Raw genomic sequence first — 72,089 nt, forward strand, 5'->3', positions numbered from 1 at the left:
GTCCATAGCAGAAACCAATACAAGACATTCAGGCAAATTAACCAGTGGAGGGCAAAAGTGAATGGATTTGAGCAATATTCAGAAAAGTAGAATCAACTGGAGGCCAGACTGAGCAAAGGAAATTGCCACGAACAAATTGTCAGGGTGCCTCCCTCAAATGAATCCCAGAATCTCCAGGCAGAAAAGGATCACAATTCTCATCCAATCCAAGTACCCATGTGTTGCTCATATCTGACCGCCAAGCATGGAAATGGAAACATTCCTGCTCACTCTCTTTGAACAAAACAGGATCCCATGAAGCCAGAAAACTGGCTGTACACAGAGAAATGTAAGCCAAGGAGCACCAAACCTCAACAACATCCAGAACTAGGCATAGTCCTGTGTTCCAGATGTATGTGCTCTGAGAATTAAAGTAAAACCCGGTTTTGCCTCTACCATTATTTATTTCTTATTCCTCATCATGTATCCTGTCCCTCTGGTTTCACATCTGGACACTGTGAAGCTGGGTCCACTGCTGAGCCATTTTCAGCATCTGCCAAGCACACTGCTAACACAGAATCAGTGCCAAACAAGGACAGTACCATTAGGTAGAGTGAACTCAATTTATATTCCTTTTCTAAGTGGCCTCTGACCAGAGGAGATAATTAAAGAATATGATGTATTTTGGGGCAAAAAGATTAAGAATTGGAAACAGAGACTGAGTAAATAGCTGTTCCTATGCTTGGAGAACAATGAACTCTAGTTAACTTAGGGCTTAGTCCTGGAACCAATTTTTATTTAACAAATTTTTAGAGCTAGAAATAGACAGCAGGTCTGAAACTACAACCACACATACACGTCTTCTCAACCTCTCCTTTCTGCATTTCTCCCTTCTGCACTCCTGCCTCGTTTCTCCTCTCTCTACCAAGTACTAGGGAGAATTTGGCTTCTAACAATCATGATTCATTACAATGTGACCATGTGCAGACAGCCTTAAAAACTGGGGCGGCAGAGAGCCAATTACATGTAATTCAGAAATATGTGAGGAATGTACATGAACCCAGGTACTCAAGACTCTTTGTTTACTGTATTGCAGAATCCCTGAAAGACGGTTAAGATAGGATCTTTGTCTGGAAAGCAAGAGCAGCTTTCCTTAAAAGAGGAGGACATGGAATGCCAGAGTGAAGAACTGGATAATCAGCAGTGGGTGAATATCAAGGTCTCAGGTTTTAGGAGGGGTAGTCTGCATTTTTAAAAATTATATGCAAAACTTCATTCATTTTAATCACTGGAGACAAGAAGAGTGAAGGATGTGAAAATACAATAAAAAAATAAACTGGGTTTTCTTACTGCTTATTTTTCATGTATCAAAAGACAAAGGAAAATTATAATTATATATTTAGCCTTTGATACTCTTGGCACCAAACAGTGAAATCTTCATTTTACAGTACCACTTTTGTGCTAAAAAACAAACAAGCAAACAAACAAGTGATTCTCTGGGTAAAACACCACAGCACGGTGGGATCTTGGGGAATGTGGCTACAGTTTGAGAGGTGCAGAGCCAGAATTTTGGACAGCAGCTCATTGTTGACTGTATTTCAATGGAGAATAACCCCCTCAACTGACCACATGGGGGAATGTTTCTGTTCATCTTCTTCAATACATGATCCCTTGGCATTAGTGCTTTGACTTTGTTGGAACACTTCATCCTGCCATCAACCTGGGCCTAACCTTAAAGTGACTCTTGGGGAATTCTGCAAGTAGCAGGCCTCAGAGAGAACACAGGTTTGGTGGAGAGGTAGGACAATTTTGGAGAGACCTATAGGGACTTCTTAACTATGGTCAACTCCAATGAATGTCCTTCATTTAGAAAAATCAATTCACCCCTTCAGAAATCAAACACAACAGTGCCAATGCCATGACTTGAGTTTCTTGTGACCATTTTTTCCTTATCAAAAAAGCTATGGGGTTTTTTTTTATCAAAGATTGTAAAGCACTAATGAAAATGAGTGATTATTGAATTACTGAAGCATTAATAAATTAATGGAATAATAATATACTCACTATATTTCAAATTTCTCCTCTAAATTCAAATTCTGTTTTCACACAACATTTGCCACTGTATCACTCACTTTTGGGTTCACAGACCCCCTTTGAGGAGCTAGTGAGAACTAGGAACTCTCTTCCCAATAATGTACAAGTAGACAAAATTTTGCACATCACTACAGAAGGTATATAGCTCATTCTCCTCTCAAAAAAAAAAAAAAAAAATTCCTGAGACCTTGACCTAGCAGTTGGTATTACAGCAATTCTCTTTCTTTCTTCCTTTTTTAGGTGAGAGGAGTGGAGATAATGAGGCAGACTCCTGCATGCACCCTGACTGGGGTCTACCCAGCAACCCCCATATAGGGCTGATGCTCAAGTATCAAGCTATTTTTAGCACCCAAGGCTGATGCACTCCAATGGAGCTATTCTTAACGCCCAGGGCCATGCTTTAACCAACTGAGCCACAGGAGGCAAAAAGGAGAAGGAAGAAGGAAGAGGGGGTGGAACAGAAGCAAATGGTCATTTCTCCTGTGTGCTCTGACTGGGAATTGAACCTGGGATGTCCATATGCTGGGCTGACACTCTATTCACTGGGCCACTGACCAGGGCCAGCAATTCTCTTTCATAGGCTGCAGTTTTGACCTCTTCACAGGACTTCAGTACTGAGCATAGAACCTGCAAACTACAGCTGCTCAAAGATAAGGCTTGTTGTTAACCCAATTTTTTAGGTAACAGTGATGGCATGAAATAAATAATACTTGGAAGCAGATAGAAAGCATGTTTATGTTGTTAAAGAAAAAAAATTTATTGGCTTTTCCAGCTGTTTCCATTTTTAATGGGATATGACTCACTTGGAAATTTCACAGCATGAAAACAGAGACAGTTTCTCTTACAGACAGGGATCTGGAACCTTATTCTTGGGAAAGATGTATGGTTATAAAAATAAGCTTAGACAGGGGCCTAGGGAAAAACTGAGAGTGCCCCCAAAAGATCTAGATTGCCTTAGGGGTCTTGTTTCTTTTCAGAATGTGGCCACAAGGACAATGCTGCTGCCAAAGATCAGACAAGGAGCAGTTCCAGGCACAGGCTCCACCTCATGATATAGTCCAGGCCTCGTGGCTTCTGACGTGACCTACCAAGGTCCCATCTTGCCTTTCCAGTTCTCTGGCCTTCCTAGCTCTGAACCTATTACCTCTGGCCCTCCTGGTTCTGGATCTGAACTTCTGTCTGCCCCATAGGAATCACTTTCAGTTCTGACACTTGCCTCCCGGCCCTAAGCCCTGCTGGCAGACAATTCCAGAGCTGAAAATTAAGGCCTGGGATAGTAGGTAATGAACACTCTTGTGACCAGCTGGGAAGCCAAGGATGTCCTAAAAAATCCTCATTCTAGGCTGTGCCGAGATGGAAGAAGACGGCAGAGGGTGTGTATGAGCAAGTGTCATCCTAATGGAACCGAGTGAGCATTTTGGGCTGCTGCCTCTGAGTGGAGGTTAAAGAATAAGGTCTCAGGCATCTTTGTGGCCTGAATGCTGGTCCAGCAGATAGCTACCCTTTCATACACATCTCATCACATCTGCAAAGTCCATTTTGCCAAGTAAGGTAACATTTTCACAGAGGATTAGAATGTGGATGTTTTGGGGGCCATTATTCTGCCCAACACAGATGGAGTGGTTGTTTCCCACTGGAGCAAACAACTTTTGGAGAGAAAACTCTTGATCGGAATCCTGAATAGGTTTACTTATGATTCGCCAGAAGCAGGGATGAAGTGGTATAAGCAAAGGAGTTGTGCTTGTAGAGATGCTAAGCAGAGAAACAGAAGGTGAGCCTGCAGATCTGTACGTGGCTCAGTATGACTGTACGGCTAATGATTAGGAAGAGAATACCTCCTAGAGATTCCATCAGAGAGGAAAAGTAGAAGCTGGATCATGAAGGGTTGTTTATTTTTAACCATCTTAAGGAGTCCAGGCCCTGGCCAGTTGGCTCAGTGATAGAGCATCGGCCCAGCGTGTGGAAGTCCCGGGTTTGAATTTCAGCCAGGGCACACAGAAGAAGCACCTATCTGCTTCTCCATCCTTCTCCCTCTCCTTCCTCTCTATCTCTCTCTTCCCCTCCCGCAGCCAAGGCTCCATTGGAGCAAAGTTGGCCCAGGAGCTGAGGATGGCTCCATGGCCTCTGCCTCAGGCACTGGAGTGGCTCCAGCCGCAATGGAGCATTGCCCCCTGGTGGGCATGCCAGGTGGATCTGACTGCCTCCCCACTTCTAACTTTGGAAAAATACAACCCCCCCAAAAAAATCCATATTAAGTAGTCCAAAGTTTATTGACTTGACCATTGCTATAACTTTATCCTGTGCTTTTATTTCTTTAAATTTTTCTTTGACTCAATGTTTGGCCTAACGAATGATATTCATTAAATCATAGGTCTTAAATGTTAGTTATATCTTTCCAATGTCTGTTGAAATGAATACATAAGTATCACAATAAAATGTTCTTTTATGTACCATCTAATCTGGGCACACTCATAAGTGAGTACAGTATTTTGAGAAATGGAGCCAGAGGCAATAGGAGCCACGTAAAGATTTTAAACAGCCAAAGAACACAATCAAGTTCACCTTTGATAAATATTCTGGTCTTTTAACCACTTTGTACTGAATGCAAACAAGTAAACATAACAGCAAAAAGATCACAAACTAGGATACTTCCACAGAGTCAAGGTGAGTGGTGAGACAACTAACCAAAACAGGAACAGTGGAAGTGAAGAGGAGGGTTCGGATATAAAACCACACAGGAGGTAGAACTGAATGATAGTAAAGACTGGAGAAAGGGAGGAATTGGGGATAAACATCAGGGCTCTAGAATGTGCAGTGCAGCAGATAACTGACCACGCACCAAGACAGCAAGTGAAGGGGTGGCTGATTGGGGGAGCAGGCATGGTTGGAAGGAAAATGATTATTTTGGTCTGGGACATGCTCAGTTTGAAGTGTTTGTGGAATGCTAATGTAAGTGCTTGAATGCCTGAGTCTGGGGCTGGGCATCCTCTAGAGCAGTGCCACCAGTAGAAATACACAGTGGGCTACCTGGGTCATTGTAAATGTTCAAGTGGCCATTTTAAAAACGGTAAAAAGACCCAGATGAAATCAATAATGTATTTCCTATAACCCACATATCTAAAATATTACCATAGTACCCCATGTATAAGATGCACCTTTGTTTTTGGGCCTAAATTTTGAAAAAAAAATGTATTCTATACAGTTATTGAACTCAAGTTTTATTCATCATAAAATTCATACAACTCATCACTGTCAAAACTCCATCCATTAGCTTGTCCTCATCTGTGTCTAATGACAAATCACTGTCTTCGACAATAAGCACAAAAACAAGCGCAAAAAAAGCAGGGAATGCAAGTAAAAAAATATACAACCACTGTATAAAACGCACCCAGTTTTCAGACCCCTAATTTTTTGGAAAAGGGTGCATCTTATACATGGGGAAATATGGTATATTTCAGAATAAATCAATATAAAAATAGAGATAGTTTACTTTCTGTTTGTTTGTTTTCAGTCTTTATAACCCATGCATTTTTTCCACTGAGAGCACATTTCAGTTCAGACATTCTAAGTACTCAATAGCTATACATGGGACCTGGCTGGTTGGCTCCGTGGATAGAGTGTCTGCCTGGCGTGTGGATATCCAGGATTCAATCCTTGGTCAGGGCACATGAAAAGTGACCATCTGCTTCTCTTCTCCTCCCTTTCATCCTTCTCTCTCTTTTCTCCTCTGGCAGCCAGTGGCTCCATTGGTTTGAATGTTGGCCCCAGGCACTGAGGGTAGCTCGGCTAATTCAAGCATCAGCCCCAGATGGGGTTTACCAGGTGGATCCTGGTTGGATTACATGCGGGAGTTTATCTTCCCTCCTCTCACTTAAAAAAAAAAAGGCCAGCCATGGGGAGTGGCTACCATATTTATTGGACAGCACAGCTTCACAAGCCACATGCAACATATGATGTAAGAAGAGCATGAGAAAGTCAAAGACAAACCTGATGCATATCACTGCTGGGTGTGAGTAGGAGAAAAAGACAGTGAAAAAGAATGCATCAAAAAAGATTAAGAGACTTGACCTGGGGTGGCACAGTGGATAAAGCGTCGACCTGGAATGCTGAGGTCACCAGTTTGAAACCCTGGACTTGCCTGGTCAAGGCACATATGGGAGTTAATGCTTCCTGCCCCCCCCTTCTTTCTCTCTCTCTCTCTCTCTCTCTCTCTCTCCTTTCTCTAAAATTGAATAAATAAATAAATAAATATATGAAATGTTAAAAAACCCTAGCTTAAAAAAAAGAAATTAAAAAAAAAAAAGATTAAAAAGTAGCCAGAGAGGTTGTGGGGAAGGGGATGAGAGGAAAGCTAACATCAAACCCAGAGAATTTCAAAAAGAAGAGAAACACCAAAGGGCTTCAAATGCTGCAAGGAGGTCTCTGGAGTAGGCACTTGGTTTCCAAGTAGACTTAACCCAGTTCAAATCCTGGCTTGACTGCTTAATGCTGGGTGCTGCGGCAGACACCGTTGACACTATGGATGCCCGGCCCACATCTGAGTTCATCCCAACCTTCGGGGACAGTTTCCAGCCCACTGACAGCACCTCATTCAATCACCTGCCTGGTACTCAGGGCAGCTTCTGCAAACCAGGAAGTCTAAGTCTGCCTGGTCCAGTGAAAGACCGGGCAACCCTGAGCCACTGGAGGATGCAAGTCAGTGTGTTGGGCAGATAAAATGTATTATGCTCACTTTGTTAAAAATGGCGCTGCCCATGTGAGGCCGTCGCCCAGGTGATATTAATGTGTGTTGAGAATCCTTGTAGCCTGGGGCTTGGTTTTGGGATTAAGCCTTTCCCACCCTTTTTGATGTGGGGTGGTACAATCCAATCATGCCTCAGAGAAGTGACTTTGTATTAGAGACTTCCCTATTTTGTATATTGGATTAGAGGTTGTGAAGCTACAATATAAAATGGGGGCAGAACGAGAGTTTGCTCTCTTGGTTCCTGGGATGATTAGCATGAGAGCAGAGGGAGCAGAGCAGAGAGCAGCGGAAAGAGGCCATGTGGCCAGGAGAAGCAGCCAAGATGGCAGAGTGCTGAGTGAGAAGCCAGTTTGTGTAGTGTTTGTATCTGGGATAAGGAAGGAGATGGGGAACTGAGGAGAATAAGGCTGGTAAGCTAGAAACCTTTGATTCTAGGAAACTTGGATAAGTCAGTGGCTTTGTGAGCACTGAATGTGAGTGGGTTTTGGAGCCCAGTGTGTGTTTTTACTTGCCCGCCGGGTGCAAACTAGGATTAAAGACTATGGCCCACCAGTTTGTGGCTCCATTGTTTCTTTACCGACTGTCCGAATCCAATGCGAACCTGCATGGGCCGGGCAGCTGTGCTAGTGGCCCTGGCCTTGGCTTCTGGCTTTACACAGTGGATAAACACTTCCACCTCCCTTATCTGCCTTTGGCACAATTTTAAGGGGGTGTATTTGTTTTCTATTGCTGTGACAAATTATCACAAAACTCTGTGGTTTGAAACAACAAACATTTATGGTCTGACAGTTTTGTGGATCTTAAGTCTGACACAGATCTCACTCAGCTGAGATCACGGTATTAGCAGGGTGCAATCCTTTCTGGAAGCTCTAGAGAAAAACCTTGTCTCTGTACTTTTTTCAGCTTCCAGAAGGCTCCTATTGTCTCTTCTGGCCCCTCCTGCCATTGCACAGCCAGCAACATCAGGCTGCAGCATCCTTTCCACTGTCATCTCTCTGGTTCTCTCTTTTGACTCCATCTTCTACTGTTAAGGACCCTTGTGATTACAGTAGGCCCTCCAAGATACTCCAGAATAATGTCTTTTAATCAATTCCATGGGGAAAGGGTATGTGTGGTGGCATATTCTGCCTACCAGAGAGGGTTCTTTACAGTGGAAACACACTCATTCACACTTTCTGGCTTTCTCTCTCTGGCTCATTTTGCCCACTTCTTGACTTGTGCTTCCTGAGATCACCTCCAGATAAACACTCTTCCCCCCAATCCTCATCTCAAGATGTACCTTGAAAGGACCCAACCTTGGGTAAGTTACTCAGTCTAAGCCCTAGTTCTCTCCATCACAAAAGGAAAATACATAATAGTACTGACCTCCTGAGGCTGTTGGGAAGATTCTGATCCTTACAGTGTGATGTATCATAAATCCAAAGAAGAATTAGGTATTGTTGGATGGGTGGCAGAGACCAGATGTAAACAGAGGTGGTCTTCCCTCTATGACAGAGGGCTGGGGTGGGGCCAGGGAGGGAAAGCTGGAGGGTTTCCTCTAAGGGCATTCTTTTTCTTCCTGAGGTGCATCTGATATTGAAAGCAGTAAAGTGTAGTATGGACTTTGGGGAGAATAATGAACATTAGAAATAAATACTTAAGAATTTTTTAGTTTCTAGAAAAGAGCAGTTGGCATGAAGGCCAACTGGAGCAAGAACAAAGAGAAGCTGGTGTTTAGAGCAAAGGAGAGATACGGTACGTTATCTGACCCCAAAATTGTGAACTGGCACTGTGGCTTAGTCAAGAGTCTGCAACGTCTGCTCAGAATTTGACTCGGTTTTCTGGAACTGCTGAGAGTTCCAACCAAGGAGCTGGGGGAGAAAGGAGCAGATTCCAAGGAGCTGGCCTCCTGCACACTGGCAGGGATCAGCTTCCTGCTCTCCCAGCGATTCCATTTGAAGTCTCCGCTGGGCTCAGTCCAAGGTCTCTCTTTTTTCCTGAACTCACTCCTCGGGTTAATCTCATTTTTTTGAGGCATCAAACCCCATTTACATGCTGATGAACCTACATTTGCATCTCAAATAGAGCCCACCGCACCCCCAGAGACATTGTTTTACTAACTGCCTTCTGCCTAGAGGCTATCCGGCAGCACCTGAAACTTAACATTTCCAAAGCTGAACTCACCCCAAATTTTTTTGCCTTCCAACAGTTCCTGTTTCAATTAGTAGCATCACAGACCACTCAGTGCCCCAAAACTAAAAATCCGAGGGTCATTTTATGCTTCTTTCTCCAATCATACATGAAATCATCTCAAATCCCCTCTCTTCCTTTTGCATTCCTGCTGCTTCAGTTCAAATACCCTGGACTCCATGCTTGACTAGTACAATTACCTCCCCATTAGAGATGTGGTCCCGTTTTTCCCTCTGGGAGAGGGCATCCTCTCAGAAGTGGCACATCCTTTTTACAAAGTAAACTCATAAAAACAAATCTGACATGCCCTGGCCAGTAGCTCCATTGGTTACAGCATCTTCCTGACATGCTGAGATTGAGGGTTCGATCCTGGGTCAGGAAGCATACAAGAATCAACCAATGACAGCATAAATAAGTGGAACAAGAAATTTATGTTTCTCTCTGTCTCACTCACTCTCTTTACCGCTAAGAATCAATAAATAAAAAAAATTTCTTTTTAATCTGACAAACTGCACGGACTACAGCATAAAAACTAAACTCCTCAGCAGAACACATGCGCCTTCACATACGGCCCTACTTGCCTGTTGCATCACCTTCCCTAATCTCCAAACTCCATGTTGGTCAAGTAAGTTTGTAAATATGATATATATGTTTGCTCCCTTGTGACTTGTATTGGGTGTGGGGGACAGGCTGTGAGCAGGCCAGGTCATTGTAGCCTAGGGTTTGGTTTTAGGACTAAGCTTTTCCCCACACCCTTGACTGATTGTATGATCTGGGTGGTGCACTCTCATAAGGAATCCAATTATGCCTTGGATAAGTGACTTTGTATAAGAGACTTCCTTGTTTGTATATTGGATTAAGAGATTTTGGTTTTCTACACTATAAAGTGGGACAGACCAGGAGCTTGGACACACAGTTCCTGCTATCACAATTGCAGGGGCTTCCCTGATCCCTTGCCCTTCATGGGAAGAGCTGGTTTTCTGCTTTTCCCTTGTCTTCTTTTGTGGTTTGCCTGTCTTGGTGAGACACCAATAAATAGGATGGCCCCCCGTCCTCTGACTCCGCCATTTCTTTATCGTCTGCCCGAATCCAATGGGAACCTGCATGTGAATGGCCACGATGGCGGCTCCTGGCCTTACAATTGGCGCAGTTTGCGGCAGGATTCAGAGATTGGTATGGAGTCACCACCCTTGATGGGTGGGATAGAGTACTGGTTGCTACTCTGGCTCCCCATGGCTGTCCTTTTAGGGGCCATGGGCTACATGTTTTTTACTCAAGAGGAAACTGCCCGAGGTCAAAAGCTTCAGTATGAATTGCAAATAGAACGGCAGAAAAGGCTGGAATTGGAGCGAGCACTGGAGAAGGAATTACGGGTTCACGAGTTGCAGTTTACCCTGGAAGTTGAACGTGTTCACCGGCAGTTGTTGGAGAAACAACTGCGGATTCAAGAGCTCGAGTCTCAGCTTCTGGCCAAAAGCCAGCAGCCACAGGAGCCTAAACGGTCACCAAAGGAGCAGCAGCATCCGTGCTGGTGGATTGGCTTTGAGTCAGCGGGAGCAGGCGCTTGCGACTCCTCTTCTGAGGATGAGAAGGCTCAGGCTGAAGCTGCCATACGCACACTGAGAGCCCGACCAGTTGTCGCCAAGAAGGTAAAAACCCAGCAATAAAGAGTCCCTCAGGGGCAGCCACAGCCTCCAGCCCAGGTAATGGAACACTCTGTGGTCCGGCCCTATACCCAGGCAGAGCTGATGGAGTTGGGGGCACAATTTAGGCAGAAACCTACTGAATCCCTGGTAGCCTGGTTACTACGATTATGGGATATAGGGGTGGATGGCATCATGCTCTCCGGAACAGAGATGGAGAAATTGGCCGCCATTACCACACACTCTTCCTTGAGGCAGCGTCTTCAGAACTGCCATGGCAACCCAGGAGACCATACCCTATTAGAATGGATGATGGCTGCCATTCGTATGGTCTGGCAGAATGCTGGAGAACTGCCGGGGGCAATGAGTCGGTGGCAGTGCTACAGTGAGTTAGTAAAGGTCCTTCGAGAACTAGGTATGAAGAATGCTGTTTTCAACCCTGGGTCTCGTGGGCCAGACGAGGAAGTGTTTACGGCAAAAATGAGGGAATTTGTCCTTGCTAGCGCCCCGTCAGCCCTTTTTGGGTCACTTGTGGCTATCTTGGGCCCCTATGTGGGGCAGCCCATCAATGCAGTTACACAGATGGTAGCAGATTTGGGAGAGCTGGAGGCTGCTCGGGATCATAAAGCAGTGAGGGCTGCTGCCTATGTTTCCCCTCCCAACTAACAAGGGAAACGGGCCTGTAAAGGTTACCAGAACGCAGATGTGGGTAGACTTGATTGCGGCTGGAGCAGATAAGGGGAAACTGGATGGCCAGTCTAATAAAATTCTTTTGGAGCTTTGGCGGCAGCTTAAACCGGAACAGAAGTTCCAGCCACTGAGACGAAAGGCCCTAGCAGCTACCAATAAAACGTTTGGTGCGCGCACAGCTCGGTTACAAGATTATATGATAGAGACGGCCGAGGGAGAGGGGAACTCCCAAGACCCACTGTACCAGTTTGAATAGGAAAAAGGCCGAGGGACCCGTCTAACGGGGATGGGCGGGGACCCGAGGCCACATGTGGAACTGGCTATCCACTGGTCCCCTTCCAATGTACAACGGGTGTTGGCCTTGGTGGATACAGGTGCAGAATGTTCCCTTCTCTATGGAAACCCAGAGCGGTTTGCTGGGACCCCGGTGGCCATTGACGGTTATGGGGGCCAAACTGTTCAAGTGAAGCCAATAACTATTCCATTGGGGATAGGGAGACTGCCTCCTAAGCCATATAAGGTGTATGTATCTCCTATTCCTGAATATATTTTGGGGGTAGATGTCTTGCAAGGACTGCGGTTGGAAACTACAGCTGAGGAGTTCCGGCTGCGGATGAGGGTTGTGAAGGCAGTATTGCGGGGACACGCATCACATTCCCCTTTGCAATTACCCGTCCCTCGGCGTGTGACTAACACCAAGCAGTACCGCCTGCCAGGTGGTTATGAAGAAGTCACAGGGACAATCCTTGAACTAGAAAAGGTGGGGATCATCCGGCCAGCACACAGTCCTTACAACTCCCCAGTATGGCCTGTGCGCAAAGCAGATGGAACCTGGAGAATGACAGTAGGTTACAGGGAACTTAATAAAGTTGTTCCCCCTTTGCATGCTGCTGTTCCTTCGATAGCTAACATGATGTATCGGCTAAGCCATGAGTTGGGGACATACCACTTTGTGGCAGACTTGGCCAATGCTTTTTTCTCTATTGATATAGCCACAGAGAGTCAAGACCAATTTGCCTTCAGTTGGGAAGGGAGACAATGGACCTTTACAGTGTTACCCCAGGGCTATTTGCATAGCCCCACCTTGTGCCATGGGCTGGTGGCTGCTGACCTGGCTAAATGGAAACAGCCAGAGGTAGTCCGCATGTACCATTATATTGATGATATTATGCTAACTAGTGATTCTCTTTCAGAATTGGAGCAAGCAGTCCCTACCCTGCTATCCCATTTGAAAGCATGTGGCTGGGCAGTTAACGAGAACAAATTACAAGGACCTGGGTTATCTGTTAAATTCTTGGGAGTTGTCTGGTCGGGTAAGACAAAAGTTATCCCTGACGCAGTTATAGATAAGATTCAAGCATACCCCGTGCCCACTACGGTAAAACAGTTACAGGAATTCTTAGGTTTGTTGGGGTATTGGCGAGCATTTATACCGCATTTGGCTCAGTTACTATGCCCCTTGTACAACCTTATTCGAAAGGGGGTTCGCTGGGATTGGACTGAGCAGGCGCAAGGTTCATTTGCAGCTGCTAAGAGAGCTGTCAAGGTGGCACAGGCCTTGAATGTGTTTGATCCTGCCAGGCCCTGTGAGCTGGATGTTCATGTAACCTCGGAGGGGTTTGGATGGGGCTTGTGGCAGCGGACAGAGCACCTACGGCAACCTATTGGATTTTGGTCCCAATTGTGGAAAGGTGCTGAAGTTCGTTACTCATTAGTAGAGAAGCAGCTGGCAGCTGTGTATGCTGCCCTCCTGGCAACTGAGAGTATTACAACCACAACACCAGTTACAGTCAAAACAACATACCCTATAGCTGGATGGGTGAGAGATTGGGCAACTAAACCACATAGTGGTATGGCCCAAATGTCTACCCTGGCCAAGTGGGGTGCCTATCTGCAACAACGCTGTGCTCTTAGCACCAGCCCATTGAGGACAGAACTGCAGGAAGTCTTGGGTCCAGTCACCTATGCGACTTTAGAGTCAGGTGCAACTGGGGCTCAGGAGGCAGAACCTGAGGTCTGTCCCTACCAGGAGGGGTGGGTGCCCATCCCCGAAGATGCCTGGTATACTGATGGTTCCAGCAGAGGCCAACCGGCCAAATGGATGGCTATCGCCTTCCATCCGGCCACTGAGACTATTTGGATGGACATGGGTACAGGCCAAAGCAGCCAATGGGCAGAATTAAGAGCTGTTTGGCTAGTTGCCCATAATGAACCTTCACCTCTGGTGATCTGTACTGACAGTAGGGCTGTCTATCGTGGACTGACCCTTTGGATTGCTACTTGGCACATTAACCAGTGGATGGTAATGCACCGTCCATTATGGGGTCAGGCCATGTGGCAGGACTTATGGGAAATAGGACACCAGAAGCAGGTGACAGTATATCATGTCACAGGGCATGCCCCTCTAGCCCATCCTGGGAATGATGAGGCAGATACGTTGGCAAGGGTGTGATGGTTGGAGACTGCCCCTGCAGGTGATGTGGCACAGTGGCTCCACCGGCGCCTGCTCCATGCAGGACAGAAAACTATGTGGGCTACGGTTAAGGCTTGGAACTTGCCTGTGTCCTATGCAGAGGTACTTGCAGCCTGTGAGCAATGTGCAGTATGTTCCAAGGAACACCCTCGGAGACCACTGGTGTCACCTGGACAGATCCAGAGGGGTCATGTTCCACTGACACGATGGCAGATAGACATCATTGGACCCTTACCAAAGTCAGAAGGGTACCAGTATGCAGTCACTTGTGTAGATACTGCCACCGGGCTGCTTGCTGCTTACCCCACTCGTAACCCTGACCAGAGGGCAGTCATACAGGCTCTGGACTGCCTGAGTGCTGCATACGGGCGACCGCTGGTCCTTGAAAGTGACAATGGTACCCACTTCACTGGTTCAATGGTGAGGCAATGGGCTCAAAAGCTGGGGGTGGACTGGAAGTACCATGTTCCCTACCACCCCCAGGCTGCTGGTATCATTGAGCGTTATAATGGACTCTTAAAGCAGGGACTGCGACAGGAGGGGGGCACCAGCTCTCTTACTGGATGGACATGCCGCTTATGGACAGTACTTCGGATTTTGAATGAGCGACCTCGACGGGGAAGCCCAGCTCCAGTAGAGGCCCTCCTGCATCGGACAGCTGCCCCTATTCAGTTGCAGATACGCACCAAGGACATTTTACTCAAGCCAGGTTTCGGACAGCAGGGCAACGTGCTCTTGCCTGCTCCAACAGCCCTTCTTAAAGGACAACGGCTTCAATGGACTTGGCCCTGGATTGTACAGGCCCCCCATCTGAGATGGGTGGCCTTGTTGGCACCATGGGGAAAGGGGTTAGAGGTGGACCTCCAGTTAACTCCTTGGGCAACCAGCACCTGGCCACCTAAGGTAGAAGTGTATTATCCCTTGAGTGCTCAAGGGGACAGCATTTTGAAGGGCACCTTTGTAATTTCTTTATGGCCAATAATGAGTTCCCCTATTTTACTACACATAGAACCAGCAGATGCTGGTGTATTGGCCAGTAAGGTTTGGTATGCCCACTCAGGGCGGCCTCTGGTGCCAGCTACGGTGCTGTCTGCAGACAAAACTCTGGCCTGTATTCTGCCAGAGGGAAAAGATTTGCCTCTCTTGGTGCCACTGACAGCTCTCTCATTTCGCCCATAGTTTTTGATCTGTTAATCCTATTGCTGTAGTTGGTACTATTTCTGTTTATGCAATGTATCCTACTCCTTGCACAATGACCATCATGGAAGATGCCTGTGGTTTAGATTGTAAAGCGAGCAAACAAAGTGAGCATAATACATTTTATCTGCCCAACACTCACAAAATCCATTTTAAAAGGGAGGGAGGATGTTGGTCAAATAAGTTTGTAAATATGATATATATGTTTGCTTGCTTTTGACTTATATTGGGTGTGGGGGACAGGCTATAAGCAGGCCAGGTCGTTGTAGCCTAAGGTTTGGTTTTAGGACTAAGCTTTTCCCCACACCCTTGACTGATTGTATGATCTGGGTGGTGCACTCTCATAAGGAATCCAATTATGCCTTGGATAAGTGACTTTGTATCAGAGACTTCCTTGTTTGTATATTGGATTAAGGGATTTTGGTTTTCTACACTATAAAGTGGGACAGACCAGGAGCTTGCTCACTCAGTTCCTGCTATCACGATTGCAGGGGCTTCCCTGATCCCTTGCCCTTCATGGGAAAAGCTGGTTTTCTGCTTTTCCCTTGTCTTCTTTTGTGGTTTGCCTGTCTTGGTGAGACACCAATAAATAGGATGGCCCACCATCCTCCGACTCCGCCGTTTCTCTACCATCTGCCCGAATCCAATGGGAACCTGCATGGGCCAGGCGGCTGCTTTGATAGTGACAGCCATGGCTCCTGGCCTTACAGAGGGGATAAGGAGGAAAGACATCTGCATTCTCCTGCCCTGATTCTGGAGTTCTGGAGTGATGCCTGGCGATTGTGTACATCTGAGATTTGATTCCGAGGCAAATTCAGGTTTGTCCACCACAGAGTTATGCCAGTCATACAAATGTAAAAAAAAAAAAAAAAAATCGCATCAAGGCCCTGTCCAAGTAGCTCCGTTCGTTAAATGTCATCCCAACACGTCAAGGTTGCTGGTTCCATTCCAGGTGAGGGCACATATAAGGAGCAACCAATGCATGCATAAATAAGTGCAACAACAAATTAATGGTCTCTCTCTTCTCTAAAATCAATAAATAAAAATCTAAAAAACAAATCGTATCAAAGAACCTAGGGCTAGGCTACTATACTCTTTCCTCACTGTAGGGGTACAGAGAAAGGACCGGTCGCATCACTTCTGCAACCTCACCTAGATGAAAAACCTGGCCGATTGTCAAACAGAAAATTTAAGAATGAAAAGGGCATCTACACTGCTTATAAACCTTTCCTGCAACTTAAGTACCTTTCTGTTACCCAAAACATTCCTGCCCCAAAATACATTTTGAAAATGCTGAACCTCTCTAGAAGTTTGGTCCTCCACACTCCTCAGTTTTAAGGGAAGCCCTAAAAGATAGTCTGAAAGTATTGTGCTTGGTTTCTGTCAGCAATTCATTAGAAAGCTGAAAAACGGGGGGTGGGGGGGTAGGTGGGGGTGTTAACTTCACAAACTGAAACTCTCCTATGTTAATTCAAATACATACGTATTAGGCTGCCATGCTTATCCGGATGTGTGATGAGCAAACAATGTAACTGGGGAGCCTTAAACTCTGACTTCTTACCAAGCACGAAAAACTTTGAAGAAACTTTGTACGATGCTAGCATATTCACTAAGGCTCATATTAACTCCTGAGTCGGGCTAAACAATAGAAGGGAGAACCGATGAAGTCGTTATTCATCAAACGCGCAGTCTGTGATTTTAACCCCACCCTAACAGAGGTGCCTTTCCCCCAGCTCCCATTCGCTTTAAAATTCTTTTCCACGGTCTTCCAGTGCGACACGATGTCCAGCGTCCTACACTACGCAGCGCGGCTGAGCCCGGCCACCAGGTTTTGGAAAACGTTCCGGGCCCTTTCAGCGGGTTGAGGAAAAGTAGCTGGCTTGGGCGCCAAGGGCTGCTGCCAATGCAGCTCGCAACTTTTGAAATCAATCCTTTTTGCATCAAGCAACGGATGCCACCGCTCCTCAGCTTTGCAACCCCCCTACCCCTCCCCCGAGACCAATCATTGCCGCGCACGGGCCTGCACAGCTCCCCCGCCCCCTTCCCGGGCTGCCGCACGCAGCCACCGAGCCGCTCCGGCCGTGGCCCGCCGCCTCTTAAAGGGAGGTGGACAGCCTTTAAAGGCCCCTTGCTGCGGCGCACGGCGGAGCGCGGCAGCCCAGTTCCCGGCAGAGGCCCGTGGAGCCGAGCCGGGCTGAGCCCCCGCGGCGCCCAGCGCGCCCAGGGCCCTCCCGCCCTCCGCCACCGGGAGCGGCATTTTTATTCAGGCGACGCTTAAGAGAGCCCGGCACGCCCGGTGCATTGTGGGAGCGGCGGCGGCCAGTTTTCGGGAGGAGGCGGAGGGCGCAAAGCGAACCGGTAAGCGCCCGGCTGGGGGAAGGGGGGGCGCGACACCAGGCTTAAAGGGGAATATTCGTCCGCAGGCCCCGGGCGGCCGTGCGGATCCCCCTCCGGGCCGCCCGGGCTGCCGGGAGTTGCGCACGGCCAGTGCGCGCTAGCGCTTCCTGCAGAGGGGCCGAGCCAGGGCTTGGTGGGGCCGCTTTAAAAAAGAAGCACCGCCCGCGCCGCCGCCGCCGCCGCCGCCGCCGCCGCGCGGGGCCGGGGAAAGAGGGAGGGAGAAAGGGCGGGGGAGCTGTGGAGGGGGAGGGCGGCGGCGGCGACGCAGGGGTTAATTTTTTCGACCGCCGACATTTTTGTGTGGCGGCGGCCGCGCGCGCGCGCGCGAGGCGGGAGAACCCAGGCCGGTCCCTTTGGCGCGCCGCCTCCCCGCCCTCTGCGTGCGCCCTCTGGTCGGTGGCCGCAGACTAAGCCTGGGCTTCCGGGCCAGGCCGGCCAGTGGGACAGGGTCCCGCCGAGGCCTGTGGGCCGCGCGCAATTCTCGCCGCCCTCGCCGTCCCTGGGAGGGCGGGCAGGCGGGCATGGCCCAGCCAGCGGTGCCGCGCTTCCTCCCCCGACCGCGGCCAGCCCGCTGCCCCGCACAAAGACCTCAGGCCCGATTGGCTTTTAAAGGCGGCAGCCTGAGATTTAAGGTGTCCTGGAGTTTCGTGCCCCGTGCTCCAGCGGCTTCGACGTGTGCTTCATGGCGTGCCCCTGGTCGCTGCGCCCACGTCGCGCTGACCCCTCCATTGTTGATGTTCTGGGCTTAGGGGCTTGCGGGTAGGTAGGTATGGGCCCAGAGCTGCACTCAGTCGCATCGCACCCCCACTTCCTGTACTCCCCCAGCCGGGCCTGCCTTGTCAGCTATCTTAAAAGAAAATTAAAGGTGGCCCGGAGGGAAAGGGTTAATCATTACTTTAAATATTCATGTCATTGTTTTAAAGGTGTAAACGGGCAGATTTGGGGTTGGAGTTGACTGCTTCTTCTGCACTTACAGACATTGCCTCTCCCGCTTCCCCCCCCCGTTTTCCTCATTCCCATTACAAGTGCAAGAATTTGTCTAAGGTTCGGGTGTGTATGATTTGTGTCCCTTGCTTATACCGTTTGGAATTTTAAAACTCCTGAGTGCCTTCAGGACTTCAAACTTTTTTCCCGTTGAAATTCTGGGAAGATACAAATGATGTTTGAAAGGAAGTTTGTCCCCCAAATTCCAAATATCTCTCCCCGCCTCCTTTTTTTTTTTTTTTTCTTTTCATTTTTCTGAAGCTGGAAACGGGGAGAGACAGTCAGACAGACTCCCGCATGCGCCCGACCGGGATACACCCGGCACGCCCACCAGGGGCGATGCTCTGCCCATCCTGGGCATCGCCATGTTGCGACCAGAGCCACTTTAGCGCCTGGGGCAGAGGCCACAGAGCCATCCCCAGCGCCTGGGCCATCTTTGCTCCAATGGAGCCTTGGCTGCGGGAGGGGAAGAGAGAGACAGTGAGGAAAGCGCGGCGGAGGGGTGGAGAAGCAAATGGGCGCTTCTCCTGTCGCCCTGGCCGGGAATCGAACCCGGGTCCTCCGCACGCTAGGCTGACGCTCTACCGCTGAGCCAACCGGCCAGGGCCCGCCTCCTTTTTTTGATAGAGATTAAAGTAGGAAAATAACTGGAAGCTTCATGAGTTGCTCCCCACCTCCCCGTAGGAGCGAGGCTGTGTTAAATGTGAGGGATTTTGAGGAGAAAGGACTGTGGTTTTGTTCCCAACTCTTCCAGTCAACGGGCTATTGGACTTTCCTAACAATGAAATGGCTTCAGAATTCTCATCGCAGTCAGTTGCTTTGCTCTCCTGCCACCCTGCTTTTGGACAGGTTGTTCTCTTGGAATGTTGCACAGTGGTGGCTTTCAAACCGAAATCACTGCTCACCCCAAACATTTTTTTGTGAGGACGGTTTGGATTGATGCCCAAATTCGGGCTTTCTGAGAGTTATTTTAAATGAGTGATGTCCTTCCCAGTGGATCAGAAACTGTAGAATTATATTTGCAAATAAAATGTCCTTGAGCATATGTTTTATAAGGGAAACTGACACTAAAACTTGGTTGTCTGATTCTGTGCCCAATAAAGTATCAGTCTGGAGTTTTTGTGAACTCAGGGTGCACATGGGAGTTTTTATTGTTTAGCCCCAAAGGTTTCAAACTCAAGTGCTGTTCCAGAAACTTCAGTGATACCAAGTACCATATGTTAAGATTTAATACAGTTTATCATTTTAGTTCTGCAGTGAAACTGGAATGAGCAGTAGCATATTTTGTCAATGATGAGTATGTACTTGTTTGTTGGGTGGATGTTTGCTTTCTAGGAATTAGCACTGCATTAAAACAGAACTTTACATGGTGGCTCTTTGAAGATGTCTCTTATTGCAGCCATTCCAGTTTTCAAGTTGTATTCTTTAGTGGGACTACCTATTAGTTTAGGATTGTGTTGTGTACTTCTGGCTCAGTAAAAACCTTTTTCTGAAATTGAATTTAGCCTCATGAAGAATTTCATCAAATGCGTTTTCATCAACGTCCTTTTCCTGCAAAGTATTTAGTAGACATTTTATTTTTTTAATGTGAGATAGCAAAGATACTAGAAACATTTTTCAGAAAAGTCACTTTAGCAGAACATTAATTTCTAAATCACAGTACTTGGGAGTTGACAGATGGAGTGACCAGACATTTTCTCATAAAGGTGACTTTTCAAGATGGCACTGTGTCCTGTAAGCCAGCTGGCCTGTAGTTGCTTCTTCGGAGAGGGTTCTGTGTTGGTGGTACAGTGGTGAGCATAGCTGCCTTCCAGAGCAGATTTTGCTGCCCCTCGAAGCTACAGTGATAACAACATAAACATCAGGTCTTATGTAGAAAGGTGCCTGTAATGGTTATCATCACTTTTTTTTTTTTTGAAAGGGACAGACAGGTAGGAAGGGAGAAAGATGAGATACATCAACTCATAGTTGCATCACACTAGTTGCTCATTGCTTTCCTCATAATGTGCCTTGACCTGGGGGCTCCAGCTGAGCCAGTGACCTCTTTGTTCAAGCCAGCGACCTTGGGAACATGTCTGTGATCCCACTCTCAAGTTGGTGAACCTGTGCTCAATTTGGTGACCTAAGGGTTTTGAACCTGGGTCTTTAGCATCCCAGGCCGATGCTCTATTCACTGCACCACCACTTGCTCAGGCATAGTAATTTTCTTAAAATGACTAATTTGGTTTATACATCATTGTGACCAGACTGTTACAGCCCCAAATCATTATCAGTTCTTATTGATTTCAGTCCTTTTCACTTTCATGTATTCATCTTTTGATGCTGTCTTTGTGTTTTGGTGATACTCAGGTGGATCTATAAAGAAACCAGCGGACTAGGAGAGGGTGGGGAGGAGCCCAGGTGTGAGGTGTGTGCGCCCAAGAACCATGTCTACGCGGGAGTCCTTTAACCCGGAAAGTTATGAATTGGACAAGAGCTTCCGGCTAACTAGATTCACTGAACTGAAGGGCACTGGCTGCAAAGTGCCTCAAGATGTCCTGCAGAAATTGCTGGAATCCTTACAAGAGAACCACTTCCAAGAAGACGAGCAGTTTCTGGGAGCAGTTATGCCAAGGCTTGGTATGTGAATCATTGTTTCTCTTACAGTGCCCCGAATAAAGCATCTTGGCTGCAGTGTGGTCAAAGATTCAAAAATCAGATCCCCCCCCCCCCCTTTATTTTTAAGAAAGATTCAAAGGATGAAGCAGTGGTAACTTAAATTATTGTAATTTATTTGGAGGAGGAAGTACTTGAAAAGCATCAAGAAATGTACTCGAACCATTTACAAACTATTAAGCACTCAATCAGGACCATTGCGTTATAGTAAAAGTTTTTTTTTTTTTCATTGATTTTTCTGGTTAGCTGAGGATTAAGCAGAAACTCCTTTATCCTAAACTTTTCCTTGCATTCTCTTCATTGCCTTAGGAGAGTTGGTGTTGAAGCATCACTGTGCAGTACATTAAGAGCAGTGACTGGGTTGGGGGGTGGTGAATTGAGTGTTTCTTCTCAATATGCATTGTTTGAAAAGTTCCTGTGGGAAGGAGGAAGAAGAAAACTGCCCCAGACACAGAAGGGGAGGAAGACTTACTGAATCTGTACGTGATCCCAGGATGTCATCTAGAATTCAGAACCATTATTTTATTCTTGACTGAATTCCTAGTGCCATCAGTGGTTTGCCTGTTTCAAACATAGAGCTCAGAAAGAAATCTGAGCTATTAGGATATTGTTTATTAGCTTTTACTGTGTGGTTTTTCAGTATAGGATCATGATGCAAGACCATGACCATTTTGCCATTTAAATGTTTGGCATGTATTTTAGAAAACTGGATGTTTTGTAGTTAAAGTATTTATCTTGATCATCTTTCCTATGTAAGGGTTTTGTTTTGTCTTCTTTTAAACATCTGGTTAAACTTTATTATAAGCATCCATGTATGAGCCTAACTATTGATGTTGCTGTTGTGTTTTAGGTTTTTATTCTCATTCCCACATTTTATCTGGATGTAGGTGATTTCCCCTCTCTTGTGGCTCCTACATCTATGTTTTCAAGACAGATTTCTATATTACCAATTATTTCTTGAACTTACCACCTTGAAAATCCATTGCCCTTCCCCTGATGTCCCAAATTCCACATCAACACCAACCCAATTATTCAAGCGTGAATCCCTAGTGTCACCCATTATACTTCTTCTTCATCCCTCTGATAAACCTACTCTAAAATCATGCTCATTCTCCTTCCACAACATCTTTTTTTTTTATTCAGTGAGAGGAGGGGAGGCAGAGACAGACTCTCATGTGCACCCAGACCATGATCCACCCGGGAAGCCCACTAGGGGGCGATGCTCTGCCCATCTGGGGCATTGTTTCATTGCTCAGCAACTGAACTCTACTCTCTGTAGCACTGAGGCAGAGGCCATGGAGCCATCCTCAGTGCCCCGGGGCCAACTCACTCCAATCAAGCCATGGCTGCAGGAGAAGAGAGACAGAGAGAAGCAGGAAGGGGGAAGAAACAGATTGGTGCTTCTGCTGTGTGCCCTGACCGGAAAATCAACCTGGGGCATCCACACACCAGGCTGATGCTCTACTACTGAGTCAATTGGCCTGGGCTCCTTCCACAACATTGTTATGCCTCCTTATCTTCTTTGTCCTCACTGCCAGTTCCCAGCTGGAGACCATTATTATCTTTTGTCTAGGTTATTTCACTAACCTCTTAAGTTTTTTAGCATTTGATTTCTTCAAAGTTCCTGGATTTATCTTATGAGCTCATTTTTTATTATGTTACTCTGAATCTTGCAAGCAGTCAAAGAGTCCTTGCTATCTGTGGAGTAAAGCTTCATTTGTATAGTCTTAAAATCCAATCCCAGTTCACAAATCTTATATCAAAATATTTATTATTGCTCCTTACCTGCACCCCCCACTCCAACGCACATCAGTGCAAGCATCTGCTCAAAATGGACTAATCTCAAGTTCTCAAACAAATATTTTGTGTCTGCATGCTACTTCCCCTACCTGTTGATAGAATATAGATTTAAAAGCTGAGGTTTTCAAGTCACGCAGACCTGGAATTGATACAAGTGTTTCCAAAGACTAGCTGTGAAGTTCTGGCTAGATTACTTTACCTTTCTGGACCTGTCTTTTAATCCTAAAAAATGGGGATTTGAAACAAGTTTAACTTACTGCAGGGGTCCCCAAACTACGGCCAGCAGGTTGCGGGCCCGCATGCGGCCCCCTGAGGCCATTTATCTGCCCCGCCCCCCCCCCCCCCCCCCCCCCCCCCCCCCCCCCGCCCACACACACCTGGAAGGGGCACCTCTTTCATTGGTCGTCAGTGAGAGGAGCATAGTTCCCATTGAAATACTGGTCAGTTTGTTGATTTAAATTTACTTGTTCTCTATTTTAAATATTGTATTCGTTCCCATTTTGTTTTTTTACTTTAAAATAAGATATGTGTAGTGTGCATAGGGATTTGTTCATAGTTTTTTTATAGTCCGGCCCTCCAACGGTCTGAGGGACAGTGAACTGGCCCCCTGTGTAAAAAGTTTGGGGACCCCTGACTTACTGGGTTGTTGTAAAGAATGAAGTATACTCATGGTAAACTTTTGGTAGATATTAACTTATATTACCTAGAATACACCTCTTCTTATACCTGAATTCTGAAACTCTAGCCATCTTTAAAGTTAGAGCTCAGTTGTAACCTTTCCTGTATAGCTTTCTTTGATATAGACATCCCCCAGCTCTGCCCCCATGAAGTCGTTTTTTTCCATTTATTCATTTATTTATTTGATCATTTATTTATTTTTGAGAGAAAGAGAGACAGACAAGTATAGGGGGGAGAAGAGAGATGAGAAGTATCCACTCATAGTTGCTTCACTTTAGTTGTTTTTTATTGATTGCTTGTCATACGTGCCTTGATGGGGGGCTCAAGCTGAGCCACTGACGCTCCCTTGAGCACAGGTTCACCAGTGTGACCTTGGGGTCATGTGGATGGTCCTGTGTTCAAGCTAATGTGCTCACACTCTGGCCAGAGACCTCAATTTTCAAACCAGGGCCTTCAGCGTCTTGGGTTGATGCTCTATCCACTGCATCACCACCAGTCAGGCTATTTTTTTCTTTTTTTTATTGAGTTTAATGGGATGACACTGGTTAACAAAATTATATAGGTTTCAGGTACACAGCTCTACAATACATTATCTATACACTGCATTTTTGTTTCTTCTTTTTCTTTTCCAAGTGAGAGGAGGGTAGATAGACTGACTCCTGCATGCACCCTGACTGGGATTCACCAGGCAACCCCCATCTGGGGCTGATGCTCTGCCCATCTGGGGTCATGCTCACAACCGAGCTATTTTTAGCACCTGAGATGGAGGCTGCACAGAGCTATCCTCAGCACCCACGACCAGTGCACTCAAACCAATAGAGTCATGGCTATGGGAGGTGAAGTGGGGGGGGGGGGGAATAGGGAAGAGTGGAGAAGTAGATGGTTGCTTCTCCTGTGTGCCCTGACCGAGAATCAAACCTAGGACAGCCACATATCAGGCTGACACTCTACCACTGAGCAATCTAGCCAGGGCTATATATTCTTAGGTAAGGTTTTTATTTAACTTATTTTCACCCATTTTATTGTGAACACAACATTAGTTATGAATTCAGAGTACTCCATTCTTCCCTAATATACAAAGCAGAAAAAATCAGTTGCTTTGATTAGAAGATAGGAAAGCTCACACGGGGGGAGAGGGGAGAACCCAGGACTCCCAGGAGCTCAGTTTGGAACATCCTGATCTAGCTGTTATTTGAGTGTGGAGAAATACCACATGAATGAGTTGGATTATATGTTAGCTTACTTGTCAAGAAATAAGAATACAGACAGTTCCTGATTTATGATGGTTCAGTTCATGGTATGTTTATTTATTTTTGTGTGTGTGTGAGAGAGAGACAGATAGACAGGAAAGGAGAGAGATGAGAAGCATCAACTTGTTGGCGTCTTTTTAGTTTTTTATTAATTGCTTCTCATATGAGCCTTGACCAGGGGGCTTGATCCCACACTCATGGTGGCATGCATGTGCTTAAGCCAGTGTCTTCAGGGTTTTGAACCTGGGACTTCAGTGTCCCAGGTTGATGCTCTATCTATTGCACTACCACCGATCAGACCAGTTCATGATATTTTGACTTTATGGTGGTACAAAAGCAATATGCAAGGAAACCGTACTTGTAATTTTGAATTCCAGTCTTTTTCCAGGCTAGCAATATGCAATATGATGTTCTCTTGTGATGCTGGGCAGTGAGCCATACTCCTGGACAGCCAGGAGATCACGCAGGGACACAACTGATACTCTATAGTGTATTCATTGTGTTAGATGATTTTGCCCAACTGTAGCTCAGCTGTGATGTTCATTTAGTTAGGTGCATTAAATGCATTTTTGACTTAGGATATTTTCAACTTACGATGGCTCTATTGGGACGTAACCTCGTTGTAAGTTGAGACGCATTTGTATACTAAAAAAGCTCTTAGATAACTTTGTCAAGAAAAATAAGCTACTGAATGAACAAAAACAAGGCAATAGAAACCTTATGGGTAAAGTAATAATTCCTCTTTATAACTTCCCTTGTTGACCTTTTTGAGCACTTGGGCATGCCAGGCACCTCGAAGCGCTTTGATAATGAGTAGGATCATTTGCTCCTTCCAGCAGCCATGACACTCTGCCAGGGTCAAAACCTGGAATCTGCATCTCCAGTTCCTCTTCCCTCTGTCATCTGGCTTCTAAGTCCAAACATGTGCAAAATGAGAGGAGTTGCATCACCTGTAATCCTTAGCAGTGGCAAAAGGGGACAGGTGTCAACAGCAAGGAAAAAGCAGATACCAAAACACAAAGTGGACTCTGATCACATGGCTTTTGAGAAGTAAATGAAAGCTGTTGCCCTTTCTCAGAAAAATGCATGTCCACAAAATTTGCCTTCATGGCATTTGCTAGGGGTAGTTGTGGACCCCCAGTTATAAGCAAATAGATGCTGGAGGAAGCACAGTATTAAAACTGCATACAAAAGTGGCATATCTTTTTTTTTTTTTTTTTTAGAAAATTCAATTTAATCAGGTGACATTGATCAGTAAGGGTACATAGGTTTCAGGTGAACATTTCTGTAGCATTTGAACTGTTGATTATGTTGTGTGCCCATCACCCAAAGTCAAATCATTTTCTGTCACCTTATATTTGTCCCTCTTTATGCTGCGGCAGGACGGGCAACAGGAGCAGGATCACTGCATGGGGAAGCTGCAGCCCCCAGCGCCCCAGCATGCTCTCACCTGGCCCGGCTCTGAGAGCCTTGCTCCCCAAAAGTGGTGTATCTTAACGGTATAACTTTGCTTTGGAGTCAGATCTAGATTCATATTTTGACAAACTTACTAGTCACTATTGGTATTCTGTGCATGTTCTGTATACAATGGACTAATGATACTGTTTGTAAATTGCTGTACCAGAAGTTACATATATGTGTGTATACCCACACATGTAATACATATGTGTGTGTGAATGTACGGTTTTCTATAAATTTATACCCACAAATGTGCTTATCTGCCGGGGTCCAGCCCCGGGGGGGATCCAGGGGTCCCACAGGAGGAGACGGCGTCGGCGAAATCGAGTGAGAGAGCCGAATTCTTTTCTTTCTCTTTATTCTCTTGTTAGCATTTACTGCCAGGCATCTCTCTCAATGGCTGGTCTAACATTACTTTTTATGCACACACACTAAGTTACAATCACATGGTATTTTGAATACATCATTGTTTTAGTTTCACTATGGTTACATATTTTTAGATAACAGTTAATTCATATCTATAAGCTACAAGTCAGGTGGTAAGTTATTCAAAGTACAGTTATACAATAGTAATAATTATATTGGTACAAACTTCTAAAAGATTAGTACTAATTAATAACTCTATTTTACTCTTGTTGTGAGTCAAGGGCACAGAAAGAGATAGCAGACGAAATCATCAAGGACCAGCAGAGGACCACCGCTTGCTCAGGCAAATAGCCTTGAGTTCATGTAGTGTCCTAATTCTTTTCTCACAAGACTACAAAAGGCTTGCTATTAAGAAACTGACATAGTATAAAGAGTCATTTTTACTTAAAGATACATAGAGTGCACCTGCAAGATAGCTAGTAGCAACATAATATCAGAAGGCATTAGTTGCTATTGCTGCTGTGAATCCCACCACATACCTCTCCTATTCTTGGAAAATACAAAAATCTCATGAGAATGTTTTACTGAGAAAAGCCCAGCAACTGCCTTTAGTGATAAAACAAGTCTTTTAACAAAACATTCTTTACTAGCCAGCTGCACTCCTATCCAAGGCCATGCAACAGGCCACTCCACTACACTTTACCTAAGATTCTAATGTCTAGTTAAACTTTATTTATTTACTATATTCATATACTAGCTAAGTTCTAACTATATTCTTTCTAACATGATTAATAAGAAATTCTCCTACAAACTTAACCCTTTATGAGGGATATCATGGCTAGCCTCTTATGTTTATGAGGCCAGATCAAGGGGCTTACAGGCTTTTCTGTGGAACTTACACCTTCTGTCTCATTTCCAAAGAAATTACTACAAATCTACAGGGAAAGTACGGTACTATTATCCCTGTGCCACAAATAATAGCACACACCCAGAAAAAGGGGGGATATAAGGCCAGATTAATTCAAAAGATTAAAGGGGGAAGTGTCGTTGTGCCTTCCCTTGCGGTGACTTTGTCAACCCGCAGCTGTTGGTCTTACTGCGGTGACTCTATCTTCTTTTGCTGTGACTTTGTCAGCCAGCAGTTGTGGATCTTCTTCTGCTGTGACCTAGTTAGCCAGCATTAGTGGATCGGCTCCTGACATCTCCCCCTTTTTTATTATTTAAATAAAGCTTTTGTATTTTCACCGTTGTTTCTCTGAGATTGCTGTTTAAGAGTCGGAATATGACTGGAAGGACAAGAAGAGTGATAATCGCCACAGCTATTATTATGCCTATATCAGTAGCCAGAGAGGTCAGGCCATGCATAGAAAACATACTTTTAATGTTTTTAACAAATTGATCAGCTACTTCTGAGGCAGAGACTAAAGAGCCTGAATGTCCTAAGTTTTGTATCTGCTGATGTAATTCCCTCAAATCTAAACTAATATCACTATTATTCCATACACCTAACAAATGATTCTGTACATTATTCCATGCTATGATAGACTGATTATATTCTAAAGGAGTCACACATATCCACCTGAATCCTGCATGGCATCTAAGAGTCATTCTAGCCTTCATAGCTAACAACTCATTACATATGTGAATAAAAGCCTCCTCTAAAGCATTCACTTTCAATTCTAACTTCCTATCTATAGTCTCCTGTACTGCTAATGCAAGAGATATATTACGAGATAAACTATCTACATGATTTGCAGTGTGAACTGATTGAGCTAAAGCAGTGGTGGAAGCAGCTACAGATTCTATAATAGCAATAAGAGCAGTAATTTCCAAAATCAATTCAGCAACAAATCGCTTTCCTCGATGGTGAGCAAGCGCTTCAGAAGCAGCCTGTAGTGCATGCAACCCTGGGTCATCATACTAAGGCTGAGACAGACTAACAGGTAACATCACATAAGGTGGCTGTCGCAAAATAAACATAACTTGAGCTTTGGTGTCAATAGATAGTTTGTTAAAACACAGCGAGAGCAGGAAATGCTAAATATAGAATAACAGGATTATACGGAGAGTTTCTTGATGGCCTTTGCTGGGAAGTCACTGGTGACGCAGGTGGCACAGGAGTCTTCTTCTGGCTGGGAGGGGGCAGCAGTGGCAGCAGAGGCCTCTGGTGAGACATGGCGAATCAGCCGGTCTGGGATTCAGAGAGGCGAGTCAGCGTCCTGTGGAAATATACAAGCATACCCTCTCCCCTGGGTTAGAATTACATCTGGACCTTTCCATTGACCTGTCAATAAATCTTTCCACTTTGCCATTGGTTTAGGCTTATCCAGATTCAGATTCCAGTGTCTCAGGTGTTGAATAATTCTGTATATTAGCATTCAAAAGAAATTTTTTAAAGTAAAAAGCATGATAAAGAAGATTTGCAGGAGTTCCAGTATATGAGTTTTCTGTATTCATAAAAACATTTCTACTCCATTAATTAACAGGCAATTTAAAGAACACGTTAAAGCTGGAAAATTCTAGTGTGGCTTTTATTATTTTTCTATATTAAAAAGTCTACACCTTTGTTAGGCAAACCTACTCTGCTTCATGCTCTGCAGCCACAGCAAGCAGCCTGAAGCTTGAAGCAGTTTAGTCAAAATCAACAAGTCTTTAGGATTCATATTTTATTCTATTTAAATTTAAATGAGCGCGCTTTACTTGTTTCAATTAAAATTATAAATTTGTAGGGATGGTATTTTTATAATATTAGAGCCAGCATATTCAATTTTTGCATGCAAGAACTTAAAAAATCACATTTAGACAACATTAAACAAAGACCAAACACAAACAAGAATCAGACAAAGTAGACAAATCAGACAAATTAGAGAGAAACCCGGGATTTTAGAGATTAGAGTATGGCCTGCTTGATTTTTTTTTTTTTTTTTTTTTTTTTTTCATTTTTCTGAAGCTGGAAACAGGGAGAGACAGTCAGACAGACTCCCGCATGCGCCCGACACGGATCCACCCGGCACGCCCACCATGGGGCGGCGCTCTGCCCACCAGGGGGCGATGCTCTGCCCATCCTGGGCGTTGCCATATTGCGACCAGAGCCACTCTAGCGCCTGGGGCAGAGGCCGAGGAGCCATCCCCAGCGCCCGGGCCATCTTTGCTCCAATGGAGCCTTGGCTGCGGGAGGGGAAGAGAGAGACAGAGAGGAAAGCGCGGCGGAGGGGTGGAGAAGCAAATGGGCACTTCTCCTGTGTGCCCTGGCCGGGAATCGAACCCGGGTCCTCCGCACGCTAGGCCGACGCTCTACCGCTGAGCCAACCGGCCAGGGCCTGGCCTGCTTGATTTTTACACAGGGCAATTTTGATTGGAACATATTGAATAGAAACTAAACAGAACTCTCTCTTGAAAAGTTTCAAGAACGGCCGTTTATGAGATTCTGTTTAGCCATATCCAAACAGGTGTTCCCTTTGCCCTCTTTTTCAGGCATAGAACAGGAAAGAAATAAAATGAGTTGAGAGAAAAAGGAGAACAAAAAAAACTGTAATTTTTCCAAACTCTTAAGTTCTTCTATTTTACTAAAGAAAATCAGATAATAACACAACTTTAAAACTCATCTCAGTTTTCTAATCATTCTTTACTTCTAATAGCTGCTGCAACCGGCAGCCGGAATCCCTCCATTTCAACCCCCACAAGAGGCTTGCTTCTCATATTTTGTATGAAGGCATGGGTGGTTTAGTGGTAGAACTCCCGCCTGCCACGCGGGAGGCCCGGGTGAGGTCTGAGACAGACCAGAGTTGACAAATGGATTCAGGCTGGCCCCAATTGTTACTGGGGCCTGAGGCTGGCCCCCTTGCCAGTTTCCCTGATTGCTACTTTGATTACTTGTCAGATTTAAATTATGTGGGGGCTGCCATTCTATTCCTAACTTTGGTCCTAATGGCTGTCCGTTTTTGTGAAATTTAGAATGGCACTGCTTTGCCCAATGATATCCTTTTTGACAGCGTGGACACAAAGTCTTAGGTAATGGGACATTATTATTAGTATTATTAATTATGGGAGCTGTCTCTTGCACTCCTGGGCCTGCTTGCTCACTCTTGTTAGGGCATTGTCGGCTAAAGTGGCCCGTTTGATTACAAGTAAAGCAAGTAAGACTTCCCTTAGAGGAAGCTTCATTGACAGAAGGCATTTTTCCTTGATACATAGTCTTAATAAATTGAGGATATGTTTCTCCTTTTAAAGCTGCAGCAATAGTTACTCCCTGAACAAAAGCAGGATTTACATCCTGACAGGCTTTGATGAAATCCCCTATCGTTCCTTCTCTCCTCACTGACCGCAACATAGCCTGGCAAGTGGAATTAGCATTTTCATAAGCCAACTGTTTAATTATAATATCTCCTGCTGCCTCATTTGAAATAACTCTTCTTACTGCTTGAATCAACCGAGCAACAAACTCCTCATAAGGTTCATCACCTTTCTGTTTTACTCCTACCACAGTAACATCTCCACCAGACGAAGCCGGCAACTTTCTCCAAGCTGATATAGCACAACCATTCACTTGTATCAAAGCTGGTTTAGAAAGTTTTAACTGTTCACTAACATCAGCAAATTCTCCTTCTCCCGTAATCATTTCTCTAATCACAGGATTATGAATCCTCCTATTCCTAACTGCCTGTTGTTTAGCTTGCTCCTCATATTCAGCTCTCCAAAGGAGATAATTTCCTCCAGATAAACAAGCTTTAGCCACTTGTTCCCAATCATAAGGAGTCATCCAATTATGAGAAACTGTTTCTATCAAAGACATAGTATAAGGAGAGGTGGGTCCATATTGACTGCAAGCCATTTTCAACTCTCAATAATTTATAAGAAAGCGGCTCCCATGTAGGATCCTCCTCATCATCAAATTCACCAGCCACAGCCACAGGAAAACATAATGCCAAATCAGTTTCCCCTTGGTCGCAAGAAGCTTGAATTGCCTTCTGCAACCCTGTGAACCCTGATGATTTTTTCTTTTCATTATCATCTGGTGATTGTACTGGTAGAGGCAAAGACATTTTAATAGCCTTATTTTCATCCTTTTTGTCAGTCTTGGAGGAATATAATATGGGCAAGACTGTTTTTGACTTCCAATCCTCATTATTCCTATTATATTTAGCTGCCTCATCTTCTAATTCAGCCTCATCTGTTGGAGATAAATGATTTTCACTATCATCCTGATGTTTACTTAATTTTAAAGAGGCCATAGCATGATTTGTAGTATCTTGAGACTGCCTTCTATTTCTAATTAACGGAGTCTCTTCTTTTGGAGGAGCAGTTGCCTTAGAAAGTTTATGCATCTCATGTTCTGGATTTAAGGCATCTTTAATCAAGCTCCATAAAGCAAATGCATCAACTGGGACCTTTTCTGGTCCATGTAGCTCATAATAAAGTTTTAAATCTTCTCCAACTTTAACCCACTTCTCGAAACTAAGCGTTCCCTCATCTGGAAACCATGGAGAACATTTTTGTACGAATTTCATAAAACGAGCTACTTGTTTAGTGGAAACATTAACTCCTTTTTGGGAAAGTGTATACTTAATGACTTTTATAAAGAGTCTTCTTTCTTTAGACTCAGTATGGCCCATGACTTCTCAAAATCTTAAGTTCTGAAATTCTCCACCTATCCTCACCCTGTCTTTCTTACAGGGGGGTCTGCAGCACCCTGAGTGGAGTCCTAGCCGTCCCGAGACAACGAGGGGGGATTACCTGTAGGTCCCTGTATCGGGCGCCAAATGCCGGGGTCCAGCCCCGGGGGGGATCCAGGGGTCCCACAGGAGGAGACGGCATCGGCGAAATCGAGTGAGAGAGCCGAATTCTTTTCTTTCTCTTTATTCTCTTGTTAGCATTTACTGCCAGGCATCTCTCTCAATGGCTGGTCTAACATTACTTTTTATGCACACACACTAAGTTACAATCACATGGTATTTTGAATACATCATTGTTTTAGTTTCACTATGGTTACATATTTTTAGATAACAGTTAATTCATATCTATAAGCTACAAGTCAGGTGGTAAGTTATTCAAAGTACAGTTATACAATAGTAATAATTATATTGGTACAAACTTCTAAAAGATTAGTACTAATTAATAACTCTATTTTACTCTTGTTGTGAGTCAAGGGCACAGAAAGAGATAGCAGACGAAATCATCAAGGACCAGCAGAGGACCACCGCTTGCTCAGGCAAATAGCCTTGAGTTCATGTAGTGTCCTAATTCTTTTCTCACAAGACTACAAAAGGCTTGCTATTAAGAAACTGACATAGTATAAAGAGTCATTTTTACTTAAAGATACATAGAGTGCACCTGCAAGATAGCTAGTAGCAACATAATATCAGAAGGCATTAGTTGCTATTGCTGCTATGAATCCCACCACATACCTCTCCTATTCTTGGAAAATACAAAAATTTCATGAGAATGTTTTACTGAGAAAAGCCCAGCAACTGCCTTTAGTGATAAAACAAGTCTTTTAACAAAACATTCTTTACTAGCCAGCTGCACTCCTATCCAAGGCCATGCAACAGGCCACTCCACTACACTTTACCTAAGATTCTAATGTCTAGTTAAACTTTATTTATTTACTATATTCATATACTAGCTAAGTTCTAACTATATTCTTTCTAACATGATTAATAAGAAATTCTCCTACAAACTTAACCCTTTATGAGGGATATCATGGCTAGCCTCTTATGTTTATGAGCCCAGATCAAGGGGCTTACAGGCTTTTCTGTGGAACTTACACCTTCTGTCTCATTTCCAAAGAAATTACTACAAATCTACAGGGAAAGTACGGTACTATTATCCCTGTGCCACAAATAATAGCACACACCCAGAAAAAGGGGGGATATAAGGCCAGATTAATTCAAAAGATTAAAGGGGGAAGTGTCGTTGTGCCTTCCCTTGCGGTGACTTTGTCAACCCGCAGCTGTTGGTCTTACTGCGGTGACTCTATCTTCTTTTGCTGTGACTTTGTCAGCCAGCAGTTGTGAATCTTCTTCTGCTGTGACCTAGTTAGCCAGCATTAGTGGATCGGCTCCCGACACTTATCTTTGTTTAATTTTTTTTCCTAAAGGAGTGTGCTATTTCCTGAATTCTAAGATGTTATTGATTGGACAAATTTTAACCGTTGTTAAATGTACACATTTTAGATGTATTCTAAGTAAAGAAATGTTAAATTAATATGTCTAAAAACCTGTGTGTATATCGATTGCCTGCTACTTAAGAGTTGTCAGTTATTCATAGTTCTGGCAGTGGTGGTGTGGTGATTGGGGCTTGGTGAATGATTTCAGTCTTGCTGAAAACTGTCTAAAATTTCCTATTGCCCACTGATAATTGGACACACACTGCTTAGATTGGTACTTGAGCATTTCCCTTGTTCCTCCTTGCCTTCTGCCTGGGTTGTTCCTCTCTTTTTCACCTGATACCTTAGTTTTTTCAGGCCTATGGCCCATGTTAGGTTCACACTCTCTATCCTTAAAATATGATGGGTGATTGTAAACCAATCACTATGGACCAGTGCTGTCCAAAATAAATATGTAAGCCATATGTATAATTTTAAATTTTCTAGTAGTAACAGTTTTAAAAAAATTAGGTGAAATTAATTCTGATATTTCATTTAACCATATAAAATATTATTTCAACACTTAATATAAAATATGAGATTTGGGCTTTTGATTTGTACTAAGTGTGTAAAACCAGTTGTGTATTTTACACTTACTGTGCATCTCTATTTGGAATAGACACATTTCACATGCACTAACCACATATAGCTAGTGGCTTGTGATCAAAGAGATAGGAATAATGTGAGCTTCTTGTCAGCCCTAGAAATATACTCAGAAGTCATCACTTCAAATGCTCTGACGCTAGGTATAAATAGAAATTGAATGCTATACAAATCAAATTTAAGTTTACTCAAATTAGAAATGTGTGAAGCTAACATTCAGCAACTTTTTAGTGTCTTTTTGTGCTATATAGTTTATATAGGAACCTAAAAAAAATACATTTCACTCATTTCCAAAATGAATAGCCATATACTTGGAATAACCAGTTAGAATGATCAATTTAGGGAGAATAAATGAGTTAAATGTAGTTCTTGCTCTATTTCCATTTAAGTGCTTAAGAACAATTGTTAAATGAAATTTTTGAGGGTCTTCACATACACACGATTTAAATGAATCATTGCACACATTTTTGACTAATACACCTAAAAACTGGTCCCTGGTAAAGTGGGTTCTGTTGTCACAGATTTGTGAGACTTACCACTCTGAAACTAAACTCTTCATTCCCTAGCTGGATCTTCTACCAAGAGATTTCCATCTGGTATGGTAAAAGAAATCAGCCTGTCTTCACAGACTTCATGACTTCTTATTAAACTTGATTTTATTTTTTTATTAGTAATAATGGACCAAGACCTGGGAAAATAAGCTGCCCATTGTGCCCTGGCCTCTATTGGGTGTATCGCTGTCATGGTGCTGAAATAGTTGTACCTCACTGCATTTCACTTATGCAAAATATGGAAGGTACACAAGTCCTCATTTCATAAGAGTCAAAATGATACATTGATCCTTTGGAGGCGTCTACGGCCATACCACCCTGAATGCGCCTGATCTCGTCTGATCTCAGAAGCTAAGCAGGGTCAGGCCTGGTTAGTTCTTGGATGGGAATCCTTTGGAATTCTGAATTGAGAGGGTGGCATCTCCCTGCTTCCTTTTGTACTTCATCCTCGTTATTCTCTGCTTTTGCTGATGGACTACATAAGTGAAGTCGGTGGGCAGGTTACATTCTTTTGGGACAGGTGTTAGCACTCTATTCAGCCTACTTGGTGGGAAGGCCAGTCTGAGTTTGTAAAATGCCTGCATTATTACAGGTGATTTTTAAAGAAATACAACATATAGGAGCTGATCTTTACTGTTTCTAAACTTATTTCAGGAAAAGAGAATTATATATAATTAGCCTATCAGTCATTATATTTTTCTAAATGTTTAATAGCAGTTTTAATAAATGGAAATATTTCCAACAGGATTTTCAGCACATTTCCCCCCTTCAAATTATAAGTTAGTAAAAGTGACATGTTTTTGCAAGGGGAATAACATTTGAGGTTTCCTCTTAAAAACCACTTTTAGATGCCACAGTGTTTGTTTACTTGTGTGGTTGAAAATGATGAAATCTTGTTCTGGCTTTTTCTTCTTTTTTCTAATTTGTAAATTTCATTTTTTTACTAAAATGTAGAAATAATAATACCATTTTATGTATGTAAAACATACAAATTTGCCATTGGGAAAACAGAATTATGCAACCCTTTTTTTTCTTAAGTTTTATTCATTTTAGAGAGAGGAGAGAGAGATGGGAGGGGGGCAGGAAGCATCAACTCCCGTATATGCCTTGACCAAGCAAGCCCAGGGTTCTGAACCAGTGACCTCAGGGTTCCAGGTCAATGCTTTATCCAGTGCACCACCACAGGTCAGGCGAAAACAGAATTACATATAAAGATAAACCCAAATGAGCAATAGATAGAGCAACCCAAGTTCAATTTATGCTATCATCATTAAAGAAATTCTGTATGGTGCCAGCCACATGATATAGGATACAAAGGAGTGTCTCTAAGGCATGATTAAGGGCTAAAATTATACCATATTGAACTTGAGGCTTCATGACTAAGAAATTTTAATCTTATTTCCTACCTCCAGCTAGTTGTGTTTCACATTTATTTCAGTTATACTTCTTGATAGGGTACATGCTGCTGCCCTGGCACCGTGTGGTGTTCCTAAGTATCTCATACAAAACTCTTGCTCAGAACAGTGAAGGCATAATAATATGGCATTTCCTGTTGATTCCTGGATGATGATGATGACTTCCATCTTTGCAGGCATTGGGATGGATACTTGTGTCATTCCTTTGAGGCATGGTGGTCTTTCCTTGGTGCAAACCACAGATTACATTTATCCTATCGTCGATGACCCTTACATGATGGTGAGTTTGACCTAATATGTTTTTACATTTGGAACTGCTGTTCATTTAATTTGGGGTTGTGGCTGAGGTTTTGTATGTGTGGGATTTTCATTGTTTCTGTTATATCCATATCATTCTCATCCCGCTGCTGACCTGACTGACTCCTGCCATTGTAGCCATTTGATCTGTTTCCTGCTCACACTTGGTGTACTATACTTGTGCAGTTAGGCAGAGGTCCCTCTGTTGCTTTACACAAGATCACCTGCTGTCTGCTATCAGAGTCTGTTGATGGGCATGTTTGTAGTGTTTTTCTTATTTGATATTTGTAAACTCCTCACTTCTGTGTTTCAGGCCAGAGTTGTTACAATACCCTGTAATAGGTCTGATTCTAGATGTTTCCTTCCAGAATAGAGTTCATCACAATTTAACTTCTTGACCATTTATTCTGATTATGGCCACTCCTCTCAACTCCCAACTGTGTTAATATACTCACTGTGTAGAAGACATATCTGAACTGCTGGATTGAAATTCTTAGTCACTGATTGTGCTTGGCTTAGGCAAATTTCCTAACTGTTCATTACGTGGTTGCAGCCAGCAGCCTTTTGATCTACCCAGCTTTAACCTACATCCTACCAGCCAAGAGGAGCCAACGAAGAGCTTGGGACCATCCAATTGTTAGGAAATAGCAAAGGTCTTTCCTGTGTGCCAAGGGCACTGGGATAAAGCTACATACATGAGGATCTGGGCCATAAGGCAGCTAAATGGAGATGGGGTGTTCACCTCTCAGGTACCAGTATTCCTGAGAGACTGTGCTATGCCACACTCCAGGTGTCCTGCCTGCCCAAATGGCAAAGGTGACTAGAACTGGAACTCATCCTTTCTCTAGCATCTCTTAAAAAGCATCTAAAAGAACCCAGAGCTGAAGGGGGCAGTAAATTGCTGCAGCCCTAACCAGCACTTGTCACCCAAATTGGAAACAACTTGTTGCCTCATTATTGTTGAAAGTGAGTTACCCTAGCAGGTAGCTCAATTGGTTACCATATTGTCCCAATATGCCAAGGTTGCAGGTTCTATCTCTAGTCAGGGCACATACAAGAATCAGCCAATGAATGCATAAATAAAATAAACGGAACAAAAAATGGATGTTTCTTCCTCTCCCTCTATCCCCTTCCATTTTTCTTCCTCCCTTCCTTTTCTTTCCTCTCTCGCTCTAAAATCAATAAGTTAAAAGAAAAATGTCATAGAAGGCTATTAAACTCATTGCCAATCTGCCAGAAAATCATTTAAAAACCTAAACAAGCAAAACCCACTACTGGAAATGATAATACTTAGAAGTTTAATTATACTTATGTCAGAAGAAAAGTTTGTCATTTTTTTCTTTAATGTTCAGGTAATGGTAACTTAACATTATAAAAGTTTCTAGTGGCAATAAAAAAAATCTTTATTACCACATTTCTGTTCAATCCTATTTTAAAGTTCCTTAATAAAATCTAGTACTTTACTGGGGAATACTTCTCTTTTTCTTTAGAAATCAATCTGACTTCAGGTTTAGATGTGTTTTATTTCTTCTATTATTTTGTTTTTTGATAAGGTGATTTTTCTGTTTATCTCTATAGCTTGAAAAGAAGCTATAAAAATTTCTCCATCCAAGTGTATAAAAACCATCTTCTCTATAACCAGCGAAGTCCACATTGTTTTTAGAATCTGTTTAGGATGAATCGCTATTTCCAGGTTTGCTTTAGGACACTTGTTTCACTCCACAGCTTTTCCTCCTAGACCATCGCTCCAACTTTGCTCCCCTAGACATCTTCCTTTTCTCCATCTGTAAACTTCAGGCTTCTCCCAATGTTTAGAATGGGAAAGAACATGGAAATTGTTTGATCTGTCTGAGAAAGAAAAGGTGGGAACAGGAATTATGTCTAAGGGTTATGTGATTAAGGAAAGGTAACCAGTCTGCAGATTACAGAAACAGGACCCTATCCCAGCAGCTGCCACTGCTGGAAAGTCCCTGGACTCTCTTGGGAGGTACTCTGTAGGCTCACTCTGTTTCTACACATGGAAGCTCCCCCTCTTGTCCTTTCTCATATCTCTGCTCTCTTCCAGGGCAGGATAGCATGCGCCAATGTCCTCAGTGATCTCTACGCAATGGGGGTCACAGAATGTGACAATATGCTGATGCTCCTTGGAATCAGTAATAAAATGACTGACAGGGTAAGTAGAAGATGGGCCAGCTGCTTACTCTCTGTTGTCTTAGTCGCTTCATTTGACTGGTCAGCCCTTTTCCCATCTGTAAAGTGAGGAGCCCAGGCTGCATGGCTTCTGTATTTCATCTTGTTCTCCACTTTTTGGCAGTTTTCAGTGAATTAAAATAGTCTGGCTTGTTTGGATTTTTATTTTCATCGTCTGCTTCCCTTTCTTCTGGGTAGACTGAATCAAAGACATTTATGGTTTGTTTTCAAGTCTAGGCCACAGTGATAGAGCACCTCCATGCCAGGCCTATGGACTGCCCCAGCCTTCCAGACCCAGGACTTGTGGCCCTCCAGGGGCCAGGCATCCTCCCCTTGGTTGCTGGTTGTTTCCTGATGTAGACAGTGGTGGGGCTGAGTGTCTCATATGTTTCTGTACTTACCTGGCAGTGTCTATATTCTTACTACCTATCCCTGTTCTCTGACTCAGAGATAAATTCCCGTTTACATTATTTTTGAAAGGTACATGGTTTTCTTTTCCCTAAAAAAGAAGTTTGTCCTGCCTCATAGAAATAAAAGTTTTCCATAGGCCCTTTCTTGCCTGCGCAGACGTGCGCTTGGGCTGTCGCTTATACACAGCCATCTGAAGGAGGGCGGTGGGTGCACATTAAACAAGTCTTGGAGTTCTTAAGGACCGTTGTGAAGAATTGGCTCAGATTTTGGGTAGCTTGTGCACCCAGTCACATTCCAGTTTTTACTTCTCTGATACCTGGGCTTCAACATGCGTAACCTAGAATATCTCCCAGCTTTTGCTAAAATGGCTACAGTGTGAACTATTCCACCCTCCTTTCTTACTTTACTGTCCAATCTGTAAACTTGCAGGACTTTCTTTAGGATTTTATGATCCTCTTTATAACTACAAGTGTAGACTCTCTTTTCTTGGTTTTGAACTGAATTATGTAACTTTTAATTTGTGTCCTTTTAAACCCTAGGAAAGGGATAAAGTGATGCCCCTAATTATTCAGGGTTTTAAAGATGCAGCAGAGGAGGCAGGAACGTCTGTAACGGGTGGCCAAACAGTGTTAAACCCCTGGATTGTTTTGGGAGGAGTGGCTACAACTGTCTGCCAGCCCAATGAATTCATCATGTAAGTTGGTTTTGTTCCATGTCACCTGGCCTGGTTCTCTTTCTTTTCTTAAGATAGATTCATTGAGATAGAATTTGTATACTATAAAATTCACCCATTTAAAGTATATAGTTCACTGGTCTTTGGTAATTAATATTCGCAGAATTTTGCAACCAACACCAGAGTCCATTTTAGACCATTTTCATTGCTCTTAACAAAAAACCCTGTCCCCCTTAGCTATCAGCCATCCTAGCTTCTTTCATTTTACATAATATTAGCATAATATTTTAAAGGTTTATTTGTTTTTTAGCATGTATCAGTCCTTTGTTCCTGTTTTTAAATTTTTTAATATTTTTTATTGAAGTGTAATTCGTATAACACAATTTTACATAATTTATAAAACTCAACATTTTAAAGTACAGAAGTCATTGGTCCTTTTTGTATTCACAAGGTTGTGCAACCATCACCACTACACAATTCCAGAATATTTCAGCCATCCCCCCAAAAGGAAGCCCTGTATCTATAAGCTGTCACTTTCAATTTCCTCTTCCCTCCATCCTCAGGAAACCACTAATCTTTCTGTCCCTGGATTTGCCTATTGTAGACATTTCATATAGATAGAATCATTTGATGTTTTGTGTCTGGCTTCTTTTATTGAGCATAATGCTTCCAAGTTTCATCCATGTTGTAGCATGTGTCAGTACTTTATTCCTTTTTATGGCTGAATAATGTTTCATTGTGTGGACACACTATAGTTTATTCATAGGTGATAGATCTTTCGGTTATTTCCACCTGTTATGAATGATGCTGCTATGAACATGAGTGTACAAGTTTTTATGTGGACATACATTTTGATTCTCTTGGGTATATGTACCTAAGAATTACTGAGTCATGTGGCAACTGTGTAACTTGAACAACCATCAAACTGGTTCCCAGCAGCAATGTAGGAAGGATTGTCTCCACATCCTCTCCAGTATTTCTGTTTTCTCTTTTTTCCTTTTTCTTTTTCTTTCTTTTATTGCTTTGAGAGTGAAAAGCATCAACTCGTAGTTTCGGCACTTTAGTTGTTTATTGCTTTCTCATATGTGTCTTGACTGGGGGCTTAAACTGAGCCAGTGACCCCTTGCTCAAGCCAGCTACCATAGGATTATGTTGATGATCCCATGCTCAAGCTGACAAGCTCGTGACCTCAGTGTTTCAAAGTGGGGGGGACCTCAGTGTTCTGGGTCGATGGCTATATCTACGGTGCCATCACCTGTCAGGTCCTACTGTTTTTATTTTATTTTATTTTTGATAATAACCATCTTAGTGGGTTGAGGTGATATCTCACTGTGGTTTGATTTGCATTTCTCTGGTGGCTAATGATATTGACCATATTTTAATGTGTTTTTTAGCCATTTGTAGATCTTTGGAGAAGTTTCTCCAAACACAAGTTATCATTTTCCATGTTTTATGTCTTGTTAAGAAAAGCCACCTGTTCTATTTTCTGATAGAAATACAGATTTCATTTGCTCCTTTGATTTTTTGACTAGGTGCTGATGGGTACCGTGCTCACATGGCTCAGAATCCAAAAGGTATCAAAGGCTCCACAGTGCAGCCCTCACTCATCCCACATCCCCAGTGTCCCTTGCTGGAGGCAACCACTTTAACCAGTCTTCAGCAATCTGAGTGCCAAGTAGGAACTTATTGATAGGTGTGTTTGAAACTTTGATGCTGAAATCACCAACACATGAGAAGCACAGATTTACGTCAAATCCCACAGCCTGAGTCATTTCAGAAGTCTTGTCGCTTCAGAAGCATGGTGGGTCTATATTGAAAATTACACATGAGCATGGCTAAATCAGGCCTGATCAGGCCTTGGTTTATTCTGTAGGGGGTCTGGATCTAGTAGGTAATCAGCAGACTCTTCTATTCTCTTTGAATATTTTTGTTCCAATAGTAGCCTCAGTAGCAAGTTGCAAGGCTCTAACACATAATGGTAGTGGCTTAAATGTAAGTGTTCGCAAAGACAATGTTTTAAACCAGCCTTTTCTTTCTCCTATTTAACTGATGATGAGTTTACCTCCTTATTAATTTGACCAGTCCATGCTCTTGTTCTTTTTTCCCAGGCCAGATAACGCAGTGCCTGGGGACGTGCTTGTTCTGACCAAACCCCTGGGGACGCAAGTGGCTGTGGCCGTGCACCAGTGGCTGGATATTGTGAGTGACCCTGCCTGCAGTGGGGGCAGGGGAGCTGAACAGAAGTTATCATCAGGATTGTGGTAGCTTTCTGAGAAAAGGGCATTCGTTTACATTCAGGTCAACAATCTCTTTAGTCTGCTAGCACTGGGGGTATGCTTTTACTGGAAAATGTATCTGCTTCTGAAGTAAGTGCCACTTCTTGTCCATACAGGAAGTCTTCTTTCCCTTTGGACATATTTTAACATGTTTCAGGTCTAGATCTTATAGATATTATCAGCTTGTCTTCTAAAAATGAGCTCCTTTAGTTTCACTAACAGGGAGTTAGTTTAGTATCAGTCACGCCCAGATAAAAATACTAGAAATTGACCATATTCTTTCATTAAATCAAAGTTTTATGTACTGAATGCTTAAAGTAGGTAACCCCCAGCTTGGGACTTCAAAAAAGCTGTATAAGGAGAGTTTGTGTGAGATATCACTAAAAACTAATGCAGAAGAGAATATATGTAAAGTTTGGTGCTTGGAAAAAAATAAGGCCAGGGTTATCAACAATTTAAGTTATTTTAGTTATGAGGTTTTTTTATTGTTTTTGTCTTTTCAAACTAATTAGTAACTCAGAACGTTTTGATAAATAATTACCTTGTTGAGAGAGTATCTAGAATATATAGATATGTATCCTGAGTAACTTTTCCACTGAGGTATAATCATACTTCACTTAAAATTTTTCCCATTGCCATAACTCAAAAATTAATATAGTTTCTGGTATGTCTCACATATCTTGGTGCTTTTAATTTCTACAACTGTCATCTGAAACTAACAGTGTGATAAACAGTTGAAAAAGAAAAGTGATTTTATGTTATTTATAATCAAGTGTATGTTGGGTTGATATAACAGATTAGAGAAAATCTCAGCCACCCCCCCCATACCTGTTCTGTTGAGGCTGCCACAGTCTAGTTATTTTCCCCTCGTCCAGTGATGATGGGGAAGTTTCCCATCATGTGTGAGCATCTGTAAGACTGACTGGAAAACCGTTACAGGGTAGTAATCCATGAAGTTGCTCTGTAACACAGCTACTTGGATCTGAGTAATTTAACAAGAGAGTTTGGAAGCAGGTGAGATAAAGGAACATGGAAAGAGGAAGGTTTGGGGATCCTTCTCTCTTCCCCACCCCTCCCTCAACTGAACACTTCCTTTGCTTTTATACCACTTTTTAAAAAATGCTCAGAACTGTGAAAGCGAGTTCTAAAGATTAACAGCACAATACCCTCTTCATAAAAGTCAGAAGCAACCAAAGAGCACGTTGTTTCAGCATCTGTATTGCAAGAACACTGTTTTTTGAAAGGCAGGGGAATGATGAGTGTAAAATTCAGAATAGTTGTTACCTTTGGGGGAGAGACGGGGAGCAGTGGGCTAAGGGAGGAACATACAGACTTAAGGTATTGCACTGAGTGGTAGACTGTCGAGTGTCATTGAGAAATAAATGAATGCATGCATAAATAATGGCCATTAACAGACCATGATGACAGTATATGGAGAACCCATAATCATAATGCTGACTTCTTTGAAAATCAAATGAAGAAGAAAGGAAATACCTTTTTCTCCTTTGTGGTCACCATACTGTCGTTGGTCTGCATGCAGTCAAAGTTGCTTTTACATTCATTTGTCAATGAGATGCCATGATCTAGAATTCAGGTAAAGTCAGTAACAATATAATTATATGAAAAATAAAGTCATCACCTTAAAGGGGAGATGAAGAGGTGAACCAAAGGACGTTCAAAACTATTCACATGTGGAGAAGCTCCTGGTGTCAGAATCCTGTTTCCTGCCTCTATTCCTCAGCCGTCTATCCTGCTGCTTTTACATAGCCCATCCTTTGCAGTATTTGACTACAGAAGTGAGGGTTAGCAACTCAAAAGAGACCACAATGATGTGTCTAATAGATACCTAAAATAATAGTTATGGGCAGGGGGGTGTTGATCAAAATGAGGAAAATAAAATTCCCCATAACACGACTAAAAAAAATGTATGGTTTTTCCTTTCAATGGTTAGAAATAAAGATTAATAACATTTTTTTCCTTTTTTCTCCCTCACCTCTGTTCCTGTATTAGCCTGAGAAATGGAATAAAATTAAATTAGTGGTCACTCAAGAAGATGTGGAGTTGGCGTATCAGGAGGCGATGATGAATATGGCAAGGCTCAACAGAACAGGTATGGGGGGGTGGCTGTCTGTTGCAGGGTCGGCATGCTTTCAGAACAGGATCAACATGGAAATATTTTTACAGGCCACAGACAGGCTCAGTTGTGTTGAGTTCTCTTCTTCTACAACTCTTTAAACATGTAAAAGACCATTCTTAGCTGGAGGAGCAAGATTGGGCCAGATTTGGACAGTGACTGCAGGCCCTCCTCTATTGGTCCATGGTTTTAGAAAGATTTGGGTTTAAGAACGGAATGTGCGTGTATTTCTTATGTATTTCCTTTCAGCCAAAAGGTGGAAATAGGATCCTATTCACAGGATCATTAAAAAGGAAAAATGTCAGTGAAGTACCATAAAGGATGGCTAGCATGTGGTATACAAAGTTCTCTCATTCAGTTTATGTTCAGTGAGCATCTGTAGTGTGTCCTTTACTCTTCCAGGTGCTGGGGACACTGCAGTAAACAAAACAGACAAAAGTCCCCGCCCTTTTGGAATTTACATTCTAAATGCTGGCTGGCTTCTAAATTATCTGCACAGAACAACCCACACAGATAGATACTTCTCTAGGAATGAAATACATGCAGGGCTGCCCTGGCCAGATAGCTCGGTAGGTCAGAGCATCCCGATACACCACCATTGTGGGTTCAGTCCCAATCAGGGCACATGTAGGAACAGGTCAGTGTTTCTGTCTCTTCCCACTCTCCCCCTTCCTCCCTCTCTAAAATCAATAAATTAGATATATATAAACAGGGTTTAAGAAACGGCAATGAAGCAACACTCATGTGCCCACCATCTCATATGAGAAACACAGTGTGACCTTGGCAGCCCAGAAGTGCTCCTCCCACACCCAGCTCCTAGATTCCTGCTTAGGGGTAACCATTGTTCTGAATCTAATGTTTATTTTCATCCTTTTAAAATTTTTATCACATAGACTTGTATTCTTAAGCAATAAATTAGTTTTGTATTTTTGTTTTATTGACTCATAGCTGTATCTGTTTTTCTTGCTGTCTTATTCACTGTTTAATGTTCCTGAGCATCATTTCATTCATTTTCTCCTCTGTATCATTTTCTACTCCATGACTTATTTATCGGACCTACTGCTTGCTGTTGGGCTTCTGGGTTGCTGCTGAGCACTTCCTTGGTCAGTGCTTCTGGTGCACAGGTCTCAGAGGTCTGTACTGCCTCAGCTTTTCTAGAAGGTGCTGTTTCCCAGAGTCATGGTGTAACAGTTTACAACAGTATGCTACATTTAAAAAAGTTTTTTAGGCCCTAGCCGGTTGGCTCAGTGGTAGAGAGCGTCGGCCTGGCGTGTGGGAGTCCCAGGTTTGATTCCTGGCCAGGGCACACAGAAGAAGCACCCATCTGCTTCTCCACCCCTCCCCTTCTCCTTCCTCTCTATGTCTCTCTCTTCCCCTACTGCAGCCAAGGCTCCATTGGAGCAAAGTTGGCCCGGGCGCTGAGGACAGCTCTGTGGCCTCTGCCTCAGGTGCTAGAATGGCTGTGGTTGCAACAGAGTGACGCCCCAGATGGGCAGAGCATCGCCGCCTGGTGGGTGTGCCGGGTGGATCCCGGTCAGGCGCATGCGGGAGTCTGACTGCCTCCCATTTCCAACTTCAGAAAAATACCAAAAAAAAAAAAAAAGTTCTTTAATATATTTTCTCCTCCTGTTGATTGCATGTGTTTTTTCTACTGTAAAAAAAATCATATTTATTATGGAAAAGTTTTTTGGAAAATGAAAAGAGAGAAGAGACATTGTCCATAACCCCAGCACCCAATACTAGCTTCTGTTAATATTTTTATGTATTCTTCTAGGATTATTTTCTTCTTGGATGATTGGTGGGATACTGTTGTTTTATTGTGGATGTTTTAAACTTGTAATTATCATACATTTTTTATTTGAATCTGCTTTTAGTCATTTAACGTTACTATGTCCTTTTTTCTTTTCTTTTTTTTTTTTTTTTTTCTACTTTTCTGAAGCTGGAAACGGGGAGAGACAGTCAGACAGACTCCCGCATGCGCCCGACCGGGATCCACCCGGCACGCCCACCAGGGGGCGATGCTCTGCCCCTCCGGGGCATCGCTCTGTTGCGACCAGAGCCACTCTAGCGCCTGGGGCAGAGGCCAAGGAGCCATCCCCAGCGCCCGGGCCATCTTTGCTCCAATGGAGCCTCGCTGCGGGAGGGGAAGAGAGAGACAGAGAGGAAGGAGAGGGGGAGGGGTGGAGAAGCAGATGGGCGCTTCTCCTGTGTGCCCTGGCCGGGAATCGAACCCAGGACTTCTGCACGCCAGGCCGACGCTCTACCATTGAGCCAACCGGCCAGGGTCCTTTTTTCATATTATGTAATTCTAGTATACGTACACGAGTTTTGATGGTAGATACTCTACCAGGGAGATATATACCATAGTTAATTTATCTTTTGCTTATTTTTTTTATTCATTTTAGAGAGGAGAGAGAGAGGGATAGAGAGAGAGAGAGAGAGAAAAGGGGAGGAACAGGAAACATCAACTCCCATATGTGCCTTGACCAGGCAGGCCCAGGGTTTCCAGGTTGACGCTTTATCCACTGCACCACCACAGGTCTCTTGTTTATTTTTGAACAATTGATTTTGGGACCAAATTTTTCCATAACTTTTTTCCTGCATTCCAGGAATAGTTTTTGGGTGCATTCCAAAGTTGAATAGTAATTATTTAATTCTTTGTCCTCAGGTATCTCATCACTTAAACAACCAAGGCTTTTCATTTGTGTTTCTGTACCACTTAACCTGCTTAAGGAGTCTTTTTTTTCCCTTCAAATTAAATAGTTGAACAGATTAAATAGTGATTGGCGATGGATTTATTTTTTATCCATGTGGACTATTATTTAGCTTATATTTGAGAATTTGTGATTCCCTATACTTATTTTTTTTAATTTTTTTATTTTTTTGTATTTTTCTGAAGCTGGAAACGGGGAGAGACAGACAGACTCCCGCATGTGCCCGACCGGGATCCACCTGGCACGCCCACCAGGGGCGACGCTCTGCCCACCAGGGGGCGATGCTCTGCCCCTCCGGGGCGTCGCTCTGCCGCGACCAGAGCCACTCTAGCGCCTGGGGCAGAGGCCAAGGAGCCATCCCCAGCGCCTGGGCCATCTTTGCTCCAATGGAGCCTTGGCTGCGGGAGGGGAAGAGAGAGACAGAGAGGAAGGAGGGGGGGAGTGAAGAAGCAAATGGGTGCTTCTCCTATGTGCCCTGGCCGGGAATCGAACCTGGGTCCCCCGCACGCCAGGCCGACGCTCTACCGCTGAGCCAACCGGCCAGGGCCCTATCCTTATTTTTTATACATTGTTGGTAGGGATACAATATGGCAGAATGCTTGTGAAACAGTATTTGGTCATATCTAGCAAAAATTATGACCTAGCAGTTCCACTTCTGTGAATCTGTTTCAAAGCTATAGTGGCCAGACTATGAAATGACATATATAAGGCCATTCAATGAAGCACCATTTATAATTGTAAAAGAATGAAACAATCCAAATGTTCATCAATTATTTAGTCTGTATACACACATATAGCTATAAAAAGGGATGAGACATATTTATTTATAGGGAGCTATCTCTAGGATATGATTAAATGGAAAAAGCAAGAGTCAGAGGTATGCATATAGTATGCTACATTTTGTGTATTCGTGTGACTGAAGTAATGTGTATTTTATATTTTCAAAAAGAAGCAATGGAAATCATTAATAAAAACTGTTACCTATAATAGGGAATAGGGACGAAGCAGACTGTCTCTGACATGCATTATTTTATAATTTTGACTTTGGAATGTTTTATGGCATTTTCTATAGTTTAAAACATTTAATAAAAAAGCACATCTTACAAATTCAAACCACATTTTTTTAAAAATTGTCAAATGTCTATTAACTTAATGGTAATACCACAGGGGGAAGAATTATATAAAAGAAGTTTAGTAAAATCTGTAATCTTTAATTATAATTAGCAGTATACACACAGCATATTTTTTTCCCTCTATAAATGCTTATTTCCAAGCCTATTTGAAAGGTTCTAGGAGCAATGATAACCAATTAGTAATAAACTCCTAGTGCCAAGATTCTGAACTGAACATTACCATTTTCTACTAAAAAATGCCAAGACTTCTTAGGGAAATGGCTGATTGCAAGTCTGGGACAGGAAATACAAAAGATAAGCCTGGGACATCCTATGCCTGAAAGTAATGGATCTGTCAACAGCTAATGGAATCTTTTCCATAACTTGAAGAGGCTCCCACCAATCAAATGGGAGGGGTCAAGACAATGTGAATATTATAAAGAAGAGTGACCATAGTTAAAGTATATCAAGTATCTAAAAATCAATGACATTGTAATGATTAAAATGTTTTTGGTCACCTTTGGAAGGTGTTAGGGCACCAACTTGTTTTGAATATAAAAGGAATCAACCACATATTTTACTGTTCTTGTATAGACTGTATTTAGGAGGAAGCCAAATACATTTTTTAAAAAATTTCTTTATAGAAGTGTATCTAATAAGTGCAGGAGAAATGATTAAATTACAAATTTTTTAATTTGTAAATTAAACCCCAGTAACAAATATCAGTGGCTGCTAAAACTAAAGTCATCAAGATGGTGTGATATGGTAAAAGAATGGAATCCACTGTGGAACATACTAGCGTCCAGAAATAGACCTGCATAATATAGGCAACTGATCAGTGACAGAAGAGCAAAGATAAAGATAGTTCAATGGAGAAAGGATAATCTTTTCAACAAATGGTGCTGAAACTACTGACATCCACATGTAAAAAGGGATTATAGAAACAGGTTTTACACCTTTGATAAAAATTAACTCAAAATGGATTATAGAGTTAAGTGTAAAACGCAAAACTGTTGAACTTCGAGAAGATAACACAGAAGGAAATTTAGATGACTTTGGGTTTTGTGGTCCCTTTTAATTACACCACCGAAAGTACTATCCTTAAGAGAAAAAATTGACAAGTTGGATTTCATTAATGCAAAAAACTTTTCTATGAAAGACACTAAGAAAATAAAAAGATAAGCCACAGACTGGAAGAAAATCTTGGCAAAGCACAATTCTGACAAGGGACTGGTATTCAGAATATACAAAACTCTTAAAACTCAACATTAAGAAAACAACCCAATTTAAAAATGTATAGAGAAGTTGAACACATATCTTACCAAAGAAGATAAACAGATTGCAAATAATCTTATGAAAAGGTGTTTCACATCATATGCCATTAGGGAATGGCAATTTAAAACAAGATACTACCACATGCCTACTAGAATGGCTTAAAACTAAAACACTGACAACATCAAATGCTGATTGGATGTGGAGTAGGAGGAACTCTCATTCATTGCTGGTGGGAATGCAAAATGGTGCAGCCATTTTGGAAGACAGTTTGGTGGTTTGTTATAAAACTAAATAAATATACTAATATGATCCAGCAGTTGTGCTCCGTGGTGTTGACCCAAATGGATTGAGAACTCTTTCCACTCAGAAATTTGCACACAGATGTGCACAGCTTCACTCATAATTGCCAAAACTTGGAAGCGATCAGATCCTTCAGTAAATGGATAAATAAAACTGGTATATCCATACAATGGAATATTGACAGTTAAAGAGAAATGAGCTGTCAAGACATGAAAAAACTTGGCGGAAACTTAAACACATATTACTAAGTGAAAGAAGCCAGTCTGCAAAGACCAAACACTATAGCTCTAATTAGATGACATTCTGGGAAAGATAAAACTAGAGACAATAATAAGGTCAGTGGTTACCAGGAATAAGGGGGACACAGGGTATTTAGGGCAGTGAAGTTACTCTTTGTGCTCATGTAATGATGGATACACGTTATACATGTTTGTCAACACCTATAGACTGTACAACTTCAAGAGTGAAGCCTAATGTGAGCTGTGAACTTTAGTTAATAATACATAAATATTGGCTCATTACATAACAGGTATAGCACACTAATGGTAAATATTAATAACAGGAGAAATAGAGCATATGGAAACTTGCTGTACTTACCACTCAGTGTTCTCTAAACCTAAAACTACTCCAAAAATAGACTTTTTTTAATTAAAAAATAAGAAATTAACCTTACACTTTTCAGTGAGACTGCCTTGATTTTAGGTCAGTCTTTAAAAATCCTATTCCTTGATTTCTAGTTGGTTTAGACAGGCTTACCTTTAATTGTGATTGTAATTTTTAGTTAATGAGATGTTACTATTTATTAAAGCAGCTGGTAGTGGTTGAAATTGAAATAAACCAACTTTCAGAATTTCACTAGGGTTCTGGTTTTTTTGTTTGTATTTTTGTATTTTCCGGAAGTGAGAAGCGAGGCAGAGACAGACTCACATGTGCCTGATTGGGATCCACCCAGTGCCCACCAGGGGATGATGCTCTTCCCATCTGGGGCTTTGCCCCATTGCAACTGAAGCCATTCTAGCGCCTGAGGCGGAGGCCCGGAAGCCATCCTCAGCGCTGGGGCCAGCTTTGCTCCAATGGAGCCTTGGCTGCAGGAGGGGAAGAGAGAGACAAGAGGAAGGAGAGGGGGAAGGATGGAGAAGCAGATTGTTGCTTCTCCTGTGTGCCCTGACCGGGAATTGAACTCAGGACTTCCACACGCCAGGCCGATGCTCTACCGCTGAGCCAACCGGCCAAGGCTTCTGTTAATTTTTAAGAATTATATTTTTCTCATTTCAATATTTCATCTCCCTGACAATTAAGGATTTTTTAGATCAAAGTGTATTTAAGGTTTTGACTTGAGAAAAGGTGGGGGTCTTTTTGTTGTTGTTTGTTTTCCTCTCAGAAAGTCTCCATTTATTACTCCACATAATAATTTCCTTTCTGGTCTCTTTTAGCTGCGGGACTCATGCACACGTTCAACGCCCATGCTGCCACAGACATCACGGGCTTTGGAATTCTGGGTCATGCACAGAACCTGGCCAAACAACAGAGGAATGAGGTGTCCTTTGTGATTCACAACCTCCCTGTCCTGGCCAAGATGGCTGCTGTGAGCAAGGCCTGTGGAAACATGTTTGGTCTCATGCATGGCACCTGCCCAGAGACATCAGGTAAAAGGGTACTGGGCCCAAATCTGAGGATTAAATTAGTGAGGCTAACAGAAAATTCCATGAGAAGGAAGAAGCCAAATACATGAGCATAACCTCATTTTGTGTGGGTCAGTGCTGTTAACCTTGTTCTTCTTAACAGCAAGTGTTCTCAGCCCCTTTGTGCTGTGTATTGCTGTCTTCTGCTATTCTGTGTGTGATGGAGCAGTATAATTTAAGTCTATTGTTTTCTGTGTTTGATGGTAGAATGGGAGGAAGGAAGATTCTGGGAAAAATAAGTCACCACTCAATTTTCATTGGAAACCTAGCATTTAAAATAACTAATAACCATAGGTTATAATGAACAGGCTGTTTTGTCTTTGGGAAAAAAAAATACCTAAAGTTGCTGATTTAAAAGTGAAATAGTATAGTGTGTTTCCAAAGTGCCATTTTTTCTTTTGACTCATTTTTTCTCTTTCCTGTGACTTGTGTATTTCACCTTGAAGTCCCTTTCCTTCTTCAGTTTCTTTATTTCTGTTTTCTTTCCTATATACCACAGTAATGTCCCTACCCTGGCAAGAGAGTCAGATCATCTGGGGATTAAGCAATATGCATGCCTATACCCAACCCCTAGGAAAACCCAGTTAAATTAGACTAGAATGGGCCAAGTCATCAATAATTATAACAGCTCCCTAAAATGTTCTGCGGTGTAGCCAGAGTTGATGACCACAGAGCTGCCCACATGTCAGCCAGGTAGAAGGGCCTGGTTCTCTGGTGAGTCTCAGCTTAATAAAGGACCCTATCTTTTAAAAAGAAGCAAAATCTGCTTTCTCTTCCCATAAGCAGCCTGATGTGATCTCTGAAAATGATTCCATATTCACTTGACCCAAAAAACTTCTCAAAATCACGCAAATCAAGAGGTTTAAATTTTCGTATTCACTTTAAGAACACTCATGAAACTTCCCAGCCATCAAGGGCATGTATGTATACAGTATTTGAAAAGCTACCAAGTATCTGAAGGATGTCACTTTACAGAAGCAATGTGTGCCATTCTGCTGTTAAAGGAGTGGAGTTGTAGGTGTGCCCAGGACAAACAGTGGGGCTGGGCACAGGATCGGTGATCCAAAAAGAGTGTTGAATTTTTGCTACACGTGCTCACATGCTTAAAAATGCGGAGTAATGCTGAACTTAAGGGTTTAGACAGAGATTCTCTGGTCATCAAGCACATCCAGGTGAACAAAGCTTCCAAAAGGTGATGTAGGAATTACAGAACTCACATGCGGATTAACCCTTAAATTAGCTCTCCCTGCACGTGACTGAGAAAGAGCAGGTAGCTCCTAAACCAGAAGAGCAGGTTGCACAGAAAAGATATTCCAGTAGAAACTGAAGAAACAGAAACTTATGGCCTGGGAGTAAATTTAGCATAAAATAAATGCTAATAAAAGTTTAAAAGAAGAAACAAAATTATTTTCTAGAAAAATACTCCAAGAGGACAACTGAACTGTTGGTTCAGTATCTGACTAGCACAGTGCCTGCCACCTGGTGGAACGCTTGGGTAAATGTTAAATAAATTAATGAATATTGTTAACAAATTCATTTTTTTATTCAAAAATGAGTGTTTACTTTTTTTTTGGTAAAAGTGTATGTATTTTTCCCTGATTTTGTTATTTCTATTTGCAAATAAAATTTTTTGTCCTTGTTACTGAAATAGCAATGAAGGTAATTTTAACGTATGCTACACTTTTTTGAAGATAACTACAGAGCAAATAGGGAACCTAGATACTTTTTTTTTTTTTAAGATTTTATTTTTATTGATTTTGCAGAGGGTGGGAGGAGCGGAAGTATATCACCTTATAGTTGCTTCTCTTTAGTTCATTGCTTGCTTGTCATATGTGCCTTGACCGGGCAAGCCCAGGGTTTTGAACAGCACGACCTCAGCGTTCCAGGTTGATGGTTTATCCACTGCACTGCCACAGGTCAGGCAGAACCTAGAAGAGTACAATCTTTCATTGTCTTAATTTTTAAACTAACAAAAAACCCAAAAAACCTTTCTTATAAACAAGGAGTTCATGTAGAAAATTAAATCAAAAAGGAAAACTTTTGTTTTTAGATATTTCTTTCACTGTAACTTGGAAAAAATAGCTACCACATATTAGTGAGGCCTCAAACACCTACTCCCTCACAGAGTTCAATGGGTCAACAACTAGGTCATTTTCACAGTTTAAAATTTGTTTTGTGTGTTTTACTATAGTAGTTTTCTAAGAAACTGCTTAATTAGAGTTTAGTCAGGTTCAGATGAAGGCAGAATAGAGCAGGCTTGTTGAATGGAAAGGGAGCTTGAAGACAAAGTTCTTGGCTGAGCGGAGATTTGTGCAGGAGTGTTTTAGAAAGGTAGTGACAGAAACTGCTCACACAGCATCACAACTAATGATAATCTTTTTTTCTTTGCCAGGAGGGCTTCTAATCTGTTTACCACGTGAGCAAGCAGCTCGGTTCTGTGCAGAGATCAAGTCCCCCAAGTATGGTGAAGGTCACCAAGCATGGATTATTGGGATAGTAGAGAAGGGCAACCGCACAGCCAGAATCATAGACAAACCCCGGATCATTGAAGTTGCACCACAGGTGGCCACTCAAAATGTGAATCCCACACCTGGTGCCACCTCTTAATCTAGACCAAAATAGCTATTTGATTTTGTTTTTAAATAGATCTATTTCTTTTATCATCATTTCAATTAAAGACTATAAATAACAAAAATTTCATTGTGTCTACACATCTGGTGACCTGAGGTCGATTTGTGAATGGATGCAATTAATAAAATAAAATCCATTGCCTTTTTTTCCTGTTACATTAACTGAAGATGCACATAACCTTGAGGCAGCTTCTAAGTTGAGAATTATATTGTTATCCAATACTGTTGATTCATTTTGAATCTTTAGACACTTATCTCTTGCCGCATAGGCTCTTTAAAGGTGCTTTCACATAGCACAGGACATTACCGATTGTAGTGTCAACTTGCAGTTTGTGTCTTTCATTTCATGTATATTTATCATCAGTCTGATCTTTTATAAGTTCTTGAATGGTATCCTGGAAAGCAAATTGGTAAGTGACACAATGGTATCCCAGTAGGAAGAGGGTTGCATGATTTCTTTGAGCCTTTGATTTGTAAAGCCTAGTCTTCTAATTCAAGAGCTGCTTTCTGACCCAGGACAGTTCCCAATAGTGCATTCACTAAACAAGGCAAGTGCTTAACTCTGCATGGAACGCACTTGAAAGACAAAAAGAAAGTTCTATTTCTTTTCTTTTTGTAGCCTTCCTAATATTTACAGTAATATCATTAACTGTTTTCTTTATCAATAGCAAAAAAGCATACTTTTTGCAATGTAATTAGATGTTCTATAGTACAAGGAATTGCCTTCTAAAAGGGGATTCATGTATAATAGTCATTTACAATTCAATATATAATTACACAAATAATTTTTAAACAGAATCAATAATAAAGACTTCTGTAGATGATAGTGCTTAATACAGTTTATATTTTGTATAGTGATTTCAGGCATTTTGTTTTCTTAAGATCAGCAGCTTTTTAGCCTAACAGCATTATTTTGTGCTCTGTGCCAGTACTTTTTTGTGCATGCTTTTTGTGATGTGTTAAAAATCTGCATTGCCAACATTGCAGCTCGAACTTAAACTTGTTATTCAAATAAATATTTAATTTTTTTTATTGCTCTTGTATAATCAGATGCCCCTTTTAGTATTTTAGAAGCATTGGGAGGGTTTTGGCTAAAGTACAATTTATTGGGGGAAACTAGATTTTAGTTTTATAAAACTTTTAAGTCTTTCATGGGACCTATATTTTCTTGAATTAAAATTTGTAGTTCTAGAAAAAATAGGCGATCTAAAAAGGTGTTTATCTGTGTTACTTAGAAGCAGAGGCTTCCTTATATTGTAACCAACTAAACGATTTGGAGGGTTTCCTGTCATTAAGCACAAGTGCACTGACCCCTCACCTGTCTGCTTACAAGAAAAAGCACGAATCACATCACTGCAAGTTTCCAAATGCTTTCCGCTTACAGGCACCAAAGGCCTGTGAATCATCCTTGCCAAAGGAAACTGCCACTGGGGAAAGAAAACCCACGGAAGAAGCTTTACTGTGGACATCCCCGCCCCTTCAGGAGCCCACAGGCAGCTTGTCTGGCCTGTCACTGGAACTCAAGCCATAAGGATGGTGTGCGGTACCTGAGAGGCTGCTACAAAACTAAGAGTAATTGGACATTTTATAGAGATTTATACAGATGTTGGTTTTCAAAAGCTACAAACCAGTGGGCTGCAAATAAAATGTGTTGGAAACCTCTGAGATGAACATATTGTTGTTTTGGGGGGGGGGTTGTTTTGTTTTGCTTTGTTTTAATATACTGACGATTAAATGTGAACAGCTTTCAGTGTAGATCATGTCTTGAAGGCTGATGATTTCCTTGGTAGCAGGCCTACCGAGGGCAAGTTAGGTGAATGGATTATATGCTTGAGGAAATCATGTTTGTGAAGGTTCATATTTATAGATAAAATGTTGGGTACTTAGAGGTTTGTTTCTTTCATTTGAGGAGGAAAAGCTGGTCTTAAAGGGGTTTTTCTCAGCAGTCTGGGTCCAGCTCACCTACTTTAGAATCACTTGAGCATTCTTGTCAAAGGCAAAATCTTGGGCCCCATCCCAGACTGCCAATTAGAATATGAGGCACGGGACTGGGGAATATCTTAAACAAGCACCCTAAGTGGCTATGTGCAGAGAAGTTAGAACCACAGGACTAACAGAAGGGTGCAGAGTGCTGGGAGAGGCAAAGGAGGGACGGAAAGTGAATTTGCTTTTACAATCTATTTTTCCAGGAATTTTTCTTCTGTGTTGACAATTTTTTTTACTGACATCTGGCCCAGTCAAACAAGAAAGCCCAAGAGTCTTGAAAGTTTGTTGGAGTATCAGGTGATTGTCATTGAGTATGTGTGTCCTTTGCAAAATCCATGTAGAATGTTTTAAAATTAAGTGAGCTGTTAATAGATAGCATTGGGCTTCCTGGAAGCAGTTTAAAACTTCACATTGAAGTTTATTCATCTTGGTATAGTGATATTTGCGTCCAAAAATACAGTGTTAGAATACACAGAATACAGCCTGAAGAGGCTGGGACCTGATGAGGTCAGTTCTTTCAGACAAGGGGCATTATTGGCCTGGGAATATCAGAGTCAAGCTTATTTGCATAGGATGTATGAAGCAGTTAGTGTGATTCATTCAGTCCAGGAAAAGAAACAAATGTTGTGCAAGCAATATGAACTTTTTCTTTTGGCTCAGTGTTTTAAAGTAATAATGCACTGCAGTCTCCAAGTTCTGCATGCCTTATGAATATATGTATCTTAAATTGTTCTGAGTTTAGATGTATGAGCCAGCAGTTTTCAGTCTGAATTTAGCTCTGCCTTTAAACGAGTTATATCTGAATTCAAAGTTTAAACTAATTCACTAAAAAGAGGGACAAGATAGCTAAACTACACTATTTTTAGAATAAAGCAAGCATAAATATTGATATTTCAGATACATAACTAATTACCCTGTGTGTGTGTGTGTATGTGCACGTGCACACACGTGTGCATTTCTCCTTGAGCTGCTCATTTCCACACCCAGCCCACTCTTTTTCTCTAAATTAGGTCATGGCTGTGTAGACCACATAATTTACTTTTCTTATTAAAAACCCATATGAAACATGCAATATTAAATGTGTCAGGCTCCACAAGGAAAACCAACAGATTAAAAGTCCTATTTTTTATAGTGTTTTATTTATTATATACAACTTTTGATCACACCAATACATAAAATCATATTAATAATATGTTTATTCAAGGTAATGTGAGTATGCCTCAATGTTTTTGGCTTTTCTTTGTGTGTGTGTGATACAGGAAGACAGATATGAGAAGCAGTTGTGGCACCTTAGTTGTTCATTGATTGATTGCCTTTTTTTTTTTTTAATTGAGAGGCAGGGAGGCAGAGACAGACTCCCACATGTGTCTCTACTGGGATCCACTGGGCAAGCCCCCTACCAGGCAATGCTCTGGCCACCTGGGGCCACTGCTCTGTTGCTTGGCAACTGAGCCACTTTAGCACCTGAGGCAAGGCCATGGAGCCATCCTCAGCACCCAGTGCCAACTTGCTCAGACTGAACTGTGGCTGTGGGAGGGGAAGAGAGAGAGAGAGAGACAACGGGGAAGTGGGGAAGAAACATGTTCTAACACAGCCAACCATCCAGGACCTTCATTGATTGCTTTCTCATATATGCCTTGACCAGGGGGGGCTGCAGCTGAGCCAGTGACCCCTTGCTCTCAAGCCAGCAACCTTGGGCTTCAAGCCAGCAACCTTTGGGCTCAAACCAGCAACCGAGGGGTCATGTCTATGATCCCATGCTAAGGCCAGTAAACTCAGGGCTTTGAACCTGGATCCTCAGCATCCCAGGCCAATGGTCTTATCTACTGTGCCACCACCTGCTCAGGCCAGGCTATTTTTTTTATTATTGAATTTATTGTGGTGACTGGTTCACAAAATTACAGGTTTCAAGTGTACAGTTCAGCAAAACATCATCTGTATACCACATCGTGTGCCCATCATCCCCAGCAGTCTTTCCCTATTTTTCCCCCTTTGCCTGCCTCCACAGTTCACCCCCTTCAAAGTCCTATTCTGAAGAGTAAGCGTAGGAATATCATTTTGCCTCTGGACAAGTCCCTGTGTCTTGAATGTGAATGGTTAGCTGGCCTTAATCAACTAGAACTATCAGTAACACAGTGTGTAGATGTCTAGTCGTGTTCAAGAATTGCTTGACTCCAAGCTAGCAGCCAATGCCCATTGCTTTGTATTAGTCGGTGAATGTGGGGTAAATAGGTCTTGGACCTGGTCTCCGTAGGGCAGTGGTCCCCAACCTTTTTTGGGCCACGGACCGGTTTAATGTCAGAAAACATTTTCACGGACTGGCCTTTAGGGTGGGATGGATAAATGTATCACGTGACTGAGACAAGCATCAAGAGTGAGTCTTAGACGAATGTAACAGAGGGAATCTGGTTATTTTTTAAAAATAAAACATTGTTCAGACTTAAATATAAATAAAACAGGAATAATGTAAGTTATTTATTCTTTCTCTGCGGACCAGTACCAAATGGCCCAAGGACCGGTACCGGTCCGCTGCCCGGAGGTTGGGGACCACTGCTGTAGGGCTTTCTATATTTCTCAGTTCTATCCAACTCAATACAGGTGATGTTTTCAGTGGTTTTTGATTGTCCTTCCCTGTCCTGTTGCCTTTGAAGGGAGTTTTATGCTTGGGAGGACTGCATATAATGGAAGGAAATAGAAAGCCAACTATTCTAGTGATTTGATGGCAGAAAAGCCAGGGTATTTTCTACTCTATTTCAAGAACATAAGTATATTCACATAGAAGTTAATGGAGAGCTATGCAATGTTATGTTGATATCAATTATCAGGTCCTATATTTGCCTAGTTCTTAAAGCAGAGTTGTACGAAATTGGTGTCTAGAACATAATCCTGCTTTGGTCCATTTTGAAAAATCAAGAAAATTGTGTTAGTTGAACCCTCTTGTTTTTATGTTTTAAATAAAAAGCTAGAATTTGTTTCTAGTGTATTGAGAAATAATACAGCCTGACCTAGTGGATAGAGAGTGGACCTAGGATGCTAAGGTCCCAGGCTCAAAACCTCAAGGTTGCTGGCTTGAGTGTGGGATCATTAACATGATCTCATGGTCGTTAGCTTGAACCCAGAGGTCACTGGCTTGAAGCCCAAGGTTGCTGGCTTCAGTCCAAGGTCACTGGCTTGAGCAAGAGGTCACTGGCTTGGCTGGAGCCCCCTGCCCCTGCCAAGGTACATATGAGAAAGCAATCAATGAACAACTAAAGTGTTGCAACTACAAGTTGATGCTTCTCATCTTTCTCCTTTCCTGCCTGTCTGTGTGCATGTCTCTCTTGCTTGCTTGCTATAAATAAATAAATAAACCAAGGAAGCAGAAAGACATACCCATAAATAATTTCTCAAATATTAGAATATAACAGTTAACCTTGGCAATTTTAAAAGTTATGAAACCAAGTCATGCTCCATGTTGCAGCAGTCCAATTGGTCTAGCATATCCACTACATTAGGCTTTGGGGTACTTAAAGTCCAAGTGCATTTCTTTCTTTTTACAATTTTTATTTTATTTAGAAGATTAACAGAGTGACATTGATCAATAAGAGTACATAGGTTTCAGATAAACATTTCTATAGCATTTGAACTGTTGATTATGTTGTGTGCCCATCACCCAAAGTCAAATCATTTTCCATCACCTTATATTTGTCCCTCATTACACCGCTTTTATTTCTTTTCTCCCACTTTTTTTTATTTTAAAGACAAGTTGAAAAAAAGTAGAGTGGACACTCCCAGAAATTGTTGATATTTTACCCCACTTGCTTTCTCTGTGTAAGTAATATGTACACACACATACCTGCATATACACATTCGGTGTTTGTTGTTTAGGCAGAGCCATTCATAAGCAAGTTGCAGACATTGTAACACTATCGAGTGGCAGGTGGCAGACATCCACTCTGTACTTCTCTCAAAAAAATCAGATTGCAGAGTAATGGCGGGGTAGGAAGCGATACTGATAAATCTCCCCCAAAACTCAACAAGATCTTCAACCACAAACAGAATAACCTATACTTGGAGCCTCCAGATGCTTTGCAATACACCCAAAGATATGGTCGAGTGAAAAATTGGCTAAATATATAACCAAACCCCAAAGGAAATAGGGAGTAAGAAATGCTCTGCCTTCCTCACTAACCTAAACAGGGCGGCTTTCTCTGGTAACTGTGAATATAGAAACTGAGGCGGGCAAAGGGGGTGAATAGATACAGACCGCGGCACAAACGGCCGAACCAGGCTATGGCACGGAGATCCAAGCCGAGGAAAAACTGATCCTGTGGCAACCCGGGCAATACAAGCTAACACTCGCGCCAAACCCAAAAAAGAAAGACAAGCGGGGCGGCCATTTTACCCGGTCTCCTGGTCGGCGTGCACACAGTTAGTGGGCGAGAGATTTCTTCCTAGGCCCCGAGAGTGGGTGCCCGTGTTGCCCCACGGAGAGGCAGGGTCAGAGGCCTTTCTGTGGGCCGAGGGCAGAGTCTCTGGGCAGCCCCAGCGCCCTGGGAAAGCCATGCACGGGAGGGAGTGAGAACTAATTCCAACGGTGGAGATTTTCCGTGCTGGAGCGGGTTTCACTCAGAGGGAAACGCGGCTGGCCTCATATCCTGGTTTGCGCGCGCAGATAGTGAATGAGAGATTCCTCTGAGTGCCTCGGCAGTGCGCGCCCGTGTTATCGCACAGAGGGGCAGAGTCAGGGGCCTTTGTGTGGGCCAAAGCGGAATCTCGGGCCGCCCCAGCGCCTTGCAAAAGCCGCACACGGGGACGGAGCGAGACTCAATTCCAACGCTGCAACTTTTCCCTGCGGTTGGGGGTTTCACTCAGAGCGTGAGACTGCTGGCCGGATATCCTGGTCTGTGTGCGCAGCCAGTGAGTGAGAGTTTCCTCCAAGCGCCCCGGAAGTGGGCGCCCGCCTGTGTTACCGGACAGAGTGGCAGACAGAGCCAGAGGTCTTTGAGTGGGCGGAAAGCCCACCTGATTATGCTAGCAGCTCTGACTGACTGAGCCTTACCCAGAGCCCTGTGCTGAGTGGAACTAGAGTGGGGAGTTGCCAGCTCTTTGAGCCTCTTACTATCCAGGCAGAGGCAGCAGCAACACCATACCTGGATTATCAGGCTACTAATTGAGGAAGGAAAGACTAGGAGAAAGGCTCCAGGAACACGGACTCTCTCACTGTCAGAGCCTATAAATGCTAATGAGCCTCGACTGCCAACGAGACTAAAGCACAATACATGACATTGCCATAGAGACTTATCAACTGCAAACCTCTACCTGAGTGTGCCAAAGGGGCAGAACCCGGGGTACAGAGTCACCGACCAGGAAGAGGGAGAGAAAAGAAAAAGCAAGAAGATAACCTCTCAAAATCAAGAATAATCTGCAGACTTTATAACCTATCCCATTTTATTATATTTGTTCGTTTGTTTCTCTTATCTTCATTCTTGATACTTTTTTTCCTCCTCCAATTTGGCCGATTAACTCTCTGCCGGTCTTACTCTCTCCTCTCCTTGAACTACACTACCCATAAGTGTTACATCTCCCATTATCTTTTCTCTTCTCTTCCTTTCTCTCTATGAGGGTTGCACTCCAAAACCCTTAACTCTCTCTCTCTCTCTCTCTCCTTTCTTTTTTCTTCTTTTAGTGGTTCCCTCTTTTTTTCTCTCTCTCTCTTTCTTTTCTCCCTCTACATTAGTTTCTTCCTTTCTCCTTTACATCTCCTCTCATTCAAACCTCAATAACAAACAAATTATCTTATCTGGGACTCAAACTTATGTTTGTGGCATTTAGGGGGGTTTTTACTTCACCTTTTTAACTCACTAGCAGTGCTCCCAACCTGGCTCTCCATTTTATCTAGTTCTTGTTCCACTAAATACAATAGTAATTTTTTAATTTGTCCCCCCATTTTTCCGTTTTCCTCTTATTCCTCTCATCATAACTCTTAGACAACCAACACCTAAAAGCAAATCATTTTATTATTGACCCAAATTTTTTCCTTATTTGCTTTTTGTGGGTCCATACGCTCTTTTTTTTTTCTTTTTCTTTTTCATTTTTCTTTTTTTTTTTTTTGCCCCTTTATTACTTTTCCCCAATTCAGGCGCTCCATCACAGGCATTGTTTGTTATAATTCACAGTTCACCACAAGATTTTTCTCATGAAAGAGGGGAGAGGAGAGGAGAGGAAAAAAGGAGGGGGGGAATAATTTCCTTTTTTAAAAATTTTTATTTTATTTTATTTTTCTTTATTGCATTATTAATTTTTTTTAAAAAAACAACTCTTTCCGATTTTTTATTTTTTATTATTATTATTACTTTTTAACTTTTTATTCTTTATTAAATCTCATTAATACTATCAACAAAAGCACCCTCAGATTCCATTAAGGAAGAGAAAATCGAATATCATGGATACAAAAGAAAGAGAGGTAACACAGCTAGATGAGGAAAAATCTATGGAGAAAAAATTTAATATATTGGAAACCTTGGAGCTAAATGACAGAGAATTCAAGATAGAAATCCTAAAAATCCTCCGAGATATACAAGAAAACACAGAAAGGCAATTTAGGGAGCTCAGAAAACAACTCATGAACACAAAGAATATATGTCCAAAGAAATTGAAACTATAAAAACAAATCAAACAGAGATGAAAGACTCAATTCACGAGCTGAAAAACGAAGTAACAAGCTTAATTAATAGAACAGGTCAGATAGAAGAGAGGATTAGTGAAATAGAAGACAAGCAACTTGAGGCACAACAGAGAGAAGAAGAAAGAGACTCAAAAATTAAAAAAAAATGAGATGGCCCTACAAGAATTATCTGACTCCATCAAAAAGAATAACATAAGAATAATAGGTATATCAGAGGGAGAAGAGAGAGAAAATGGAATGGAGAACATACTCAAACAAATAATAGATGAGAACTTCCCAAGCCTGTGGAAAGAACTAAAGCCTCAAGTTCAAGAAGCAAACAGAACTCCGAGTTTTCTTAACCCCAACAAACCTACTCCAAGGCATATCATAATGAAATTGACACAAACCAACAGCAAAGAAAAAATTCTCAAGGCAGCCAGGGAAAAGAAGAATACAACATATAAAGGAAGGCCCATTAGATTATCATCAGATTTCTCAGCAGAAACTCTACAAGCTAGAAGAGAGTGGACCCCAATATTTAAAGTCCTAAAAGAGAGGAACTTTCAGCCACGAATACTATACCCATCAAAGCTATCCTTCAAATATGAAGGAGAAATAAAAACATTCACAGATACAGAAAAGATGAGGGAATTTATCATCAGAAAACCCCCACTCCAGGAATTACTAAAGGGGGTTCTCCAATCAGATACAAAGAACAACAACCAAAAAACAGAGCCACAAGTAAAAGCTCCAAGAAGAACACAATAAAACCAAATTTAAACTGTGACAACAACAAAAAGAAAGAGGGGGAGAAGATGGAGATTAACAGTAGCAAAGGACAATGGAGTGCAAAAGTACTCACAAAATAGTTCGCCACAATGAACAGGGTAGGGACCCTTTTCATTACTCAAAGGTAACCATCATTGAAAAAACCACCACAGAAGCACATGAGATAAAAAAGATAGCAACAGAGGATAGATGTATGGAATACAACCAAATAAAAACAAAAGATAGAAAAACGAAAGAAAGGAACAAATAAGACACAAAACTAAGAGAAAGCAAGATATAAAATGGCAATAGGGAACTCACAAGTATCAATAATTACACTAAATGTAAATGGATTAAACTCACCAATAAAAAGGCACAGAGTAGCAGAATGGATTAAAAAAGAAAATCCAACTGTATGCTGCCTACAGGAAACTCATCTAAGTAACAAGGATAAAAACAAATTCAAAGTGAAAGGCTGGAAAACAATACTCCAAGCAAATAACATCCAAAAACAAGCAGGTGTAGCAATACTCATATCGGATAATGCTGACTACAAGACAGAAAAAGTACTCAGAGACAAAAATGGCCATTTCATAATGGCTAAGGGGACACTGAATCAAGAAGACATAACAATTCTTAATATATATGCACCAAACCAAGGAGCACCAAAATATATAAGACAGCTACTTATTGATCTTAAAACGAAAACTGACAAAAACACAATCATACTTGGAGACCTCAATACACCGCTGACGGCTCTAGATCGGTCATCCAAACAGAGAATCAACAAAGACATAGTGGCCTAAAACAAAACACTAGAGCACCTGGATATGATAGACATCTACAGAACATTTCATCCCAAAGTGACTGAGTATACATTTTTCTCCAGTGTACATGGATCATTCTCAAGAATTGACCATATGTTGGGCCACAAAAACAACATCAGCAAATTCAGAAAAACTGAAGTTGTACCAAGCATATTTTCTGATCATAAAGCCTTGAAACTAGAATTCAACTGCAATAAAGAGGAAAAAAATCCCACAAAAATGTGGAAACTAAACAACATACTTTTAAAAAATGAATGGGTCAAAGAAGAAATAAGTGTAGAGATCAAAAGATATATACAGACTAATGAAAATGACAATACGACATATCAGAATCTATGGGATGCAGCAAAAGCATCCCATAGTAATAAGAGGGAAGTTCATATCACTTCAGGCATATATGAACAAACAAGAGAGAGCCCAAGTGAACCACTTAACTTCCCACCTTAAGGAACTAGAAAAAGAAGAACAAAGACAACCCAAACCCAGCCGAAGAAAGGAGATAATAAAAATCAGAGCAGAAATAAATGAATTAGAGAACAGAAAAACTATAGAAAAAATTAATAGAACAAGGAGCTGGTTCTTTGAAAAGATCAACAAAATTGACAAACCCTTGGCAAGACTTACCAAGGAAAAAAGAGAAAGAACTCATATAAACAAAATCCAAAATGAAAGAGGAGAAATCACCACGGACACCGTAGATATACAAAGAATTATTGTAGAATACTATGAAAAACTTTATGCCACTAAATTCAACAACCTAGAAGAAATGGATAAATTCCTAGAACAATACAACCTTCCTAGACTGAGTCAAGAAGAAGCAGCAAGCCTAAACAGACCTATCAGTAGAGAAGAAATAGAAAAAACCATTAAAAACCTCCCCAAAAATAAAAGTCCAGGCCCTGACGGGTATAAAGCGAATTTTATCAAACATTCAAAGAAGACTTGGTTCCTATTCTACTCAAAGTCTTCCAAAAAATTGAAGAAGAAGCAATACTTCCAAACACATTTTATGAGGCCAACATAACCCTCATACCAAAACCTGGCAAGGATGGCACAAAAAAGAAAACTACAGACCAATATCTCTAATGAATACAGATGCTAAAATACTAAACAAAATAGTAGCAAATCGAATACAACAACATATTAAAAAAATAATACATCATGATCAAGTGGGATTCATCCCAGAATCTCAAGGATGGATCAACATACGTAAAACGGTTAACGTAATACACCATATCAACAAAACAAAGAACAAAAACCACATGATCTTATCAATAGACGCAGAAAAGGCTTTCTTTTTTTATTTTTTATTTTTTTATTTATTTATTTTTTATTTTTTTACAGGGACAGAGAGAGAGAGTCAGAGAGAGGGATAGATAGGGACAGACAGGAATGGAGAGAGATGAGAAGCATCAATCATCAGTTTTTTGCTGTGACACCTTAGTTGTTCATTGATTGCTTTCTCATATGTGCCTTGACCACGGGCCTTCAGCAGACCGAGTAACCCCTTGCTCAAACCAGCGACCTTGGGTCTAAGCTGGTGACCTGTGCTCAAACCAGATGAGCCCGTGCTCAAGCTGGCGACCTCGAGGTTTCGAACCTGGGTCCTCCGTGTCCCAGTCCGACGCTCTATACACTGCGCCACTGCCTGGTCAGGCAGAAAAGGCTTTCGATAAAATACAACACAATTTTATGTTTAAGACTCTCAACAAAATGGGTATAGAAGGAAAATATCTCAACATGATAAAGGCCATATATGATAAACCATCAGCTAACATCATATTGAATGGCACTAAACTGAAGGCTTTCCCCCTTAAATCAGGAACAAGACAGGGTTGTCCACTCTCTCCACTCTTATTTAATGTGGTACTAGAGGTTCTAGCCAGAGCAATCAGACAAGACAAAGAAATAAACGGCATCCATATCGGAAAAGAAGAAGTAAAGGTATCACTTTTTGCAGATGATATGATCCTATACATCGAAAACCCCAAAGAATCCACAAAAAGACTACTAGAAACAATAAGCAATACAGTAAGGTCGCAGGATACAAAATTAACATACAGAAGTCAATAGCCTTTCTATATGCCAACAATGACACAACTGAGAAGGAACTCAAAAGAATAATCCCCTTCACGATTGCAACAAAAAAAATAAAATACTTAGGAATAAACATAACAAAGAATGTAAAGGACTTATATAATGAAAACTATAAACCATTGTTAAGGGAAATCGAAAAAGATATAATGAGATGGAAGAATATACCTTGTTCTTGGTTAGGAAGAATAAATATAATCAAGATGGCTATATTACCCAAAGCAATATACAAATTTAATGCAATTCCCATCAAACTTCCAATGATGTATTTTAAAGAAATAAGCAAAAAATCATCAGATTTATATGGAACTATAAAAAACCCCGAATAGCCAAAGCAATCCTAAAGAAAAAGAATGAAGCTGGGGGCATTACAATACCTAACTTCAAACTCTATTATAGGGCCACGACAATCAAAACAGCATGGTATTGGCAGAAAAATAGACACTCAGACCAATGGAACAGAATAGAAAGTCCAGAAATAAAACCACATATATATAGTCAAATAATTTTTGATAAAGGGGCCAACAACACACAATGGAGAAAAGAAAGCCTCTTCAATAAATGGTGCTGGTAAAACTGGAAAGCCGCATGCAAAAGAATGAAACTGGACTACAGTTTGTCCCCCTGTACAAAAATTAACTCAAAATGGATCAAAGATCTAAACATAAGACCTGAAACAATTAAGTACATAGAATAAGACATAGGTACTCAACTCATGGACCTGGGTTTTAAAGAGCATTTTATGAATTTGACTTCACAGGCAAGAGAAGTGAAGGCAAAAATTAATGAATGGGACTACATCAGACTAAGAAGTTTTTGCTCAGCAAGAGAAACTGATAAAAAAATAAACAGAAAGCCAACTAAATGGGAAATGATATTTTCAAACAACAGCTCAGATAAGGGCCTAATATCCAAAATATACAAAGAACTCATAAAACTCAACAACAAACAAACAAACAATCCAATAAAAAAATGGGAAGAGGATATGAATAGACACTTCTCCCAGGAAGAAATACAAAGGGCCAACAGATATATGAAAAGATGCTCATCTTCTTTAGCTATTAGAGAAATGCAAATCAAAACGGCAATGAGATACCACCTCACACCTGTTCGATTAGCTGTTATTAGCAAGACAGGTAATAGCAAATGTTGGAGAGGCTGTGGAGAAAAAGGAACCCTCATACACTGTTGGTGGGAATGTAAAGTAGTACAACCACTATGGAAGAAAGTATGGTGGTTCCTCAAAAAACTGAAAATAGAACTACCTTATGACCCAGCAATCCCTCTACTGGGTATATATCCCAAAAACTCAGAAACATTGATACGTAAAGACACATGCAGCCCCATGTTTATTGCAGCATTGTTCACAGTGGCCAGGACATGGAAACAACCAAAAAGCCCATCAATAGATGACTGGATAAAGAAGATGTGGCACATATACACTATGGAATACTACTCAGCCATAAGAAATGATGACATCGGAACATTTACAGCAAAATGGTGGGATCTTGATAACATGATACGAAGCGAAATAAGTAAATCAGAAAAAACCAGGAACTGTATTATTCCATACGTAGGTGGGACATAATAGTGAAACTAAGAGACATTGATAAGAGTGTGGTGGTTACGGGGGGGGAGGGGGGAATGGGAGAGGAAAAGGGGGTGGGGAGGGGCACTAAGAAAACAAGATAGAAGGTGACAGAGGACAATCTGACTTTGGGTGGTGGGTATGCAACATAATTGAACGACAAGATAACCTGGACTTGTTATGTTTGAATATATGTATCCTGATTTATTGATGTCACCCCATTAAAAAAATAAAATTATTAAAAAAAAAATCAGATTACCTTGCATCTAACTATAGTGTTTTTATAGCAACGTTTATAGTTTCAGGGAAAGGATTAAAGAGAATTTCCAGAGTATAAAATCATTGATGTTAGCAAAACTGAGAGAAACACTAAAGGAGACACAGGGCTTTTTAGAAATTAGTGTATATTATATATGCTATTGTGGAACTTCTTTCTACATAATATAACGTGAAAATAATTTTATTTATTTATTTATTTATTTATTTTTTTATTTTTTTACAGAGAGTCAGAGAGAGGGATAGAGGGATAGATAGGGACAGACAGGAACAGAGAAATGAGAAGCATCAATCACATCAATCCTCAGTTTCTTGTTGCTACACCTTAGTTGTTCATTGATTGCTTTCTCATATGTGCCTTGACCGTGGGCCTTCAGCAGACTCAGTAACCCCTTGCTCAAGCTAGAGACCTTGGGTCCAAACTGGTGAGCTTTTGTTCAAACCAGATGAGCCTGCGCTCAAGCTGGCAACCTCGGGTTTCGAACCTGGGTCCTCAGCATCCCAGTCCGACGCTCTATCCCCTGCACCACTGCCTGGTCAGGCTAACGAGGAAATAATTTCCCATCATATTTTTTTTATTTTACTTTATTTTATTTATTCATTTTAGAAAGGAGAGAGAGAGGGAGAAGAGAAAGAGAAAGAGAGAAGGGGGAGGAACAGGAAGCACCAACTCCCATATGTGCCCTGACCAGGCAAGCCCAGGGTTTTAAACCAGCAACCTCAGCATTTCCAGGTCGACACTTTATCCACTGCACCACCATAGGTCAGGCCTTCCATCATATTTTATGATAGAAATACCCCCATTCATTTTAACCTGAATGTAGTATTCCATTCTATGGCTGTAGTCTACTTAAGTCACTGAACTGTAGATGGATATTGAAGCTATTTCCAATGGTTCACTCCCTTAAGGTTTATTGACTACTAATCCTTAAAATGTGGAAAACTGCTGGGGTCCAGCCCCGGGGGGAATCCAGGGGTCCCACAGGAAGAGATGGCATCGGCGCAAGTCGAGTGAGAGAGCCGAATTCTTTTCTTTCTCTTTATTCTCTCGTTAGCATTTACTGCCAGGCATCTCTGCCAAATGCTGGTCTAGCTCTCTTTTTATACACACACACTAAGTTACAATCACATGGTATTTTGAATACATTGATTAATCATTGTTTTTGTTTCACTATGGTTACATATTTCCAGATAACAGTTAATTCATATCTATAAGCAATGAATCAGGTGGTAAGTCATTCAAAGTACAGTTATACAATAGCAATAACAATATTGGTACAAACTTCTAAAAGATTAGTACTAATTAATAACTCTACTAATAAATAACTCAAGGGCGCAGAGAGAGAGATTAACAGACAAAATCATCAAGGACTAGCAAAGGACCACCACTTGCTCAGGCAAATGGCCTTGAGTTCATACAGTGTCCTAATTTTTTCACAAGACTACAAAAAGCTTGTTCTACTGAGAAATTGGCATAACGTCAAGAGTAACTTTTGCTTAAAGATACATAGAGTGCACCTGCAAGATAGCTTAGTAGCAACATAATATCAGAAGGCATTAATTGCTTCTATGAATCCCACCACATTCCTCTCCTTATTCTTGGAAAATACAAAACTCTCATGAGAATGTTTTATTGAGAAAAGCCCAGCAACTGCCTTCAGTCACAAAACAATTCTCTTAGCAAAACATTCTTTTCTTGTTGGCTGTGTTTCCATTCAAGGCCATGCAATGGGTTATTCCACTACACCTTATCTAAGATTTTATTGTCTAGTCAAATTTTATTTATTTACTATATTAATACACTAGTTAAGTTCTAACTTTATTCTTCTCAGAGTGTTCCACCACCTGCAGGTCAGGTATGCAAGAAGAAAGGAAAGTCTCTCTACTCTATCACATGAAAAGGCTAGGGAGGTAAAGTGATGAATTAAGTGAAGGCTGAAAGGTGCTCTGTGTATAGTTACTGTTTCCTACCTATTCATAAGTCACAATCTGTTCTTTCTAACATGATTAATAAGAAGAAATTTTCCTACAAACTTAACCCTTTACGAGGGATATTATAGCCAGCCTTTTATGTTTATGAGCCCAGTTCAAGGGGCTTACAGGCTTTTCTGTGGAACTCACGCCCTCTGTCTCATTTCCAAAGAAATTACTATGAATCTATAGGGAAAGCACGGTACTATTATCCCTGTGCCATAAATAATAGCACACACCCAGAAAAAGGGGGGATATAAGGCCAGATTAATTCAAAAGGTCAAAGGGGGAAGTATCATTGTGCCTTTCCTTTGCGGTGACTTTGTCAACCCGCAGCCATTGGTCTTCACTGCGGTGACTTTGTCAACCAGCAGCCGTTGGTCTTCTCTGCTGTGACTTTGTCAATCAGCGGTTTTTGATCTTCTTCTGCTATGACCTTGTCAGCCAGCAGTTGTGGGTCTTCTCCTGCTGTGACCTTGTCAGCCAGCAGTCGTTGATCGGCTCCCGACAGAAAACCTGAATGTTGTACTTCTATACCCTAACTATAAGATCTGAGGATTTGTGGACGAGTGGATTAAAAAGCTTTGGTACATATATACTATGGAATACTACTCAGCCATAAGAAATGATGACATCGGATCATTTACAACAACATGGGTGGACCTTGATAACATTATACTGAGCGAAATAAGTAAATCAGAAAAAACTAAGAACTATATGATTCCATACATAGGTGGGACATAAAATGAGACTCAGAGACATTGACAAGAGTGTGGTGGTTACGTGGCGGGGGGGGGGGGGAGGAGAGAGAAAGGGTTGGGGGAGGGAAGGGGCACAAAGAAAACCAATTAGAAGGTGATGGAAGACAATTAGACTTTGGGTGATGGGAATGCAGCATAATCAAATATCAAAATAACCTAGAGATATTTTCTCTGAACATGTACCCTGGTTTATCAAGGTCACCCCATTAAAATTAATTTTAAAAATCATGAAATTAAAACAAAACAAAAAAAAGGATCTGAGGATTTTTTTTAAGTAGCTATTTTTACATAGCCCTTCATTGCAGTCTGCCAGAGTCCATTTCTGTTCCAAATCTATGAACACCCTGACCTGTGGTGGTGCAATGGATAAAGCGTCGACCTGGAACACTGAGGTTGCAGGTTCAAAACTCTGCACTTGTCTGGTCAAGGCACATATGAGAGTTGATGCTTCCTGTTCTGTTCCTCCCCCCTTTCTCTCTCTCTCCCCTCTCTAAAAAAAAAGAAATATATATATATGAACAAGAATTGCTTTTGTGGCCCTACCTAGTGGTCTCAGCAAGGAAGAAGAGCTCTCCACCACTTGCTACCAAGCCCTGTGCACACGGCAAGCCTGGGCCTCCAGGCAGATTGTGGTGTAATCTGCTTTTCCTGTGGTGCAAGGCTCTGCTTGCTGATTGTGAGCAATTGGTAGACAAACACCGAATTTCCAGATGCTTGAAGCATAAAACAGCAGAGAAATTCTAGCCATGACACATCTAAGGCTCTTTTCCTCTCCTGATTTACAGTACTTCTCTTTGACATACCAGCATCCAGTCTCACTGTTTTACCCTCTAACTCTATTCCCAGTTCTCAGAAGCCAGCACTTGTACTAGTCAGTCTCTTGAATTCTGTCTGGGGCCACCATTCTGTCACTTTTTTTCCTCTGGTGTCCTCAAGGGTCACAGGTTTAGGATGGCAACATCACAAAACCAACCTGAGGACCCTTGAGTTACTGTAGAAAGGAGGGTTCCCCAACTCACATTAACTGTGCCATGATCGAGAAGTAAGCTTTTATTTTGTTGAGCTATTAAATTTTCAGGGTATACTGTTGCTACAGTATAGCTTAAATTACCCTTATACAGAAATCAAAAGGAAATTACTAGAAATACCAATATCAATATATATACAAAGACTTGGTGCCTGGCC

At 42.0% G+C, this 72,089-nt stretch overlaps 1 protein-coding gene across 3 annotated transcripts; it reads left to right on the plus strand.

The window, feature by feature from the left end:
- Positions 1-17,046: 17,046 nt before the first annotated feature.
- On the plus strand, positions 17,047-55,655 carry SEPHS1 (selenophosphate synthetase 1). 3 transcript variants are annotated; one of them, XM_066385132.1, is made up of 9 exons: positions 17,047-17,347; positions 20,720-20,989; positions 36,467-36,570; positions 38,653-38,760; positions 39,728-39,882; positions 41,970-42,060; positions 44,148-44,247; positions 51,106-51,318; positions 53,747-55,655. In XM_066385132.1, the coding sequence occupies exons 2-9, from the start codon at positions 20,797-20,799 to the stop codon at positions 53,959-53,961; spliced, it is 1,179 nt and encodes a 392-aa protein (XP_066241229.1). In that variant the 5' UTR covers positions 17,047-17,347; positions 20,720-20,796; the 3' UTR covers positions 53,962-55,655. The 3 variants fall into 3 exon arrangements, with proteins under 3 accessions (XP_066241229.1, XP_066241230.1, XP_066241231.1); XM_066385133.1 differs by lacking the exon at positions 17,047-17,347 and adding an exon at positions 17,631-18,149; XM_066385134.1 differs by lacking the exon at positions 17,047-17,347 and adding an exon at positions 17,631-18,145.
- The last annotated feature ends 16,434 nt before the right edge of the window (positions 55,656-72,089 follow it).

The sequence above is a fragment of the Saccopteryx leptura genome, chromosome 5, assembly GCF_036850995.1.
Source record: "Saccopteryx leptura isolate mSacLep1 chromosome 5, mSacLep1_pri_phased_curated, whole genome shotgun sequence".
Lineage (NCBI taxonomy): Eukaryota > Metazoa > Chordata > Mammalia > Chiroptera > Emballonuridae > Saccopteryx > Saccopteryx leptura.

Bases quoted from the DNA above. Each gene is read 5' to 3' on its own strand.
- SEPHS1 (XM_066385132.1), top strand. From the start codon at position 20,797: ATGTCTACGCGGGAGTCCTTTAACCCGGAAAGTTATGAATTGGACAAG. The intron at 20,990-36,466 runs GTATGTGAATCA...CCATCTTTGCAG, and splicing joins AGCAGTTATGCCAAGGCTTG to GCATTGGGATGGATACTTGT. The intron at 36,571-38,652 runs GTGAGTTTGACC...GCTCTCTTCCAG, and splicing joins TCGATGACCCTTACATGATG to GGCAGGATAGCATGCGCCAA.